This window comes from Ambystoma mexicanum, chromosome 13 (genome assembly GCF_040938575.1).
Source record: "Ambystoma mexicanum isolate Mex_15411 chromosome 13, UKY_AmexF1_1, whole genome shotgun sequence".
NCBI lineage: Eukaryota > Metazoa > Chordata > Amphibia > Caudata > Ambystomatidae > Ambystoma > Ambystoma mexicanum.
The window spans coordinates 510179978-510252066 of NC_090938.1; the positions used below are offsets into that span (position 1 = coordinate 510179978).

At 46.5% G+C, this 72089-nt stretch overlaps 1 protein-coding gene across 2 annotated transcripts; it reads left to right on the plus strand.

The window, feature by feature from the left end:
• The first annotated feature begins 21015 nt into the window (after positions 1-21015).
• RPL27 (ribosomal protein L27) lies at positions 21016-56451 on the plus strand. 2 transcript variants are annotated; one of them, XM_069634188.1, is made up of 5 exons: positions 21016-21097; positions 23528-23610; positions 24631-24800; positions 39729-39839; positions 56352-56451. In XM_069634188.1, the coding sequence occupies exons 2-5, from the start codon at positions 23530-23532 to the stop codon at positions 56398-56400; spliced, it is 411 nt and encodes a 136-aa protein (XP_069490289.1). In that variant the 5' UTR covers positions 21016-21097; positions 23528-23529; the 3' UTR covers positions 56401-56451. The 2 variants fall into 2 exon arrangements, with proteins under 2 accessions (XP_069490289.1, XP_069490290.1); XM_069634189.1 differs by having other exon boundaries at positions 21083-21268.
• The last annotated feature ends 15638 nt before the right edge of the window (positions 56452-72089 follow it).

Here is a 72089-nt window from a genome sequence, read left to right on the forward strand (position 1 = left end):
AAGGAGCACCAAGGGGAAGAGGGGGATTTCGAGGAGCAAGAGCAGGAGGTTTTGGGGGGGATAGGGCTCCGGAGAGGAGGATTGGGTACATCACAGTGCTGGTATTGCTGGAGGTGGGGCATTTCGTAAGGGAATGTAGGAACAGGCCCGGTATGGGATTGAATTATGGACCATCACCTCCAGGGCAGGGATTCCAAAGGCCTCAAGGAATGGGACACCAGCAATTTGGGCAAGGGGGTCAAAATCAGTTCTCTTATGGGGCTGACAGGCAAGGGAAACATGGGCAACACCCACAGCAGGGTGAGGGAACTGTCAGAATTCCTTTTCACAGACTTGACCCCGTAGTGTAGAAGAAGAATTCTTCCCACCAATGCATTACTTTGAATGTAATAAATACACAATACAAAGTAATCAATTAATTGAAAGAGTGGATATCTCACTGAGACCATGTGGCTGTAGAGAGAAAAAACACAATTAGTACCAGTGAGACTGACAATTGTAAACCACAATTCCAATCTAATCCCAATTAACACCAACCTGATTTAACAGAATAGGATTGGCCCACATGGCTGATTTAACAGAATAGGATTGATGAACTACCAGGATCAGGTTATGAAGAGAGCCCAGAGAATTTCTGCAAAAGAATATTTCACTATGAGAAATTATTCACTATGTGCCTAAGTCACTGTGGAATTAAGCTCGGAGACAGGTGGATGCTGAAACAATATCTTTAATCACTGGTTGAAGGATAGCGTTATGTTTAGGGAATTATTCTCAAGTCCTCCCGGTTAACTTCACCGGTGTCTTGGCCTTCCAACAATATAACGACGTTAGTCCTGGTCTGGTCTTATCTTGAGGTGTCCGGATAGGCCCACCACTCTGGTTCTCCCCTCTCTCCTTTCTCTGTGTCCTGTGGAATGAGAGCAACCCATTAGTTTGGTTTGGCGCCCTTTTATCATAACAGGAGGTTTCAAACCCCCTCCAATCACTGGGAGCCTGGGCTACACCCCTTCTCATTGGTTCCTGGGACGTTGTCCCGCCTCCCTTAAAGGTTGCCGCCCTGGGCTGTCGCCCTTCCCGTTTCCCTTGAGGTGGTGAGGGTTCACGTTGGTCATGCAGCCGTGGCCGCGTGGTGTAAGGACGCATCCGGACGATGGGCGTCCTTCTCCAGCCACATGAAGTCCTGGCTCCATCAGAAGGAGCACGGAGGCGCGATCCGGTCGCTGCTCTCCTGCGTCCCGGCACCACCGCGAGCACGGCTCCCCGTTCCCCGGACCGGAGTGGAACCCAGGTGAGTGTTCGGCGGGCCCGCCGCGGCTGTCCGCAGAGGCTTCTCTCACGGCTTCGCCGCGGATGTCTATAGCGGCTCTTTCCGCAGCGTCGCCGCGGCCGCCAGCAACGCGGCTGTCCGCGGCGGTTTCCTCCTTCTTTGATACACCGGGAAGGGCGGGCATGCCGTCAGGGTGTCCAGCGTCTCCGGGTTCGTGCGGGTTGAGGGCACGCTGCGGCACCACCCGAGGAATGACTCCACACATCCCCACCCCGATCCCAGGCCGTTCGGGCCAGGGTGAGCATCTAGACAGATAGTCCGCCACCAGCTGGAACCTGGCAGGTTTGTGCAACGTGATGAAGTCGAAAGGCTGAAGGGAGAGAAACCAGCGGAGAACCCTCTGGTTAGTGTCCTTATGCTGAGCCAGCCACTGGAGGGGGGCATGGTCGGTATACAGGGTGAACCGGCGACCCAGCAGATAATACCGGAGTGAGTCAACGGCCCACTTGATGGCCAAGCACTCCTTCTCAATGGTTGAGTAAGCCGTCTCGTGGGGCAACAGCTTCCGACTGATGAAGCACACCGGTTGTAGATCCCCTCTGGTCTCCTGCGACAGTACAGCTCCTAGTCCCTGGTTGGAGGCGTCTGTCTGTAAATAGAAATGTTTCTGGAAGTCCGGACAGCAGAGAACCGGGTCTGACGTGATCCGTCGCTTCAGGTCCGCTATGGCGTTCAAGGCACTTGGGTTGTTGGTCAGATTGGGATTCCCCTTGAGTCGTAACGCGTCTGTCAAAGGTGCGGCCACCGAGAAGTCAGGGATGAACCTCCTGTAATACCCGATCAACCCCAGGAATGCTCGTATTTGTTTCCTGTTGGTGGGAGTCGGTATATCGCGTATAGCCTGGGTTTTGGACGACTGAGGTTTAAGCACTCCCCCACCCACTATGTGGCCGAGATATTTGGTTTCGTGGGTTCCCATCGTAGTCTTCTTGGGGTTGATATGTAACCCTGCCCTCTGTAAATCAGCTACTACTAGTTCCAGATGGTCCAGATGCGACCCCCAGGATTGGCTGTACACGACAATGTCGTCCAGGTAAGCAGCAGCGTATCCAGCATGCGGTCTTAGTATGATGTCCATCAGCCTCTGGAACGTGGCGGGGGCCCCATGGAGTCCAAAGGGTAGAACCTTATATTGGTATAAGCCTTGTGGGGTGGAAAAGGCAGTTTTCTCCCTATCCTTGGTGCGTAGGGGTATCTGCCAATAGTCCTTGGTTAAATCCAGAGTACTTAAGTATTGGGCTGCTCCAAGGCCCTCCAGTAGTTCGTCCATCCGAGGCATTGGATAGGCTTCGTATCGGGACACCGCATTTAACTGTCTGTAGTCCATACAGAAACGGACCGAACCGTCTGGTTTAGGAACGAGCACTATGGGGGACGACCAAACGCTGACAGATGGCTCGATGATATCCATCCGTAACATTTCATCTACCTCGGATTTAATGATGTTACGCCTGGCTTCGGGTATCCGGTACGGTCTAAGCCTCACGGGTGGTCCGGGGTCCGTTTTGATTACATGTTCAAGCACGTTGGTTCGTCCAGGTAAGGAGGAAAAGGCGTCAGCATAAGGGGACAGCCTGTTCCTAATGCCCGTTTTCATTCCGGGGGAAAGGGTGTCACCCCAGTTGACTGCATCCAGGGTATGGGGAACGGTGTTCAGGATTTCTTCCGATTCGGGTTCCTCGATGCTCACAAAGGCGCCCAGAAGAGGCTCGTTCCATTTCTTTAGAAGGTTGATGTGATAGACCTTTTCTGGGGTAGTTCGATCGGGTTGTTGTACCCGGTAGGTCACTGGGCTTAGCACATCAATGATCTTGTAGGGCCCTCTCCATCTGGCTAAGAGCTTGTTGGTGCTGGTAGGTAGGAGTACCAATACCTGGTCCCCTGGGCTGAAGGTTCTCATCCGGCTCCCCTTGTTATAATTTCTTTCTTGTGTTGTTTGGGCATGACCAAGGTTGTTCTGAGCCAGTGTACGTAAGGCGGTTAGGTGTTCCTTTAATTCCTCTGTATACTCGGTTAAGGACACCTCTTCCGTGGATTCCCACTCCTCCTTAACCAGGTCCAATATCGTCCGAGGTTGTCTCCCAAACAAGAGCTCGAAGGGAGAAAAACCGGTGGAAGACTGTGGGGTGTCTCTTAACACCATTAACACCAGGGGGATCGCCCGATCCCAGCTTTTCCCGGTTGGTCCCGTCACCCTTCTTAGCATTTTATTTATCGTCTGGTTATATCGTTCTACCAGCCCATCAGTTTGGGGATGGTATACTGAGGTTCTCAATTGTTTGATCTGTAGCTGTCCACATATTTGTTTTAGGAGGGTTGACATGAAATTAGTGCCCTGGTCGGTGATTATCTCGGAGGGTATCCCCACTCGGGCAAAGAACGGGATTAGTTGGTCGCATAATACCCGAGCTGATGTTCCCTTTAGGGGAAAGGCCTCTGGGTAGCGGGTGGCGTAGTCGACCACGACCAATAAGTATTTATAACCGCGGCTGGCTGGTTCCAGGGGTCCCACTATGTCCATGCCGATCCTCTGGAATGGGATCGAAATGAGGGGCATTTTCTGTAGTGGTGCCTTGGCGGGTAGTACCCCGCTGGTAAGCTGGCAGGTGGAACAATTCTTGCAATGTCGGGCTACCTCGCCATAAATGCCAGGCCAGAAAAACCTCTTTAGAAGATTTTGTTGGGTCTTAAGGGAGGCCATGTGACCGCCACAGGGATGATTGTGGGCCAGTTGTAGTACTATAAGACGGTGACTCTTCGGTAACACTAATTGTTCTTTTACGGCGCCATCGTCACCCTTATACCTCCGGTATAGGAGACCATTGCGTAGAAGGAACCCTGGGCCACTGGCTAGGTTGGGTTCCCCTTCCCGGGCTGCCCTTTCCCTGGCCACACGTAGGGTTGGATCGGTTAGGGTCTCTCCCCTTATGGTGTCCTCGTTATCTTCAAGCTTCCAATCGATGGGTCGGGTCATATAACTGGCCTGACACCATGCCATCCGGGTCCGCCTTTTCCGCCCTGGTAGGGGTTCCCGGGAAACAGGGTCCGTTCCCGCAACATTGGATTCGGGCGGGTACTTCTCTCCCCTTAGGTCCCTTAAGGTCTGGTTGAAGTGGGGAAGGTCAGTCCCAATTACCACTGGGGTGGGAAGACTAGGTAGGACGGCAACCCTCAAGGGAGTGGAGGTTTCTTTTAAGTCAATTACTACATCCTTCATTGGGTAACACTTGGTGTCCCCGTGAATGCATCGGATAGGTACCGTTACATTAGACAAGCAGGGAGTGTTACTCACGGTTGGTGATATGGCCGTCTGCCTGCTGCCGCTGTCCAAGAGTGCACGTGATGGTCGGCCGTCGACACGAATGTCCACCACATAGGGTCCCAGAACGCCCTCCTCGTCTATCGGGTTCAGGTAACCGATGTCCATGGGTTCAACCGGTCTTCTCCTGGGACAAAACCGGGCTATGTGGCCCCACTCGTTGCACTCATAACACTGCGGTTGCTTGTAACCAGGTGTCGGCATCGGGGCCTTCTCTTCGCTTCCTGGTCTCTTGTCCTCTGAGGGTTTCCACCTGAAGGGTAGGACTCGGCTACCCCTGATCACATGGGGGTCGGAAACCGGAATGGCAATGCGGGCTGATACTCCTGTGGGTGGTAGCCGGAAGTTCCCTGCCTTCTGATACGCCAACGCTATGTCCACTGCTTCGGTTAGGGTGGGCCGATGGTGCTGCCTGACCCATTTCTGCATTTGCCCGGGCAGGGCTTCTATGAACTGTTCCAGTATGATTTTATCGAGCAGGGGTTGGTTAGCGGGGTTTGGAGCCAGCAACCATTTCTCGGCTAGGTCTTTTATCCTATAACACAGCTGGCGTGGGCTTTCCCCAGCCCTGAGTCTGGCTTCCCTTAGCTGGATCCGGTATGCTTCATCGTCCAGTCCTAAACGGTCTAGCACTGCGGCCTTGATCTCTCCGTACGGCGTATTGCCGTTGGGGTTTACCGCCTGGTAGGCGCCCTGCATCACCCCAGATAGAAGGGGGGCGACATACTGACCCCACCGGTCTGGAGGCCATTGCGCGTTCCTGGCTATGCGTTCGAAACTGGTAAAGAAAAAGGCAGGGTCCTCCCCGTCCCTATACTTCTGCAGGAGGGCCGAGGGCACCAGTGGTTGGTTTCTCGTATTGGCTACTGCATCTGTGAGACGGGTTATGGTCTCATGCTGTTTGTCCTGCGCAGTGGTCTGTATAGTACCCTGCAGCTGGATGGCCTGTTGAAAGGCTTGCCGATCCGCAGCTGCTTGTTGTGACTGTAGCTGCACCATCTGTTGCAATTGCTGTTGACCCTCGGTCAGGGTCTTTATCAATGCCTCCATAGCGCTGTCAGTATCCCACCTTCGTCGCCAGTGTGGAATTAAGCTCGGAGACAGGTGGATGCTGAAACAATATCTTTAATCACTGGTTGAAGGATAGCGTTATGTTTAGGGAATTATTCTCAAGTCCTCCCGGTTAACTTCACCGGTGTCTTGGCCTTCCAACAATATAACGACGTTAGTCCTGGTCTGGTCTTATCTTGAGGTGTCCGGATAGGCCCACCACTCTGGTTCTCCCCTCTCTCCTTTCTCTGTGTCCTGTGGAATGAGAGCAACCCATTAGTTTGGTTTGGCGCCCTTTTATCATAACAGGAGGTTTCAAACCCCCTCCAATCACTGGGAGCCTGGGCTACACCCCTTCTCATTGGTTGCTGGGACGTTGTCCCGCCTCCCTTAAAGGTTGCCGCCCTGGGCTGTCGCCCTTCCCGTTTCCCTTGAGGTGGTGAGGGTTCACGTTGGTCATGCAGCCGTGGCCGCGTGGTGTAAGGACGCATCCGGACGATGGGCGTCCTTCTCCAGCCACATGAAGTCCTGGCTCCATCAGAAGGAGCACGGAGGCGGCGATCCGGTCGCTGCTCTCCTGCGTCCCGGCACCACCGCGAGCACGGCTCCCCGTTCCCCGGACCGGAGTGGAACCCAGGTGAGTGTTCGGCGGGCCCGCCGCGGCTGTCCGCAGAGGCTTCTCTCACGGCTTCGCCGCGGATGTCTATAGCGGCTCTTTCCGCAGCGTCGCCGCGGCCGCCAGCAACGCGGCTGTCCGCGGCGGTTTCCTCCTTCTTTGATACACCGGGAAGGGCGGGCATGCCGTCAGGGTGTCCAGCGTCTCCGGGTTCGTGCGGGTTGAGGGCACGCTGCGGCACCACCCGAGGAATGACTCCACAGTCACTAAGAACAATTGATCGAAGGTGCTTATAACACAAGAAATGGGCTTACCCGGGAATATCCATGAGCAAATCACTGGAAGTAAATAAACGATCCGCCTTCAGAAGTCTGTGATAACAAAAGGTCTACCTCACGGCGTGGAAACAGTTCTTCCTTTTCGTATTCCCACGGCGCAGCGGAGGCTGTCCCACGGCGCAGCAGAGGCTGTCCCACGGCGCAGCAGAAGCTGTCCCACGGCTGTACCACGGCGCAATGGACACTCGTAAGTCACAAACTCAATCCAATAACTACAAATGCCAGGACAAAGTGCTTAAAAGTTACCAAAAAGATGCGTATCGAAATCTAAATCCAAGAGAAAATCCTTTAGACGGTCTGAGTCAAAACACCATGCGGGCACAAAACAGTAGCAGTCAAGGGTAAGAAAAAGACATAATCCAGGTACCAGAGCCAGAGATCTACAGCAATGAAAAATGAGTCGCCAAACAGTAAAGGGAAATCCAATGCCAAAATGAAGTCCAAAATCCGAGTCAAAACGTGAGAAAACAGGAATATGCAAGACAGCAAAACAAACGCCAAAAGTGCTCAAACAGAAGCACTGAGCAACTGAGGAGGAGTGGCTAAATACCCAAGATCACCTGATCAACGTCGTGATCTTACACGAACGTTACCCCTCCTTAGCAACGAGTCACCTAGCTTCCATGGCAACCTCCAGTCGCCGCCATAAATAGCGTTTCTGGTGAATAAATGCCGTCCTCCCAGCACTTTCATTTGCTCACTTTGTCTTGCTGCCGGAGGCACTCGTAAACCCGCTCGCAACTTCCCATGCCTGACAGTACCCTCCCCTAAAGATAGGTCACGTCTCCTTGAGGCCCAAAATTCGGAAATCAAGCGAGGGGCATGAATGTGCTGTACTGGTTCCCAGGTCCTTTCTTCTGACCCATAACAGGTCCTTTCTTCTGGCCCATAATCCTTCCAATCCACATAATACATCCTAATGCCTCTAGAAACCTTGGTATTTAGAATCTTATGAACCTCATACTCTTCTTCCCCTTGCACTGTGACGGGAGGGGGACGCAAAGGGAGAGTGGTTTCAGGATGAAAAGGTTTAATGAGAGACACATGAAAAACGGGATGTACCCTCCACTTGGCTGGAAGAGACAGACGAACCACCACGGGATTGATCACAGCCGTGATCTCATACTGCCCCACATAACGTGGAAGAAGAGCCTCCTACCAGGAATATGCAGATTCTTAGTAGACAGCCAAACCTTACTGCCCACTCCATATTGAGGAGCCGGAGAACGGTGGACATCAGCAAAACGCTTAGAATTATCCTGCGCAATAACAAGATGCTTTTTCACTTGATCATGAATTGTACACAGGCTCTGGATGCAAGAAGAAGCCGCCAGATGGCATGTGGGCAAAACAGGGGCAATGGGGAAAGACCAAGGATGACGACCGAACATGGCAAAAAATGGGGAACAGCGCGTAGAGGAATGTAAAGAATTATTATATGCGAATTCTGCCATAGGGAGTAACGTAAGCCAGGAGTCTTGATATTGATGAATAAGGCACCTTAGATATTGTTCCATGGTGGAATTGAGGCATTCAGTTTGTCCATCCGTTTGAGGATGATAAGAAATGGAATACCTCTCATCAATTCCAAAAGAGGCAGTAAGTGACTTCCAGAAATGTGACTTAAACTTTGAACCCCTATAAGAGACGATAACACAAGGAACACCAAAAAGACGAAAAACGTTTTTTAGAAACAAATCCGTCAGTCTCGGGGCAGATGGCAGCCCTTGACAAGGCACAAACAACGCCAATTTGGTGAAGTAATCGATGATTACCCAAACAGTGTCAAATCCTGAAACCAGAGGTAAATCAACCACAAAATCCATCGAAATCATGTACCAAGGATAATCAGGAACAGGCATGGACTGCAGTAGTCCAACCGGTTTAGTACTAGAAACTTTGTATTGAGCACAGACATAACAATGGGAGATATAGTCAGCAATGTCCTTTATCATAGAAGGCCACCAATACCAACGCTGCAAGAGATCAAGGGTTTTCCTATTACCAGGATGTGCAGCTAACTTCGAATCATGGCACCATTGAATAGCCTTGTTCCGAGTACAACTATCCGAAAGAAACAGTAAACCTTTGATATGAGGCAAACCCCGAATGATTTCAAGATTGAGTTTTGCCGGTTCTGCAGGATTGTCTCTTACCCAATCCTGTAGATCGCTTCTCAGTGTGGGTTGAAGGGTACAACCACATATTACTTGGTGTGGTAACAAAAGAGGACCGTCCGATCTGGGAGGAAATGAGTCTTCGTGGATACGTGAAAGAGCATCTACCTTTGTGTGTAGAGCACCAGGGCGATAAGTAATCATGAAATCGAACATCGAAAAGAACTCATGCCATCTGGCATGCCGGGCTGTAGAACACTTAACTGACTGTAAGGCTACCAGATTCTTGTGATCAGTGTATACTTGAACAGGAAAAACCAAACCCAATAAATGATGTCGCCAAGTCATGAACGAATCACGGACTGCTAACAACTCCCTCTCTGTAATAGTGTAGTTTCTTTCATACGAGGTAAGTTTTCTTGAATGAAAAGCCACCCCCCTTCATTTCCGGACATTCCTGAGACAAAATAGCGCCCAAGGCTATGTCCGATGCATCCGCCTCTACCACAAACGGTAACTTCTGATTTGGATGTTGAAGGACAGGTGCGCTGGTAAAAGCAGACTTAAGACTCTGGAAGGCTTTGTTACAGTCACTGTTCCAAAGGAAAGGTGTCTTATTGCTTGTCAGTGCGGTCAATGGGGCGACCAAGGATGAGAAATCTTTAATGAACCTTCTATAAAAATTTGCGAACCCCAAGAATGACTGTAAAGCTTTCAGGGATGTGGGGATCGGCCAGTCCAAAACTACTTTAACCTTAGACTGACTCATTTGTACTCCATTACAAGTAATCTCATACCCTAGAAATTCTACTTCCGATGCATGAAAAATACACTTGTCTAATTTTGCATATAAGTGGTTGTTACAAAGCCTCTGTAAAACACTAGTAACATGTTTCACATGTAGATCGTAGGATGCAGAATATATTAAGATGTCATCCAAATACATCACAAGAAACTGGTCCACCATATCATGGAAAACCTCATTAATAAAGTACTGGAACGTGGCGGGCGCATTACAGAGCCCAAATGGCATGACTCTGTATTTGAATAACCCATATTTGGTTTTGAAAGCTGTTTTCCACTCGTCTCCACTACGGATTCTTACCAAATTATAAGCCCCATGAAGATCTAACTTGGTAAATATGACGGAGGACCCCAGTTGGTCCAAGAGTACGGAAATCAGTGGTATGGGATACTGATTCCGCACAGTGATGGAATTGAGGGCACGATAATCAATACATGGATGGAGATCCCCTTCTTTTTTGGGCTCAAAAAATAAAGGGGAGGCTGCTGGTGAACGAGATGGAGATATGAAACCTGATTTTAAGGACTGATCAATGTATTCCTTTAGAATGACATCCTCTTTGTGGGTTAAAGAGTAAATTCTCCCTGAAGGAATTTTGGCTCCAGGGACCAAATCAATGGGACAATCATATGGTCTGTGAGGCGGTAGCACAGTACCCCACCTTCATCAAACACATCTCTGAAGCCGGAATACTCACTAGGTAATTCAGCAGCCATGACCGCCCCAATCGTAGCTGCAGTCTCCAATAAAGGATGACAAGGACTGCAAGTTGGAGCCTTCCCTTCCCAACACCTGGACTCACAGTACTCAGATAATAATTCGATACTGCCCGCGTGCCAGTCAATTGAAGGATTGTGTAACCTGAGCCATGGAATACTTAACATAAGCCTGAACTGGGGCGCAGAAATCAAATCAAAAAATATCTTTTCTGAATGACCCTGTATTGTTTCCATCACCAAATGCTCTGTCTGTTGTACCACCATACCAGATATCAAAGTGGAACCATCAACAGCATTCACAACAACATGGTTTTCCTTTTCAACAATAGATACATCTAATTCCTTGGCATACTGAGTATCTATGTAATTTCCGGTCGCACCAGAATCCAGGATAGCAATGGCATGGACGACCTGGTCTTGAGACAACCTAAATTTCACCTGTAAGGGAATAGGTTGGATGAGGGTGGAGTCCGTATAAACATTGGTACTCGACAATCGGACTCCTCTTATTGCCGAGCTTTCAAGTTTCCCTGTTTTTTATTTGGCTTCTTGGTACATGCTTTTAACAGATGTTCTGAAGAGCCACAATAAAAACACAAATTGTTCTTCTTTCGATGTTCTATTTCGTCTTGAGTAAGAGGACCCTGTGTAGCAGCTCCAATTTACATTGATTCTGGAGCACCCGCAACGGGTGTGGGATTGACATGGATCCCAGGTGGAATACCACGTTTTTCCCCTTTTCTAGCAGCCTTACGGGCATCGATCTGAAGAACTAGTTCCAATAATTCTGGAAACGTAACCGGAACTACCGGTACCAGAGCAAGAGTATCTTTTAATGAGTCAGATAACCCTTTATAGAATAAGGACGCCTTCTTATCATCAGGCCATCCTGTTTCTGCAGCCAATTGATTAAATTTGGCTAGATATGCCAAAAGAGTCAAATCCCCTTGTTGTAGATTTAACAATTCCAGTTCCATGACTTGAGACTTGTATCGGGTATCAAATACCTTTCCCATCGCTTCAATTAATGCATCACAGTCAACCAATAATGGACTACCCTCTTCCAAGAGAGGGTTAGCCCAAGCTGCGGTAGTTCCCCCAAGATGCAACAATAAAATGCCGCTTTGGTAGCGGAATCAGGAAAAGAACCAGGTCCGCATAAATAATGCAAACGACATTGATTCAAAAATGTCCTGAACTGCTTGGGGTCCCCATGGAACCTTTCTGGAGGAGCCAACGGAAACTGTGAAGTAATGTATACCGGGCCAGCCTCTGCCTGGACAGGTACAACGACAGGGGCGTTAGGCATCACCGGCGCCACTGGTGGTAATAGCTGAATGGCAGTTTGTAATTCGAGGATTTGTTGTTGAGTAGTAGCGTGAGCATTGGCCATGTCAGTTCTTAAATCGGCCACGAATTGAAGTAAATTTGCTAGGGTCTCGTTGGGGTCCATGTTAAAAGGCTTCTGATTCTGTCAGAATTCCTCTTCACAGACTTGACCCCGTAGTGTAAAAGAAGAATTCTTCCCACCAATGTATTCCTTTTAATGTAATAAATACACAATACAAAGGAATCAATTAATTGAAAGAGTGGATATCCCACCAAGACCACGTGGCTGTAGAGAGAACAAACACAATTAGTACCAGTGAGACTGACAATTGTAAGCCACAATTCTAATCTAATCCCAATTAACACCAACCTGATTTAACAGAATAGGATTGGCCCACGTGGCTGATTTAACAAAATAGGATTGATGAACTACCAGGATCAGGTTATGAAGAGAGCCCAGAGAATTTCTGCAAAAGAATATTTCACTATGAGCAATTATTCACTATGTACCTAAGTCACTAAGAACGATTGATCGAAGGTGCTTATAACACAAGAAATGGGCTTACCCGGGAATATCCACGAGTGAATCACTGGAAGTAAACAAACGATCCGCCTTCAGAAGATTGTGATAACAAAAGGTCTACCTCACGGCGCGGGAACAGTTCTTCCTTTTCGTATTCCCGCATTGCAGAGGAGGCTGTCCCACGGCGCAATGGACACTCGTAAATCACGAACTCAATCCAATAACTACAAATGCCAGGACAAAGTGCTTGAAAGTTACCAAAAAGACACGTATCGAAATCGAAATCCAAGAGAAAATCCTTTAGACGGTCCGAGTCAAAACACCATGCGGGCAAAAAACAGTAGCAGTCAAGGGTAAGAAAAAGACGTCATCCAGGTACCAGAGCCAGAGATCTACAGCAATGAAAAATGAGTCGCCAAACAGTAAAGGGAAATCCAATGCCAAAACGAAGTCCAAAATCCGAGTCAAAACACGAGAAAACAGGAATATGCATGACAGCAAAACAAATGGCAAAAGTGCTCAATCAGAAGCTCTGAGCAACTGTGGAGTGACTAAATACCCAAGATCACCTGATCAACGTCGTGATCTTACACAAACGTTACCCCTCCTTAGCAATGAGTCACCTAGCTTCCATGGCAACCTCCAGTCGCCGCCACGAATAGCGTTTCTGGTGAATAAATGCCGTCCTCCCAGCACTTTCATTTGTTTACTTTGTCTTGCTGCCGGAGGCACCCGTAAACCCGCTTGCAACTTCCCATGCCTGACAGGAACACAGTTTAACAGGATGGCAGGGGAATGGGCGCCCCGTTCCAAGGAGTTACGTTGGTGGGGGGTGGCCCTTTCGCATTCCCCGGGACAAATACATATTCTGATTAGGACAGCCCAAAGAGAGCACTCCCGTGTCCAATTCTATTGCCAAATGCACACCCTGAAGAGGAGCCCTTAGTGGAAGCAGAAATAGGAAACAGGCCATTTATATTTATGGTAGATTCAGGTGCAACTAAATCATGCATTATAGAGAGAGACTTTCCATTATCAGGTAAAACTCTTGATACACAGGGATTCTCAGGGGCTATTTCTATGGTTCCATACACTGAGAAGCTGGATATAAAAGTGGGAGGAAAGGTAGTACGAGCCCCCTTGTTATATTCAGAGAATTCCCCTGTTAACTTGTTGGGTAGGGATCTGCTCAGTAAACTAAATACTATATCATTCACAGATCAAGGGGTAGTGTGTTTCACTCTGGGGATGTGTGCAGCTCAAGCAATGGTAATAATCAATGCAATGGCAAGGAAGTCAGTAGTCCGTGGAGTTCCTGTGGTCCCGGACATATAGGTCTATGACATCAAGGTACTAGCAAAAGCAGTACCTCAAATTGTGACAAAATGTTGGCGAGTACTCACAGATTTTATTTTCCGACCCATGGTGCCACCCGAGGTGGTGGTGAGGACAATATTGTCATTAGATTTGCAAGGAATATTAGTGTCAGACTAATATTAGTGTGCAGCATTTAGCATTGCGGAAAACAACCGTGTAGTGTTTCTGCCTAAATCTGCTTTCCCATTTGGGGCTCTAGGGCTCCCCGGGAGCCCTAGAGCCCCAAATGGGAAAGCAGATTTAGGCAGAAACACTGCGGCATGTAAATACAACCGTGTTGTGTTTCTGCCTGCCTTTGCTTTCACTTTGGGTCTCTGGTGCTCTCCTGGGGGAGCACCGGAGACCCAAAGTGATAGCCTCTGACCCGGAGGAGCCTGAGAAACTTAGAAAGAAAAACCGCAGCGTTTTCAAACACAATAACGTTTTATTTATGTTTGCGGTCGCTTCAAAAGCTACCGCAAACATAAATACAACGTTTTTTAAAGCTGCGGTTTTATTTCTAAGTTTTTTCCGGGCTCCTCCAGCCAATAGACGCAGCTAGTGTTTATTTTTATTTAAAAAATAGCACTTACCGAGATGCAGCTGCAGCTTTTCTGCCTGTAGTCTCCGGTCCCCGTCCTCCGCGAACAGCACCAATGAAGGAAAAGCCACCCAGTGGTAGCTTTTGTTTACTACAGCTGGCTGGCTTTTCCTTCATTAGTGCCGCAAAAGCCAAAGCGAGCACAGCGGCGGGCATCCATTTCACAAAATGGATGCCCCCATGTGCTATCTTTGAGCTTGAATTGCTCAAAATTTTACATAGGGACTTTGAAAAAAAAAATGCCAATCGTTTTTTTTTTAATATTGCCTATCTATTTTTGAAATAAAAAATTTTGGACGAACCATTCCATTTAACTGTCTTGCAATCACCCCACAGCACCCTGGTACGAGTACCTTTCCTCACCTACTCACTTGGGCTGCTCTGATCCTTTGGCCATCCTCTAGCTGGTCTTCGTTCCTCTCTCTCCTCCTGGGTAGGCGTGGGAGTCATAGCAAGCAGCGCTCGCTTGTGGAGAACCTTCAGGCTGCGTCTCTCAGTATTCCAGAGTTCTCTGTGTTCCCCAGCTCCAGCTGGGAACACCTAATATCGGCCAGTGCTGGGGTTTAGATCCTCTTGCGGCTCTCTCAGGTCCTAGCACCTTCTTCCTCCCTTGGGCACACACAGCGTCCTCGTTGCCGGTCTGGTTCACGTCTGCTCCTCGCCACATGCCAGCCAGCTTCTTTCCAGGTGGGTTCTCCCTGCAGTGCGGTGTGCGTCTGCTTTTAAGAACATGTGGCTTCTCAATAGGCTGTAGGTACTGGTAGTTTGCCTGACCCTCACTCTGACGATTAGAAGGACTTGCCTGATCCTACACATGCATCTTCCTCGGCTCACTATTAAAGTGGTGAAACTGACTAGACGTGTGTATTGCTCCTAGTCGCCTCTTCCTCGTCCCAGTTTTAAAGGGGTACATTTTACAGTGATAGTGTGTTTGTGCAAGAGGTACAGATGGACTAAACCCCATAACGGAATGGGAAGGGGAATATTCATTTTCATACGGAAAAGGGGGAAACCATGTCTCACCTGCAGATACCCTCTCCCCAGAGACCCCCCACCCAGGTGATCCTCCCTCGCATATCCACCCCCAGGGTCAGGATCCAAAAGCGATGGCCTTTCCCTGGCCACCTGAGAGGAGGATCTAAGGGGAGTAAATGAGAGGATTTACTCAGGTTCCTCACACACCGCTGTTCAAGTTGTTGCTCAAGCTCACCCCAAAGCAGCTAAACAGTTGGGATCCCTGTATAAAGTCAAAGAAGGAAGAAAAGATAACAAAACCCTAACCAATGTTAGCCTTTCTGAAAAATTAACAAAACAAGATCAACAACACCCATGAGAGCTGGGTAAAGGGCAGAACCCAAAAGAATTGTTTTAGAAAGGAAATTCCCCCTCTTAAAGAGGAGAGTGGAAAGACCCTTTGTACCCGTTTGCTTCTCCTGCAGGGAAAAAAGAAAACATAGCAAGGGTTTGCCCCAAAAACAAGGTTGAAGAACCCATGGAGATAGGCTGGGTTTCATCTGATCCCTGGCAGGAGGAGGAAACAGACCTAGAGGAAGAGGTTGCAGCACGGGAACTTATTTCTGTACCTCCCATCCTTTAAAACCATACGAGCAGATCTCTGTTAATGGTCTGAAAGCCCTAGCACTAATTGACTGTGGTGTTAATAAAATCAGCAATCCACTGATGGAAGAAGAAACGTGGTGGTGCAGGCTCATAGGAGGCGACAGAACCAGTTGGCAAATAGCCACAGCAAAAATACGGGAACACATTGTGACCAATCTACTAAAAGATAAGTAGTGACTTGACGTACAAGCCGTTGCATAACCACAACAGTCAACAAGCCCAATCGACACAAACTCAAGTCAGCTAACTTTTGGGACAAGTTTCGAGACATACGAAGAGACATTTACACTTATATTGTAAAAATCTTATTCTTTTGATTAAACAATAATAAAAATAAAATTTTAAAAAATTAAATAAAATCAGCAATTGTCCCTGGACTTCCAGAGGAGCTAATTATAGGTACTGATTTCCCTCTAATGTCTTCTAAAAACCCAACCCCTAGACAGTTGCCCTCTTATTCATGGGGACCTTCCCCTAATACCTCAGAACAACCTGAATGGGACTGGGAAATAGCTGGTAAGATACAACAACTGAAAATGCTTACATCTATTTTTCCTGATACACTGAAGGAAGTCAGAACCACACTGTTTCTGTACACCACAGCACAAGCACAATTATTGCAGCTAGCATATTGTCTCAGCACTCCTTGTGTAGGTACCACTTCTCCATTGTGTCAGTACACCTGGTGCAGGTAGCACTACTGTGCACTTGCTTTTGTACATTCTCTCTAGGTACATATACACCAAATTCTTTTCGGCAGGTGCCTGTCCTTCTAGTCTTATTTGTTTCTGGATTATAATGTGAAATACAGGTATACAATTCCCATAGGCTGGTGCCTCCCTCTGGAACAGCCTCCCTGCCTCCCTTATACTTGAGGAGAACCATCTTTGGTTCCAGAAGCTCCTCAAAACCTCTCTCTTTGCTTCTGCTTTTTCTCCTCCCCATCTCTGCTGACCTCCTAGTGTAACTGGAAACTGCACTGGCTACCTGGACACCTTCTGATCTCTGGATCAGGTCCTCCCTCGCCAGAGTTTCACACCTGTACAGCCCACCTGGCAACCCCCGGACTTGGGGACTGTCTCTGTATCCCTACAGTCCCCTCCCAGCCCTTGACACCTGATGTTTGCACTTACCCATGCACTTGCCACATGCTGGTCGCTACTTACTTATTGTTATCATCTTGCCATGTACTGCACTTTCCCTGCCCCCTTCCCATGCACTTGCGCAATCTGAATGACACCTGGCCTAGTAGGATCGTTGTCCGTCCTCCCTTTGTTCCCCTCCCTTGCCTCGTCGCGCCTTGAAACACTTGTGTATAGGCGCGTTATAAATGCCAAATCATTTCATATGATAATACAAAAATAGACTGCGCAAGCACCTCCAGAAATGGAAAGAGACATGTTGGCATGAATGTATGTAATAATACTGCTGCTATGATTCTACATAGGCTATGCAGATAGTATTGCTCCTGGAACAGGGTGTCTGTACACCTGGAGGAGAAGCCCTCGCTATTTTGCTATAATAGTACTGTGCTCTCTGTGGTGCACTGACACAGTGACATAGTTGTTCACCAAATGGAAGGAGAAGGCATGAAGACTTAATTAAGTGCATGTCATTAGGCAGCGATATTGGGGCTCGATTCTGAGGTACATAAAACAACAGGAAAGTGTTCTTCCATGAAGGATGAACACTTTCCTCAAAAGCACCATATTCTGTCAAATTGAAAATGTGACGACCTGGCAACAAAGCATTGACTTTTGCATGTGCATGATTTACATCTTGACAACAGCCCTAGCAAAAATTGGGAATGTAGTGCAGGCATTGCCTGGATATTCTCCTTCCAAAAGACCTGGTTTAGCATGAGGAGTTAAAATAGGCACCTGTGATGTTAAACCATACCTCTCTCCAGCCCTGAAATATCTCCACTGGCTCCCGCTGGATGCTTGAATCAAGTTGAAGACCCTTTGCATTGTCCACAAGGCTTTCTGGAGCCGTGGCCCGCACTACATCCAACACTCTCTTCCAAAATACCTCACTTCGAGACCTTTGCTCAGCTCCCGCCAAATCTCTAAGGGTTCGACGCTTCTCCAGGCAGAGAGTGGGGGGTAGATGTCTCTCCTCTGCAGGTACCTCCCTCTGGAATGGCCTCCCTGCCCCTCTCAAACTTTAGCCGGACCACCTGAAGTTCTGGAAGCAACTCAAAACTTTCCTCTTCTCATCTGCTTTCTCTTTCCCTCCCCTGCTGACCTACCTGTCTGCTGTATGACTGGTTGCTTGGCTACCCTCAGAGTCTCACTGGCTACCAGGCTCTTTCTTGATCAGTCACCCTTGCAATGACTCCGGGCTGGCCACGCACTTAGGAGCTGTAACTATAACCCTACAGTCCCTCGTTCTCCTTGCACCATCCAGAGACATGCTACACTGGCTGCACTTACTCAGAGCCTTGCTGCCCTGTTTTCCCCTCCCCTCTCCCTTGCACTTCCCCCCTCCCTTTCCCCTTGCACTTCTCATTCTCGCACTTGCACGATCTGAATGACACAAGGCCTAGTAAAATCGTTTTTCTTGTCCTCCCTCTGTCTTCCCTCCCTTGTCTTGTTGTGTCTAGAAACACTTTTAATATGTGCGTGTTATAAATGACTATCATATCATATCATACACTTCAATCGGACCATCATCCGCAAAAAAACTAAATCGGGTGTTTTCACCTGCCGTGGCAACACTAAAGGTTGAGAGCTATGGTTAAACTCTACTGCACACTTTTGCTCTTTATAAAAATAGCATTTCCTAGACTGGAGCACAGACCTGACTAGTCTGTGGGCTTATTCCTGAGACTCCGGTTTTCCAGGCTCTTCTCCGGCTCTCTGGGGAAGAGCATGGAGTCCCCAGGTTTCTGGCTGTCCCAGTAACTAGCCCACACCGCCATCTAATTGGCTTGAAATAATCTGCTCTCACCTCCCCGTTCTGGCCGGCTATGATAACAGCCTCATCTGCCCATGGAGCTGTCACTGGACTCTTGTTCTGTCTCTAGCTCTGGAGTGCTACAAACTCGGCACATAACACCTCCTACATGGAAAGATGCCTTTCGTGTATTGCATACTCACATCATCACATTGCAGATACACACAGATGCCATGATGTACTTCAGATTGCCCACACCATCGCATCAGAGATGCCACAATGTATTGCACAAACAGCACGCCATCTCAAAGCTGACATGAATGGCTGCTATGATGCATTGCAGACTCCCCACACCGCAGACGGTTTATAGTGACATTTTCGAACGTCACATTTTCGAAATTCCATTTTTTCGATACAAAAATGCTGACATCTAATTTTTTCTGAATTGTTATTTTTTATTTTATTTTTTAAATGGGGGGCTTCCCCCCAACCACCTGTTTTTTTTATTGACACTTTTTTTTTTACTAACGAGACAAAAATAAAACATATAAAATAAAAACATTCGGAAAAAAATGTTCTGCAATTTTCGAAAATTGAACTGGATTCCACCGCAGACATGTATTGATTTCATGGCGTATTGCAAATTTAGGACACCATCACACTGAAGACATGCACGGATACCGTGGTGTATTGCAGACTCACCACAGCAGCATACCACAGACATGTATAGCGGCCATGGTGCGCTGCAGACTGCCAACATAGTGTAAGATCTATTTTTTTTTTTTAAGTGTGCAGGTCTGGTGGGCAAAAGTGGGAGTGATAGTGGATGTAGACTTCGGTGCATACATGCCAACCCTCCTGATTTAGGCAGGAGAGTCACGATTTTTCGGTGAAAATGTTGCATTTTTCATGGACTCCGGCCTAAAATAACTGTAGCCCCAATACATTCCTATGTGGGAATGTTCGTCTCCCGATTTCCCTGTTGAAATCTCCCTCCCAGGTGCGTCTCAATGTTGGCATGTATGCATAGCTCTCAACTCACATGCCTTTGGCGGGTGTCACCTGCCTTGTAAACAGCGGACTCACCCGCCAAGCCTCCTGCACGCCCATTCATTTCAATGGGATCTCACCCGTCAAACACAAAATCGGGTGTTTTCACCCGCCTTTGCGACACAAATGGTTGAGAGCTAAGTGTATGAGCTATGCATAGCTCTCAACTCTCACGCTTTTGGCGGGTGTCACCCGCCTTGTAAATAGCTGACTCACCCGCCAAGCCTCCAGCACGCCCATTCATTTCAATGGGCGTCTCACCCGCCAAAACTAAAATCGGGCGTTTTCACCCGCCTTCGCGACCCAAATGGTTGAGAGCTATGGCTATGTGTATGTTAGTGGATGCAGGCGGGTGTCACCTGCCTTGTAAACAGCGGACTCACCCGCCAAGCTTCCTGCACGCCCATTCATTTCAATGGGCTCTCACCCGTCAAACACAAAATCGGGTGTTTTCACCCGCCTTTGCGACACAAATGGTTGAGAGCTAAGTGTATGAGCTATGTGTATGTTAGTGGATGCAGGCATGGCATTGTGTGAAGCAAATCTCTGGGTTTTCATATCTCCCAACCTTTTGTGTCACCAAGGCGGCTGAGAACACCCGATTTTCATTTTGATGGGTGAGAGCCCATCCAAATGAATGTGCGTATGAGGGACTTGGCTGGTAATTCAGCTGCTTGCAAGGCGGGTGACACCCGCCAAAAGCGGGTGAGTTGAGAGCTATATGGGTTCCTTTTTCAAATGTAGGCAGGTAAGCCTTCAGCACCACTTTTCTAGTTTACTGAAACGTTCTCAAATTAAAAAAGTGGCTGTCGTTTAACAATTGTTTGCAGTGCTTCTGTTACACGTTTCTATCAAAAGGAGAGATTTTGGCATATTTTACTGCTTGGAAAGCACGACATCTCTCCTCCAATTCTTCCATCCACCCCAGAATGGTGGTGGAAACTGCAGTGGAGAATCTGATGCCTTCACTACTTTGATAGCGTACGCCTCCGATTCAGGCCCAGTCTTAAAGCTAACGCAAAATAATAGCAGTTGGTGCGCGGTATATACCAAAAGTATTATCTTAAATGTAGAAATAAACTTCGCCTTTTCGAAACAGTTTTAAAAAAAAGGCATTCACATTGTAACTCTCAAAGTGATAACTCACAACACCAGGAATATTTTTGGGAAGCAATTAACTTGTTTCATTTACATTTTCGCCGAACAAATGTTACATTTAAAATCGTGCACTGCGTCAAACTGGTATCATTTTCCATTCCAATATGGCCACGAAGTTTACGTGCGTGAAAGCTCTGCCGACCTTACTCTTTTTATGTCGAGCCTTCTTACCGGAAGAAGCAGTGACGTTGCAAAAACGATGGTGTCAAAGGTGAACCCTCCTGCTTCTACTTCCTTTCTTTTCAGGGCGGCCATCGACTTAGACCGAGTGAGTTTAATGTCATCCTTTGGAATCCACTGTCATCCTGCTACGTGTTGTTCAGGCGTGTCTGGAAGAGAGCTCGTTTGGCGCGTTGTAATACGCGCTTTGTTACGTGCTCTTTATTTCGGTGCGCCAGATGTTGGTGGGCACAGTCACCGAGACGCGGTTCTTAGTGCTGTAAGACACAGGGACACCTTCCGTGCTCTGCAGCGTTGTTCGTATAACCAACCGCAGGAAGCAGACCAGTGCGAGTTTAGGCTGGTGGCAAATGCTTGCTTTGTAACAGCTCCCTGTTGAGACGGTGTCTGCGTTTTATTTTATAGTCCTTTCAGAATCCTATCTAAATTGTGTGGAAATCATTTTCCAGTGTTATCAATGTATGTTATATAGTCGGTGTTTACATGCTAAATGCGTGGCTTTGTGAATCATAATGTATCTGGCTTTTAATTACCTAATGTTTTCACCACTGCTAAATGTGTGCCAATACATTTATTTCTCGTTATGACGCTGGGAAAAGACGTTGCTGTCATTTTCTAGGGCAAACATGAAGCAGTGTTTGTTACTTTGCAGCGTGACATTAAAATGCTGATTTTGCAAGTACTGCCACCTCATTGGCAGTGGGGCATTTTTCTTTGTATTTTTATCGACAAAGTGACAGATCTCCATTATTTTAAATTTGTTATATCCCATGTCACGCTTGCAGAGAAGATGGACAGATTAGTTTTGCTCAATTGCAAAAGTTGAGGCAATACCATTGTGCTTCTATAACCAGCAGCAAACTAGCGCTAAATGCTTTGGCTCAATTCTTAGGAGCAGTTTAAATAAATGGTAATTAATTGGCAATTGATGAGATGGCCCCGTTTGGGAAGCTGGATTTCGTGCAAGGTTATCTTAAAAATAACCCATTAACTTTCAAGTGATTGCTTTGGGTGTCATTCTGAAAGTGGTAAGACATTTCCTGGATCGTTTTTACTAGTACAGTCTTGCGTTTTGATGTACTTGGTAGGACAAAACTGGGGGCAGAGCACATAGACCACGACATTGCCTCCACAGCCTATGTTCAGAAAACGCCTATGCATCGAATTTTCATGCAGGTGGCACCTGACTGTTTTTGGGGTTGAAGAAGCATCTAAATCGGAGACAACTCGAGCTGGGTCCAAAATACTTTCAGCTAGCCCTCCACAAATACCTCCCCTCTCGAGCTCTTCGCTCCCCTACCTTCAACTGCCTCAGGGTTAGTCGTTTTTCAAAGAAACAAGCTGGGGGTAGATCAGTCTTCAGCTGGGGCCTCCCTGCCACTCTAAATCTTGAGGAGAACAATCTCTGGTTCTGGAAGCACCTCAAGACCTTCCTCTTTGCTTCTGCCTTCGCTCCCCTTTCCCCTGTGTATCTGTTCTCTTGGCACCGTGCACCTGGCCACCCTCTGTCCTCCGGGCCCAGGTTCCTGCTCACCCTGCCACCCTCCTGCACTGCCTCCGGGCCACCCCTTCCACTGGGGTCTGTATCTGTACTCGTACAGTTCCCCCCCCCCCACCTTTTTTTCTTCCTACACTTATCGGACCTACCCTGTCTGCTGCCTTCAATTCAATACCCGTTTCTTGGTCACACCCATGACCAAATAACAATACAAATGGCATTGTGATGCCCATAGATATCTGTGTTGATGGTCCCGAATCAATCCTGGCAACTATCGCCACATTTTGAAGGCCCTCCTTTTATCAGTGCTAATTGGAGGGTGTGCAAATTGTTTTTATTTTGTGGCTTTCATTGCAGTCTTGCATATGTCGCACCTAAATAAATTTAGCTATGGTACGTTCTGTTTTGAAAGGGTTGCTAAGAATACTGAAGAGCCTAGTCTGAGCAGTTTGACATATTTCTTACTAACCTCAATAGTAATAAATGCTGTTCAGCTTCGTACCATATGCCAATTGAAGACTGATTTTCCATACAAACGTTATAGAAAGTTAAGATTCTATTAAAGACAGAGGCAAAGGATTATGCTTTACTCTTCCTTCTCGTTCCACCTTCATAGTGTCCATGTTCTTATTCTGTTAAGCACTGTTTTATCAGTGTTTACCACCACATATTACTTTTGTGGTTAATATGACGCTGTGGTTGAATTGTGGCCGGTTTATCAAAGCAAATGATAATCCATGAAGGTTGGGTCCATCCTTGTGCTGAATAAGGTCACGTAATTGATTGCAACGGGAGAGCCATCAGGCCTTTCTTTGATATGTTTGCTGCAGATGGTAGTTGGTTTAGCCCTAATGGTCTCTTATGGAACTTTTTTTTGGTTAAAGACAAACTATCATTGCTTGATGACTACCTTCACTATACATAAACTGGCATAGGCAACACTCGACTGATATGTTTATAATTTTAATCTCAGTATTGTTGATGATAGGAACTAACTCTTTACTCTTATTTTGTCCCCAGAAATGGGTAAGTTTATGAAACCCGGAAAGGTCGTCCTGGTCTTGGCTGGTCGGTACTCTGGACGTAAAGCTGTCATAGTGAAGGTAATGATCTAGATCTGCACTTTAATTCCTTCTACGAAGACACTTGCACATTTTATTCCCTCTAATCAATAGCACGATTTCCTATTTTCCTTTTACTGGACGTTTGCACCCTTGAAGGGCTTGTAATCTTGAAACAGCCTGAGAGCTTGGTGCCCCTCTCAGCCCATGCCTCCCTCCCACCAGCGCTCATGATCCTAAGATGCAGGTGCAAAAGGCTTCTTTCAAATAAAGTGACCTTGGGTGTTGCATCACAGCCTCACTCAGCTGAAGCCTGTTCAGTGCAGATTACATCACTGCAATCGACATTGGATATTATTTAAGTCTGCTGCACCACTGTTTAAGGATTACTCGGGTTAATGGGTCAGGACAGGCGAACAGTTGTAGTGGTGCCATGTGGCTGTATTAACGGGCCCTCCTTGCGCTCTGGCACTTATGCCCTGGTTGGCTTGCCATAGCAGATATTGGTCTTATGGACTGAAGATAGTGTCAGAACACACTCCCACACCGGGGAGCAAATAGATTCAATTCTCATGCTACATGAAGCATTTGTTTTTTTTGCAGCGACGCCCCCCCCCCCCCCAACCCTCAACTGCTTTTTTCTAATACACATGCAACAATGCCAGCATTGGCAGATGGGTGCTATAGAAGGTCACTTAACCTTTTTGGATGGCTGGTAGGCTTTTTGTAATTAAGTCTTACCCGTGTGCATCCCTCCCAACTATTTAGCTCATTTGTGTTTACATCTGCATTGTTTGCACTCTTGCATTGTGATCAGGTTTATCTGAATTGTGTATTAGCAGTGGAAAGAGTGGTGAATCTGAAATCGTATTATAGCAGCCTTGCAGACATTTTTTCTAGCGCATGCGTAATCGGCTCCTTAATCGGTGAATAAAAGGCAGTTTAAATTTCTCTTGATAGATAAATTTTCCTCCAGAAAGGTACTAGATGACACATTAATGTATGCCTTGTTGGACCCAGGGAATTCTGTTAATGTTTGATAGTCAATCTTTCTGTTTGCAGAACATTGATGATGGCACATCAGACAGAGCTTACAGTCATGCCCTTGTGGCTGGCATTGACCGTTACCCACGTAAGGTAACCGCTACAATGGGTAAGAAAAAGATTGCAAAGCGATCGAAGATTAAGGCTTTTGTGAAGGTTTGCAACTACAACCACCTGATGCCAACCAGGTAAGGCCACTGATATCTTACTATTATACCCTCTCTTCCCCCCCCCCCCCCCCCCCCCCTTGAAGTGGCTTGCTGTTACCATGTTGACCGATTGGCAGTGTTTGCTTTATATAAACTGCTGTTTAACACCCCTGACATCTGTCAACGCCTTTAACACTTTGACCTTGATGTCCTCACCTTCACTGAGACGTGGTTCAAAGCAAGGGCTACAATATCCTCTCCATGCTGAGGCCGAACAAGTCTGGTGGGGGACTGTCCCTCATCTTTACACAATGGGTCCCTGCTTCCATCATACCCCCTCAATCCTACTCGTCGGTTGAACACCTTGTCTGCAAGCTTTGCGTCTCTAACTTCTTGCTCACTCTCGCCACTATCTACAGGCCCCCTGGGCTGGTCTCCCTTGTCCTCTTGAGTGGACCGATCTTGCGTCCTCTCTCCTGACTTGCACCTCTAAGATTCTCCTTGGAGACTTGAATATTCATCGTGACTCTCCTGATGCTGCCACCTTACTCTACTGCAACCTCTGGGACTCTTTCCCTCATCATTCTTCCCTCTGGTTGACCGACTCAGCCGGGCACACCCCGGATGCGCTCATCTCAGCAGACATCCCTTTTTCTAACCCTCTCGCTACCTCTCTCCTAGTCTTACAATACTCTCCTCTCATCTGGAGCTCTTGGTCTCTCTGGCTAAGCCTCTTACTGCAGTGAGTCTCCTTCTGTCATTTCGACCAATGAAGCAAGTGTCAGTAGCTGCTTTTGCTGCCTCTTTCGTTACCCCTCCACCTGCTATGGATTCTACCACCAGTCCTTACTATCCTTCTCCATCTCCAACACCTTTGACACCCTTGCCCCTGCCATGAGGATCCACATGAAGCCTCCTTCCAAGTACAATAGTTGGTATGATTCTGACCTTTCCTCGCTGAAAAGCAAGTGCAAATTTATGGATCGGAAGTGGTTAGCTTCTAGCATTTTCGGACAAACTGGCCTGTCGCCTGCTCCAAAGACAATAGATTCTCCATCCGCTCCAAGAAGTGTGCCCACATCTCTTGGGCCACCCGCAACACGGCTGGACTTTTCAAAATCTGTGAAGCATTTGCCAATCCTGCTGCAGAAAATCTCCTCCAGTGCTTCCCTTCTCCAGAACTATCAAGGGCAGCATTTCCTCCCTCAGCTCCTTCCCACTACCCCTCAAGCACTTTCTTGTGAACCCCCTTCTAAAAAAGCAGTCTGTGGACCTTTCCTGCCCGGCTAATTATCACCCTCTCTCTACTAGCCCTTTCTTGGGCAAACTCTTGGAGAAGTTGGTCATCTTCCAACTAATCCATCATACTGAGTCAGTTGGCTGTCTCCACGACAACCAGTCTGGCTTTAGAGCATCCAGAGGCAGACACTGCTCTCCTTAACACCTGTGAAGAATTGCTCTCTAACCTTGACTCAAACTCTTCCATTCTCCTCCTCTATCTTTGCTCTGCCTTTGACACTGTTAATCATGCCATCATAAATCGGCTGTGCGATTCCCTTCACGGACCGGGCACTGGACTGGTTGACCTCTTCTGATCAACCCTCCCTGGTTCAACTGGGCCCCTTTCTCTCTTCCTCCTCATTCTCTACCTGTGGCGTCCCTCAAGGCTCTATCTTCTCCCCCTGGCTCTTCAACATCTACATTGCCCCTTTTGGCCATTTGATCTCCACCTTCTCTCCTTTCCAGTATTATGCTGAAGACTTGCAGCTCTCCTTTAAGCTCTCCTCCTCTTCTCCCCTTTTCTCGTTTCTGAGTGTCTGACTGCTATCCTATTCAGGCATGGTGTGCTGCTAATCTCTGCCTTAATGCCAGTAAGACAAAGTCTCCTCATTGGGACTCGAGCCCCCTCCTTGCCTCCTACTCTATGGCTGCCCTCCCTGGGCCCCCTCGCCCCACTCTGAGGCAAAAAACCTGGTAGTCATCTTCGACTTCTCTTACCTTATATCGCTGACTTTGCCAAGAAGGCCCACTATCTGCTCCACTTCCTCGGGCATTTTCCCTTTCCTCACCTTAGCCCAGAAGCTCAATGTCTCCAGAGCTAGGTTCTCTCCAGGCTGGACTATTGTAACAGCCTCTTATCGATCTGCCTCTCCCTCCCTCCACCCTCTTCAACTTATCCAGAATAGGACTGCGAGACTTATCCTTTCCTTCAAGCCCAGGGACTGCATCTCTCCGGCCCTAAAATCTCCCCACTCGCACCCGGTGGCTGCAAGGGTCAAATTCAAGACACTCTACACCCACAAAGCTTTCTGTGGCATGGGCCCTTGCTGCATCCAACCTTCTCCCCCTAAATACCTCTTCTAGAGTCTTTTGGTCCTCTAACTCCAACTCTCTGTATATCAGACGTTTCTCCAAGCAGAGAGGTGCCTCCCTCTAGAATGGCCTCCCAGTCCCTCTCAAACTTGAGCCGGATCTTGTTCCAGGATCTCCTCAACCTTTTTCTCCTTCCTTTCCCCCTCCCTTGCTAATGCCCCCTGCCCTTGCGACTTGTTCCCTGGTCCCATATGAGACTCACTGGGGCCAGGCCCTCCTCCGACCAGTATTGCCCAAAAGCCCTTAGCCAGTATTGCCCATGGGCACCCTTCCATGACCAGCCTTCTTAGTCTTTCGCACCAGTTGACCCCACCCACTTTTCCCCTGGCACTTCTCCTCTTGGCTCCCTACAGCACCTGTCCAGCCCCTGGGGCCCCCTGCACTTGCCCCTCCCCCCTCATGCATCCTTCCTCCCTGACCTGCCCCCTCCCCCTGCACTTCCACGATCCTGAATGTCACATGGCCTAGTCACTGCCCCCCCCCCCACCACAAAAATCTTGTGTGCATGTTGTCAATTTAGTTTATATACGCTTTATATTGGTAAACCAGGGCAGACTCTTCTTGTTGACCTGGCCTTTAATTACCTTTTTGTTAATGTTGCTTGTTTTATTAAGTTGTTACCAGGCTAGTTTAGATTATGGTTGCTAGTAAAACCACTATAATAATGCATCTGTGGACACTTGGATTTGTGTGCATGGATAAATCTGAGCCAAAGTGAAACTGCATTAACTTTAAATTTCCATCTCCCAATTAAAACAAGCCTTGGCAATGCCAGCATTTGTGGCTTTTTTGCAGGTGTGGGAAAGGCACTGCCTTTGATGGTAGGGGCTCAAATAGTGCGACCACCTAGACATGTGATAGCCGTGCCTGGCAAATGTTTAAAACTTGTACACAAGCCATAACTGTTGGCTTTGCCAATGCTTGTTTTTAACAGCACTTAATTGAAGGACACGTATACTGCATTGAGTGGCTGAAGGCAGACCTGGCTTAGACCTTATTACACACTGGTTATATTGACTGCTTTGAAGAAACACTGGTAGGCACTTGAGCAGGTGCTGGCTAAGGCTTAATGTTTGCCTCTTGGCGAGAAATGGTGTGCTGTGTGCATCGCATTGAACTGGCGAGTGACTGGCTAGTATCTTGTAACTTGAATTTTGCCCTGATGCTACATATTCATGTTGGCTTGTATTTGCATCATCTTGCCACTTTGTACAAGGGCTCATTAGCAGCTGGAAGGCACTCCACGTCCAAATTATTAGGTAATAAACTTTATTGACACTCTGCCACAACAGCAATGTAGACCTGCACATAAGGTGCACCCTATTAACGGGACACAAACTGCTGGCTGCACAGTTTGAGAAGGATACCAGGCTGGATAATGCATAATAATTTTAAAGAGCCCATCCTCAGCCCAAGAGCACCATTACCATCCCCATAATGCCTCTAGCTGGCCTCAAGCTTTTCCTAGCAGCCCAGTCCAGAGCCTTTTATGCTCTGAATTTCAACCTCCCAGCTTTGAACACCAAGATCGCCCAGTTATCATTCCATTCCACCAGTTTGTCTTGGGCACCAGGTCGTTCTAGCACCCTTTTGGAGTTGCTCCAGGGTCCGAGACCAGTCCTCATAGCCCTTGCAACTACCAGCCCTACAAAGTTTCAGACTTTACCCACCAATTCATGTTCTGAGGGAGGATCTTTTGATTTCCATTTTTGCGCCGCAATCAAGAGAAGTTTACTTTTCGCATTGAAGGGGAGCCCCTCTAGTTGTCCTCTATTACCTCTATTGAGGTAATTATTTATATCTGAGGCCTCTATTACTGCTTTCCTTCAGACTTAAAGCCTCTCCCAGGGCTTCCCATATTAAATCTTGAATTAAGGCACACTCTCACCATGTGATTCCAGGTCCCTACCATACCACATTGTCTCCAGCACAAGTTGGAGGTTGAGGGGTAGAATGTATGCAATTTATCTGGGGTCAGTTGCCATTGAAGCATGAATTTAATCCATAGTTCCTGGATCTGAAAGGATCTCAGGATTTTAGGGAATTCTGACCCCCAGTTGCTTCCGTTCTGGCTCCTCAATCTCTTGACCCGTACCAACTTGCCAATGTGTCCTATATCTCTGTTCCACCGGTGCCTCCCCGTTTGATAAACTTGTATAATGCCGCCACCAGTTGTTTGTCCATTTGAAAACCTCTACCTCTTTTCTTCACTCCAAAATCTGCCTGGCATTGGGTGAATTATTTAATGTCCAGGCCATCAAACATATCTCTGATCTTTTGGCAACCTGCTTCCCACCATACCCTGAAGCCCCAATCACCACAGCCATGGGTAAAACTTGGATTATCAAAGATTGGCGTCAATGGGGACAGGAATGTAGCGAGCTGAGCCCGCCCTTGTGCCTCGTCCCCCACCGTCGGTATCATGCAAAGGTACATTCTTTGGTTCCCCCCTCGGTTTCCAGAGTAACTCCTCCAGGTTAATCCCGTTACAGCCTCGTTCATAGTCCTCCATTGTTGACCCCGGTCATCTCTCCAATCCCTCACTATTCTAATGTGTTGTCATAAAGTATGCTTTAAGATCAGGTTCCCCCAGTCCGCCCCTGTTTCTAGGCATCACAACCCTCCTAGCTATCCTTGGCTATTTGTTGTTCCATGTAAACCTCCACGTATATTTTAGTCCGACCTAAAGAAAGAATTTGGGATTTTGACAAAGGGTCAAGAAATAATGCAAACCTCTTTACGACGTTCATCCATCCTACCCAGCCAAGTTATCGTTAGTGGGCCCCAATCAACCAATTTGTTCTAGAGTATTTCAAGCCAGGGTAGATGGCTTGCTCCATAGAGCTCCTTCAAAGTTCTGGTTAATTTTATACCCAAGTAAGATATGGATTTCTGCACCCATTTGTATTGGAATGTAGCCTTGAGCCGCTCCTCCTATTCCTCTTGGGATTCTGGGATCGGATTTGTCTTTTGGGGGTTTATTTTCTGACTGGCCACTACCCGAACTGTGAGATCTCTCTCCCTTGCCCTAAGTGAGCCCCCCCTCGGTTTGTTAGTCAAAAGTATATCGTCTGCAAAAGCCGTTAACTTGTAGATCCTCCCTCCAAATGGTATCCCTGCTCCAAGTACATAGCGTAGAGGAGCAGGGAGAGGGGGCAGCCCTGCTTGGTACCCCGCAGAACCCCCAATGGGGTTGGATAGTTAGCTGTTGATGCTAATCGCAGCGAGGGGTTTTGATAGTTGGCTTTGACCCTTTTTATAAATGTATCACCAAAATCCCATGTACTTCAGTGTTGTAAAAAGGAAACCCCACTCCACCCTTTTCTGCATCTAAGGCTACTAGGACCGCTGCCATTTTTTATTGGCCTTCTCTAGAAGATGAGCTATGTCACTCATCTGCCGAGTCCTTATGAACCCTGGCAATTATGTTTGGTAGGATGTGGTCTAGCCGATTCGCTAGAACCCTTCGTGTCTATCTTTGTGTCCACATTGATGACGGATATCGGCCTATAGGAACCACAAGGGTTGGATCTTTACGTACATTTTGGATTAGAACCACTTTAGCCTCTTGTGGTTAGTCCCCCCCTCCATGTCATTAAGGAGAGCACACACATGGAATCAGAATTTCCCTAAAGCACCTATACATTTCTGAGCTGACCCGTCTCGGCTGGGGAATTTATTAGTGGGGGGGTGTCATAATTGCCCTTCCGACGACTTCTAATGTTTCTTCTTGTGCCTCTTTCTCTTGAACAGGAATTTGGGGCAGACCCTGTGCTGCTGTGTAGGCTTGTTGAGTTTGTTCATTGGGGTGGTTCCGTATAGAATTTAGAAAATTCCCGGATGAGCCTTTGTTTCCAAACTTGCCCTCCGCCCCCAACCTTTTTATGTTTTTAATTGTTTTAGCCTTCTCATCCTTTCTCAGCATCCTGGCCAGGAGCCTTATCGGACTTGTTGGCTTTGAAATATTTCTATTTTAGGAACATCAATGATTTCTCTGCTGCCTTCGGTTGTATATGTTCCAGTTGACCTCTTATGGCCCTTCTCTTTTAGAGAGTTTCCCCACTAGCTCCCGTACCCATCTTGGACATTACCCCTTTAGTTTTTTCCTCTAGGTCTTCTTCCACCAGTCTTATTTCCGTCTCTGCTAGCTTTTATTGCTATGCCCCCCCCTAATTGTGGCCTTAAAAGCATCCCATCTTGTTTGTTCTGTTGTGTCCACTATACTACTATACTATTGTCCTCAAAGGCTTTGATCCCGTCCCCAGCTCATTCCTCAGAACCTCATCCCTAAACAGGAATCCTGGGTACCTCCATTTCCACAGCCCTGGGTGACCTGGCTTCCTCATTAATTTCAGTGACAATGGTGCATGATCGGAGAGGGTTATAGCCACCACCTCTATTGCCCTCACCCTTCTCAGAAGCTTCAGGGATGCCCAAACAGAATTTATACGCAATGAGGATCTGTGGGCAGGGCTAGTTCCACCTTCTCTATTAATTATTTCAGTGGTTTGCCTTCACCTGGTTTTCGTGGCTCTATCCTCTTCTGGATCCCAGGCCAAATTGAAGTCTCACGTTGGACTTATAAGACCCATGACGAATTTTTCTAGTGTGGTTAGGGTTCGTTGAATTGAAGGGATTCTGTCCTGTGTTGGGAGCATACCAAGTCGCTATCCTATATCCCTACTCCCCACCCTTTTAAGCTTAATGCGAAGTATCTCCCCTGGGCTTCTGTCTACCCCGGTCACCGGAGTCTAGGTTAGACCGTATTAATATCAGCCCTCCTGCTCTTATTTCCTGTGGACGGATATATTTGGGGGGGGGGAGCCTTGTAGCCTCATTCGGTCCCTGTTCGGAGTGTATAGTATGTCGGGCACCTCCCTCCTTAAGAACCTTTGCAATTTGTTCCCTTCAATGGGGAGTTTAGCCCCATGATGACCCGGTTTTTGAGGCTGTCCGTTTCCCAGAAAGTTTTAAGCTTTCATGTGCCCTGGTACCCTGTTATAGGTCCCGCTCCCCTCCTTATCTGCCTCTAGCCCCCCCACCCCCAAATCTCATCTTTGTCAATTGAGCCCCTTACAACCCTCGGCCTGAGCAACTGTGGGTTCTCCCCAACCTATTCTAGATTCCAGCATCTTGTCTTCATCGTGATGTTCGCCCTCCCCAGGGTTATTTCTTGCTTTGCCTTTTCTAACTCGCTGATCATGTCACCATGTTCTGTCCCCTTCTGGAGCTGGTCAGCTCGCTCTCCCATTCCAGATGGAGGGTCTTCAATTGGGGTGAATACCCCCTTCCTGTTTTGCTTCGGCTTTCCCACTGTTGACCATTCCCAGCTCTTGAGCTCTGCCCCTTTGTTTGAGAGGGCCTTGTTTCTTGGTGGGTCTTCTCGATCCTTGGGCCTTCCTTATAGGAAGTCATCCGGAAAGACATCTCTGGGGCAAGCCCCTGGTTCCGCTCTGAGTGCCAACTCAATGAATCCTGTCAATTTTCACTTGTAACTTTTCCTCGGACTGTGTCTTCAAAGATACCTCTCACCACCCCTTTGAGATCTTTGTCTGAAACAGTCTCGGGCTTGTTTTTGATCGTATATTAGATCTTGATCTATTCTCCAAGTCTTCGTCTTGAGCTCTAGATTGTAGGTTGCATTAGCCAGTTGTTCCACCCCAGGTCTGTTTTTCATGCATCCTTCATCACCTGTATTGCCTTCTCATTTGTATTCGACCTTTGTGATTTTTGGACCCATGGAGTGGAAGACCTGGCATGTGGCACACAGGGTTATGATTTTGATTGCTCATTTTTACAAATGAGCTGGTTGTGGGGCTGTCAGTCTTGGGCTTCTTAGCTGATTCCTTTTTTTTTTTTCTTCTCTTAGTAGACTCTTAGTAGACAGTTTAGCAGGTCTTCTGGCAGGCCTAAGAAAATGCCTTGGTTATAAAACAGGTCAGAAATTGTTTCAATATGGGAATGTAAAGTGTGGGTGACTGGATGGATTGATCAATCGTATTTGGGGGAAAAAGGATGCAAAATGTGCACTAGCAACGCCGATGACACACAACTAATCCTAAAACTCATGATTTAAAAAACCAACTGCCAACCCGACCTCGCTTCCTGCCTCCTCGACATAGATCACTGGATGACCACAAACCACCTCTTGCTAAACCCCTCCAAAACTGAAATTGTGGTATGTGGCAACACCGAACTTCTTCCCGCTACCCTGGCCATCTGCCATGGGCAATTCCCCGACACCCTCAAATTCAGTAAAAAAACCTTGGATGCACCCTAGATTCAGACCTAACCCTCTCGCTCCAAGTCCTGCCACTACCACCATAAAACCCTTAGACACATTTTTCCATACCTCTCCTTTCCCAACAGACTCTCCACGGTTCAATTATGTCAAGACTGGACTATGCTAACCCCCCCCCCCCCCTACCTCGGAGTCCACGCGTACCAACTGACTAAACTACAAAGAGCACAAAACGCTCCAGCCAAACTGCTACTAGCACTTGGTCAGAGAGATCACATCTCCCCTGCCCTTAAAACTGGCTTCCGGTTGCCTGAAGGATGACCTTCAAAGCCCTATGCATCTCTCACTCAGCAATCCATAAAACCGCACCAAATATCTTCACGACAAACTAAAACCCTAACTAAAACCCTACCATCCCCCATGCACTCTGATCCAGCTCTGCCGGCCTCCTAGTCATACCAAAAACCAACTCAGTCAGGTTAGGTGAATCATCATTCTTAGCCCTGGCTCCCACTCTGTGGAAAACACTTCCACCCCACATCCAACTCACCGAGGACCTTATGTCTTTCTGCAAATTACTGAAAACATGTCTCTACCCCTAAAATCGATCAATTCTAACAGCAATCAATGTCCTTAGCCCAAAGCTACTTTATCATAAACAATCCAGCAGCATGATCCAAGCGAGAAATCAAACTAATAATCGCTTTTGTAAATTAAAATGGATAAACTAACTAGAACTAGTGAAGTAGATGAAAGTAGTGAAGTGGATGAAATTAAGGAAATGGATGACATAATGAAATGGACATGAGGAACGAAGTGGACGAGAGGATGGAAAGGAGGAATACATGATACAGATGGGAGTGCACCAAATGGAGTGCATGGAACGGATAGATGGCATGAAATGACAGTGCATGGAATGAAAAGAACAAATGGAATAGATGGATAGTGCGTGCGACGGATGGGGTGCGTGGGAGCGAATGGAATGAATCGAACGAACTGAACAGATGGAGTGCATGAAAATGAGGGAGTACATGCGATGGATGGAATGGTTGGAGTGCATGGAATGCATGGAGCATGAAGGCTCTTGATCTCAAGCACCTACTGAAAACAACCTTATCACATCACCACGCTTACTCTTCTATTCACCACCACTCAACTAGAACACAGCAATACTATGACACATTCGGTATAGCTGTTCTCATACCAACACCTGCCACTTACTCACCATCATCCTAACTAAACACAGGTGGTTGCACACCTGCCAGCCTAGGCGTTCTCCTCAGTCTCAAGCAGCCAGAATCAGTGTGCTATCACCCTGCCAGAACAAACACGTACTCCTGATCTCCCAGCCACCACACCTACCGCTAAGAAGCAGCTATCGTACGAGTGCCACCCATGCTGCACACATCCGGTGTACACACGCACCTTGACTCTCTCTGACTTGAAATACGGTTCCAAAGGGCGTTCAACCTACCAGCGCCTTGAGATCACACCAATGGTACATAAGACTCTATATAAATGCAAAGTAACAGAACATGGCTGGTGATGATTCCTGGCGTGTCAGAAATGGAGTACTGCGTATGTGTGGTGTTGAGGTGGCATGTGACTGGCTATTAGCTTGCAACTTGAAATGTGTCCCATGGTTGAAAGAAGCTGTTTCACACAAGTGAGATGCCTGAGTTTTCCGATTCTGCTTTTAGTTTTGTTTCAGAGCCGCAGATAACCATATAAGTTGGGTTGTGTTTAGTAAACGTAGCTATTCCTGTGTCAACTGCAGTGGTTTGGTTATTTGAGAGCAACACATTTGTAGATCGAGGGTGGGGGGCTTGTACAGTACCCTGAGGTTGTGCCACAGGTTAGATTTATTAGATTTTTTACAAGTTCATTTTGGGGTTGGTTTGTAGGTACCTTGATCTTCAGCATAACACATTCCGCCCCCATCCCATGTCCAAATTCCTTTCAGGGGAGAATGGTGTTTTTTCCCCTTTTCTTTCTCTAGTAGACTGTTGTATGCCTCACCAGTCAAGGTGGATACGTTTAACAAGTGTGAGAGTATACGTTTCTTTTTTCTCATATGAATGGTTTCATGGGATCGTGTTGGTACAGTAAATGCTTTGTATGTACTTTCTACGTTCTATTGATACGTTTTGAGTAACTCTTGTTTCTCTGAGCAGCTACAATCTTCTGGTGATACTGCTGGATTGCTTGCTAGTATGGACTCTCTCAGTACTACATTTTGTGTAGAATGGTGTAATTCTCAGTCTGTTATTGTGTTCCTAATCATGATTAAATGGAAGTCTCTCCCCACCCCCTTTTTGCTGGCACGTTGTATGGAATTTATGCTGTGCGTAGTAGGCTTTTTGGGGGGTTGGGGAGGGGGGTTATTCAGTGCTCCTGTTAAGATTTTGACGTGTCCCTATTTTTGGTTTTGACACGTTTTGGTGGTGGAAGCCACTAAATAGCGCCAAAACAATTCCTACAAAAGGAGTGCCAAGAAGCAGTCTTTGTGGTTGGCATGACAACTGGAAATGCTGTGCCATACGATCACCAGCGCAGTGTTTGTTCCTGTTGTAATGCGCGTATGTAATCTAATAGTGGCTTCTTTAAAGTTGAGTAAAGGGATTTTCAGTGGGTAAAATGTAAGTCCAATTCGAGTATTTTAGAAGTGAGAAAACTGTTTTTGCAGTAGTATTTCTTTGCACCTAGTTATTCAAGCACATTAAAAGAAACATGTTAACTTCTTCCGATAAGGCAGTATTAATATTAGTGTCTTCCTGCAGTACTACATGCACTACTGGTCCAAACTTATCCATTGAGCTGTGTGGGTACAAGCAGGGGGGGCTCCTGGTCCTCCTACATGTCGGTTTCAAATTCTTGGGAGTATTTTTTACTCCCTATTTATAGTTTTGCCTACTTTTGGGGAGTAAAAGGTGGCCAATGCACCCCTTATCTGCAGGGCTGGGGTTATTGTTTGTCGAGTATATCCAACTGGTGGGTATATGCACCTTTCTGTTCCCACGTAATTTTTGCTATAGTCTTTTGTTTTCTTTAGTTAACTGAAGTTGGCAGCATGACTTTTTTGAGGAAAGCATGGCGCAATGGAAAGCTTCTTTGGGTCAGATCTTTTCATGTGAATGATTTCACGGTGATCTGTAGGTTCAGCCAAGTGTCGATTTTAGCATGCAGTACAGTGTTATGAGACCCCTTCAGTTGTGGGTGGTATAATTGTAATTCTTTATGGAGCGCTTATACACAGGTGAAGTGCTTCAAGGTGAGAAGGGAACGGGCAATACATAGACATTCTTGGGCCTTGACATTTCCGAATGATCTTGTAAAAATTGCTAGAAAACTTGGTGCGATGGAGATCCCTACATGCTGATGGGCAGTATGTATGAAAGTATGATTTCAACCCAGTTCATCCACATGGCATTGCTATCCAAACTTTTGTTACAAGAAGGAAACATTGAAGCAGAAAATGGTCAATTTCGTGGCATGTATAATTGATTTACATCCTGAAAAGAGTAGTTCTTTATAATGTTTTATGGTGGATTTAGATTGCAAAAACGACTTTATACATGTTGCTTTTCTCCACTGGTGCTGTCGGCTGTTTGTAATGGTAGTCGTCATTTAGTTTTGTCAGAAATTGGCATTGATTTGTTCCGACTAATCGCCAGATGGGTCTATTTTTCAACTTTTGAGCAGCATTTAAGAAGATGGGGAATCTTTTTTTAAAATTGCACATTTCGAGCAGACAAACATGCAAAAGATCTGCCTTAGTTGACCAATCCGTTCTGAGACTAAATGCACTTGTGCAGTACTGCGGTTTTAGCAAGGGTTTTGAGTATATCCACGTTCTTGATCGTGGTTCTCGGCGCTGTTTAGTGCATTGAGGTGTCAGGTAGGGGGGTGTGTGGGCGTGCGCTATCCTTTGGTTTGGTTGCGGCCAAGTCCTTAGGGGAGTGGAGATAGTTGGTAGCTAGGATGTTGCCGACTGGTTTCTCACATGCGCTGGATTAGTCTTGGAGGTTTAGAAGAATCCTTTTAGGATTGAGATTACCATCTTGGTATATAATCATCCCTGCATAGCATCTGTTGTGTCCAGTTGTGTTCCACATTGGGTGTTCCAGGGATGTTTCATGACTTGGTCTATTTTATTTGGCTCGTATCTGTGCATCTCTGGGATGGCATATTTCGTTTTTTACACTTGTATGCCTTTTTGTTCCATATCTAGGTGTCCCAGTGAACGGGCATTGCACTGTACTCCCCAGGTATTCCCTAAAATTAAGCGCAATGCTTACTTCCATACAAAATGCTCTTAAATAGGAGCCACAGGGAAAGGGCATTGCCTTGTTCTAGGTATTACTAAGACCACACATTTAATTGAAGGTTGTTTACACTACAGCTTCATATTTGGGTATTTCTTTGAAAGTGAATTGCATTGTACTTACCTAGTCATCCCTAAAATGACTTATTTCATATACTTGGTGCTTTATATCTGGATGCCCCGGTGAAGGTTCATCACCACATTTCTATGCTCATGTAAGCTCCCCTTGGTATACCCAACTAAAGCTTTAGAAACTTTAAATACTTAATCCCCAAAGAGCATACCACATTGTAAAGTTGCACTTAACTAATCTACTTCATTACAAAGCACATTGCAATGTGTTTATTTTGCCCTGCTACATATCCGGGTGGGCTGTGGGGTTTCATGTCTGGGTGACTCATTACACTGTACTAGATGGCACATTGCGTTGCTACAATTAGTTTTAACTGTGTGGCCCTTTCAGAGCACATTACCACATTCCCAGTCTTGTCCACACCTATTTGTCTTGCATTGACACTGTGTGGGAATGCAGATTTTTTTCTAGGTTCTACTGTGTTCACATAGGCAGTGCTAAAAAGCACATTACATTTCTGTATATAGTGTCCTCTTGTGTTTCACCTGAAGTATCCTTAAATGCCCAGATTTAAACTACCCTACCATTTCACATTCCACACTTAGACTTCCTTATAGTAAAAGCACACTGTGGTGTATTGTAGTTCGATGCACCCGGTCATCATCGGGTAAGATACTCCATGATATTAAAATATTACCTGCATCCATTTCCCAGACCTCTGCATGTAACCAACCACACAATTGTCTGAAGGAGGGGTAGCCAACTGGCGCAATACAGTGCTAAAACAGCCCAACCGTCCACCTACTGGCTTGCATATACAACGCTGGTCAACTATGATCCACATGCCCCTGAGGCGAAAAGTTCAACCAGGTCCGAAACCAGCTTTGTTTCACAATACTCTTGTCTACAGATAACACCATGTGCCCTTCACAGAGCGCAACCTGAGACTCCTCAGGAAAACTATCCTGGTGTGGAGGCGACCAACTTAGGATACCAAATTCTGCATGCTTTGGCAGGTACAATAATTCTAGAGGCGTAGCAGTCCATTAATGTATCGATCAAACCATTTAAGTGCAGCAATACTCTTGTTGGAAGGGGCTCAGTGGAAGGTTGTGGTAGTATGATTGGAAGACTGGGTAAAGGGAATTACCATGGACGCAAGTACGCTGGTTGTGGAGGGTGGTCAATTGGGAGTACAGATCAAGTTGATGGAGATGGTCTAGGGTATCAAAGGGGGACTCTGTGAATGGCCTTGCATGCCACAAACCGTTAAAAGGTTGTTTGTTATAAATAAGGGGCATCAAGTGCGGCTTCTTCTGAGGGGTGATAATTGGTTTTGGTTGTGACGTGGTGGTGGTGGTTGTTAAAGTGGTTGTCAGTAAGGAAGTCTATTTGACGACATGGGAATTCTACAGCTCAAGATACTGTTTCGCTAGAGGTTCTGATGTAGCAGGGAATACGTTTTGGTGAGATGACCAGAGTGCCTTTTGTGATTGTGTAGTCTGGGGAAGGAACCGCATGGGGATAAAGATAAGTGGGGCCTCATTGAACAAGGTGAGGGAGGATGTGTGAGGTTGCAAGGATGAGGTGAAGCCTGGTGCACAACTGCCGTAGTGCCATTGGTGTTGCTAAGTGGCAACTGTCTAGAAAACGTGAGGTTGTGCAGGGTATGAACTAACCAGTGCCTGTAGGGCAGGCTTGATAAGTGGGGGGTCAAGAATAACTTCCTTTGAGTGACATGAATATTGGAGATGGTAGGTGATCAAAATATTCAGGTCTGCAGATTTACATGAATCTTAAAAACCAGAAAGGGGTGGGCAAATTATGATTTGGAATGGGAGTTTTAAATTGGTCCCTTGTTGGCATGGAACAGTTTAAAATACTGTGACGATTGAATTCCTCCAATTTGTTATTTTGCTTTGTGTGATTTTGATTGTTTCTAATTAATATTTTCAGGTACTCTGTCGATATTCCCCTTGACAAAACTGTAGTCAACAAGGATGTTTTCAGGGACCCAGCTCTAAAACGCAAAGCCAGACGTGAAGCCAAAGTGAAATTTGAGGAACGGTAAGTGTTTGCTGCTATTTTCATTACAACTTTTTTTTAATGTATCTAAGATATTCAGAAGATCCACGAGTGACCTTGTTTACATAGGGCATTTGTGTTCTCCAACATGGGGTCTGGCATGGATTCACATGCATGAATTCCATTGTCAAGCTGGGAATCCTCGGTAAAAAAGTTTCACTTTCACTAAAAAACGGTCTTTCTCCTATATCACTGAGCTCTGGGTGAATCTGCCCTGTCCCTAAGCTTCTCCTCTGGCAGCCATCTTCAGACTTTCGCTGCATGTTCAAGTGTTGGGAGTCCTCGTGTTTTGCTCTGAGCTTTTCTACGTTTTTCGTGCTTTTTCGTAAGTGCCTATTTTTGTCAAATGGAGCCTGTGTGGTCTTAGAGCTGGGGCTCTCGCAGTACCCCTGGGGTAACCTGTAATGTTTGTATCTCTTTCCTCCCAGTGTAAACGCTGTTAGATACCTGCACTCCTTTGCCAATGGGATGGAGAAGAAGGCATTCTTCAAATCCACTACATTCTTGGGGATGCTGCACAGTATAGATGCTGGATTAGGGACCAAAGGGAACTCTTTTTGGATAAGTGGGCCCCACCTTTTGCCTTTTTGATTGGGTAAATGCAAGTGTTACATGGCGAATTTGAAGGTACTATTATTCCTTGGGCCAGTAATGCACTTGTTGTCTTTTATACCTTCTTCTGCTTCTCGGGACAGGGGGTACTGTTTTACCCTTGGCAAAATAGCTCCAGGTTTGAGTTTGTTCTGACTGGTGTCACACCATGCAATAATCCCACGTCATAGGGGGCCTGTGGTCCACAAATTACTAAGCACTAATTTCATATCATAATCAAAGAAGGGAGGCGGTGCCCCCACCGCTACCATCAGCTGTACTGGCACCTGCTTCTCTTGTATCATGTCACAGGGTATTGCTATCTCCATTATCTCACCGTCACTTTCTGAATCTGACAAGATCTTCATCTGACGGGTCTCGCAATGCAATGTCGGCATTGATGCACAACAATGCGCCACTCACAGCCGTGTATATCCATTGCAATTACGGGTATTCTTTTAGCTGAGATTTGAACTGCATGCAAATCTAATGCCAACACTGTCCCTGGCACAATCTCTGGACGTGCTATTGGTCGGAAGATGAACTGTGCCGGTACCCGGCATTCTAGCTTTTTCAGCTCGGGGGACTACCTGTGCCAATGTTTTCAGTCCTTGAATAAACACATCGGGATCTACCGGTATGCTGCGCACTTCTGGTGCTGTTGCTCGCGCATGAACCGCCAGCATTACGTGCATGGGACAGATCCCTGGGGTTGTACAAACTATCCCTCTCTGTGAAGGAGATAGTAATATTAAGCTGACTGAGAAGGTCCCTTCCAAGCACGTTAATTGGGGACTGTTTGTAATACAGTAGGGGTGCCCTCACTGTTTTACCCCCCACGGTGACATCCAAATCTTCTGTGTAGGGAACTTCGACAACCGCCCCAGAGAACCCCTGCGTCTCCAATTTACGATTAGATAGCGGAAACCGGCCTTAACGTAAACATGATTTTTCAGCTCCCGAGTCCACCATAAATATGAACTGTTTATTCCCTATCTGCCCCCCCAATCATTGGTTCCTCTGCTGCATTGTAGGTCGTAGATAGAACAGGACACGCAAGTGTTCACTGTGGGCTGTCCTATGCTGGATGTCTCATGTTCTCCCCCCCCCCCCCCCCCCCCCCCCGCATACCTTGTGTGTATTGCATATGATCGCGGCTTTGTGGATGCTGTTGTACATTGTGAGGAGGTTCTCTTCCTGCTCTACATACCCCTGCTCTGGCTGCCCTTGTGCCCCTCCCATGGGTAATCCATAGGGGCTCCCCGGGTGAGGATGACCACATGGTTGATCGTCTTGATACACATTATTTGGTCTGCTTCTGCATTCTTGTGAGATGTCCCCACCTCCCACAATCCAACAGTTCCCTTGTGTCCCGTTCTCCCCCCCCCCCCCAGGACCTTGTCCTCCATACCCACAATTTCCCCCCTGTATCCTTGACTACCCCCCCCTGCGGCCCCTGTACCCACCTCGTCCTCCGCGGGGGACGAGGTGCCACTTGCCACTGCGGACCTCGGTATTGCATCTGTCCATTCCACTGTTGCTGCACGTTGCCTGCCCAATTTGCTGCCATCCTCCCTTGTATCGCTACCGGCCCCTCCTCCTCTTCCCCCTCCCTCTCTTGGGAGAGTGCTGCTACAGCTGCAGCGACCTTCACCAGCTTCGTTTGTACTAACTTGGCCTCATCAGCCAACCTTTTTTGGGCAATTTCCTTTTCTTTTATTCTTTTGCAGTGGTGCACTATTATGCTTTGTATTTCTGGCCACCCTTTTGCTTTGATCCCTGCAATTTTGTCGAGTGCTTTCTGTACCTCTTTTGGGAGCCCTCTCTTTTATAAAGTAAAATGGGTATGTTGACTGATACCAGGGCGTGCCTGTTTTGGCTCTCCACATCTCCTGCACTCGAAAAATGAAATCCATAGCATCCTCCCCATCATTCATTGTGCACTGCATTATTTACTGTAAATCTGGCGTGTCTGGAAAGGTTTCCCTTAGTGCCTCCCTTGCGCGCACTGTGTTAAAGGATGCTCCATCATGGCGATCACAATCCAACATTGCTCCCGGGAAGCCAGCTTTTGCCCACACTATCTGCCTGATCCCCCTACTACCGATACTAGCAGACTTTTGACAGCTCCTACGGCCAATGGCACTCCTGCAGTATGATTTTAAAATGCATATATCCACTTTCTTGCCCCTCCCCCCGATAGCGGGGGCAATGATATTAACAAATTGGCTTTATCCATCTGGGCCCAGGGTATCAATGGGAGTTGTAATCTGCTCTGTCGTTCTGCCAGTACTCCCCTTCAACTCTTTCCTAACGTTGCCATTCTTCCCATTCTATTCCTTAGCCTTCCTGTCCATTCCTCTTCCATTGTCTGTCCCAGAGGTGTTTCCTCTACCTGATCTTCCTCCCTTTGCCACACCCAACCTCCCATTTTACTTTTCTTCATCCTCAATATCGCACCACAGTTCTTCCATTCCCCCGGTAGCCATTCCCTCTTGTTAACCTGTATGTTCAATCTCCTGTGGCCCCAGTTCTATTATTCGAGTTGGCTCGTCCTGAATCCGGAACAGTATTTCCCCTTTCTTCCATCCTTATTCAGATTACCTGTCAAGTGCCTGTGCTCTAGGTGTGTTCAGTTGTAGCAACACTTGTTCTGCTCTGCTCACATATATTTCTTATTCTAGATAACCCCCTCCTGCCATAGAGAGCCTAGAATCTAGGTCCTCTGTTAACTTCTCTATCTATTGCGGGGGTGCTTACCTGCCCACGCTGTCTGGGACACTCAAATGGTGACGGTGCAGTTGGTCGTGGGGTGGCTGCGGGGGCTGCAGTGGGCACATATGTGGGGTCACTATAACCTTCTGCCAGCACTGGTTTGTTTAGGAGGGGGTACAATCGTGTTGCCTCTATTGATCCTTCTTTCCCTGTGTCGTCCTTTCCAATTTCATGCGCGATTTAGGGGAGTGTCAACGGTGGAGGGCAGGTTAGGTACTGACTTTCCTTTTGAGTGGGGGCACTTCCTCGAATAAGCTCCATAAGTCTTAATATTTCTCTTCCATTATGAAACTGTTTTCCTTTATTTCATGAATATACATGTGGCTACCATATCTAGGACACTTATCAAACGAGCCCCCTTCTGGCCATACTTGGGGTAGTCCTTCTCACTTACCCACTGATCGTGATATTTCTTTATGCGTTCTGCATAACCAGGTAGATTTTTACAAATGTGGGCCAGGGGGGTCTCCGCCCCCATATTATACTGTTTACTTTTCTGTACTATTTTGTGTCTAACACTGTGGCTTATAGGTGTGTGTGTGTGTGTGTGTGTGTGTGTGTGTGACTCTTATCTTAAACAATTCTTGGACATATACAAATAGTACTTGCTCACAATATTAATACCTTCAAATTTTACCGGGTTGCACTTACAATGACCATACCACACAGTTACGCAATTTCATCAATTCAACATCTTTTTATAACTAACTGAAACATTGTTCACTTAGCATATGCAGCATGGGACAGACGTTTAACATACAACACAACATTTACCCCTCCCATTTTTCTTTACCCTGTACTTCTCTCCCTGATAAGGTCCCCTTACCCTAGATCACTTGCCCCAAATCTTAAAAAAATTATCGTTTGTTCACCACCAAGGTACCCCTACTGAAGTAGAAAAAAGAAAATGGCAGTTTCTAACGTATACACCGTGTCTCCCAATTCTCAGACACCTTTATTTTATTCTCCACTGTTCACTTATTCCCAGTACTAGTTGAGATAGCACTATGCGGCACCGCCTTCTACCCCCTTGCAGAGCTAGGTTCCCGTCTTTATCTTATTTCACCTTTTTTTGTCTAATGGCCATATGCAGAGAAAGTATTGTAAATACAAGTAGCATTAATAGTTGAAAGTACCCCTTAAATGACCTTGTGCAATCTGGCTCCCTTCTCCGTTTATAATCACTCACAATTAATACTCGCGTGCCCGTCTTGATTTGAGATTCCCCGGACTTGGTCCGTCCAAGCGGCGCTGCCTCACACTCGATGGCCAGCCCCCCTGCTCTGGCGACCGGTACTAAAAGGGGTTTTTTGGAACTGGACCCCGTACCCTTTGTCCTATTCCGTGCGCACGTCTAAGCATATCAGTTGCCGTAGGCGGGCAGCTCTCTTGAGCTGGCGCACAGTGCGTCTCCACTGCCGCCCAGAATTTCTCGTGCCAGGGGACGATGAAAAAAATAAATGTAATCACGTCGGGGTCACCACTGAAAGCAAGCGTCCCCAAAAGGCATTACCCTCCCCATAATGAGAGCCAGTAAAGGACATACCCCGGGAGGGAATGAGACAAAGGTTTTTTTTTTATCTAGTCAAATAGGGCATGCAAAGGACTCTGCAAGCTCCGAGAGCGCTCTGTCTGACAGTAGCAAAGAGTCTTATTTATTACAAAACGACGTCACAAGTCCTACACACTATAGGAGGCACATGGTCTTGGGGATTGGGTGGCGTCGACTAACTATAGGCGCAGCAGTGATGAGTAGCTCCAGGATTGGTGGACATGAGCGTGGTGCCAACGTTGGGTGGATGGGTCTGCTGGGCTCGTCGGGGTGGGGCGGCCAGGCCAGGCACGGTCAGCATTGATGGATGGTTGCCCTAGCATACTGCCCTTGTGGCCACACACGCACACTCATCCGTTTAGACGATTCCAGTTGTCCTGTAAATCCTGAAATATGTGACACTAATAGGATACTGGAGAAACACATGCAAAGTGCAACGTGAAGCTTTACCAATACTGTTACTTCTGACCTGTTGATCGGGTGTCATAATCTTGTTAGATGTAGTGAAGAATTACTTTATATGTTAGTACAGGGTTGAATGTCTATTCTCAAAGGCCCTTAACCTGGGGTGAGCCGGAGTACTACTGGATCAGTGAAGGTGCACCTTTGGCCCCTTGAGGCGGTGGGCTTTAGGACCAGGTTGTAAATACTTCATTTGGCCGACCATGGCGGCCTCTGATATGGGGGGAGGTGAATACTTGAAGCGGGTCCAACGGAATGAGGGGAGGGGAGGTGAGGCTGTGCTGCCCGCGCACCAGCTAGTCCTGGCGGACCTTGGCGGGAGGAGGGGGAGATGGCTGTGTGTGTGAGCGCAATTCTCTGTGCCTGGGCTGCACATTATGCAGAACGAGACGGTTAATAAAGTTAGTAATATTACAGTAATTACACATTTCTAATGTCTATACATTCATGTACTATTTCATATACGACTAGGAAAGTTTGGCAGTGTTTCATACATCACTGAACATCGGATGACTACATTTTAGCAATCGCACATGATAGCAGTTGGATAACACATGAGGTAGCATTCGGTTTGGTGGTGCACTCAGGAGCATAGAAGCAATACGTTCAGAGGTGATGGTACATTCACATTCTTGTTTGTGCATTTAAACGTGTCCCACTGTACGACACACACATTCTTGGTAATGCTTTTTCCACCTTCCTTTGTATTTAGCAGCATTGGTTCGTTCGCACTAGGTGGGCTGTATCGGGCCCTTTCATTGAGTCTTCTAGGCACATGGTATCTTAAATGGGCTGAGGTTGTTATTACTACCAATACTTATGAACTGTTATCCCTTTCCCAACACTGGTGTTTGTAATTAACATAGAAACCCTCTGAATAATTAGGCTTTGGTGTGTGATTAACACTTCATTTGGGGAGCATCGACAGGGGTTCATACAAAGGGGTATTGACACCATATATCTTAAATGTTAGGGTTTGGATGCTGGGTCGAGGCCTGTTCAAATGAGATGGCGTTTATTTTCCAGGCTTGAACCGCTAGGTCAGGTCACTTCGGGGACAGTGATGTACTGCGGAAGGTAAATGATGGTGTTTGTTCTGATACTTGTTCGTGTCTGGTTGCTCGTGACAGCGGATCTACCATGGAATGGGGGCGCCGGGTGAGGGCGTGGCTCCCTGTGCGCATTGAGTGGGGCCAAGCTGCAGCATTTGCAGGCCGGCTGTCTCGTTTGGGTTCAGGTCGCCATTATCTAAAATGGGAGTCCTGACGCTCCCAAAATGGTGTCCCTGGTCTGTTACAGTACAACTCAATTGGCCTTGTGTCGATCAGCAGCCATCCTGTTACCTGGGCACCGGTAACAGGGGAGGCCCTGACGAGCCACAAACCTCACTTAAATGAGGCATGTTGGGGAGGGGGGGGTCTCAAGGACCTATCCTCCCATACAGCGTCAACGCCCCTCCGGGGCAAGAATAGTCTACTTTTATCGAAGATTCCAGAAGGCCATCGGGCCTACGCTGCACTCTGGACCATGGCGGAGGAAAAGGAGGACGGAGGTTCCCTCTTCAAGCTCTGCTCCAGCTGCGGATTGAGGCACGTGTTTGTGAAGGACAACACTCCCAGTGCCTGTCGCCCCACGCCGTCCCTGGTCCCCCCACCCCCCCCCGTGATGTCCGTTTGCCCCCACGCCCTCCCCGGTCCCCCCATGATGTCCGTTTGCAACCCCCACGCCCTCCCTGGTCTGATCTCTTCTTTCATGCCTTCCCCTTCCCTTCTTCCACCCACCCCCCTTTTACATAACCACTGTGGGTGTTGTCGTCTTTCGCTATGGTTTCACCATCACCAACCTGTTGCCTTCGCTTGGATTTGCTTTGTGGACACTGACTTTTGTTGCTTCACCTTCTCAACTCTCATGCTGCACCTCCTCTGGATCTCGTACTCTGGGTGACCCTGAACCATGCTGTGTCCATCGTCATCTTGAATCCTTGCTCACGTTTTCTTTTCCCTGCAACATTATGGATTTTACTGACCCCTGCAACTGTATTCGCTCTCCCCTCTGCTTCTCCGCTCTTTTTCAATGTTCAATTCCCAGCTCCTTCCTCCTCTCCCTCCCTTACTTTTTCTATGCACTTTATCAGAATTGTCCCAGACCTAGTATGATGGTATCTGTTCTTCCCACCCCCCTTCAGCACTATTTCAAATGTCGTCCGGCCTAGTATGATATTCGCTTGTTTTGCTTTTCTCCTTCTCTACAAATCCCCCCCCCCCCCCCCCCAACCTATTAAATTCCGGCGCTACCTCAATTGTCAGGCATAGTAATGTAGCCGCTTGTCTCTCATTCTCCTTCCCATCCTCCTCCTTATTGTCAATAGTTCTTACTCTATCACTAATGTCGCCTGACCTGTTTGGAAGCAGCTTGTTTGTCCCCCCCCCCCTTCCCTTTCCTGCATTTGTTTTCTCCCTCTCCAGCACTATCTGAATTGTTGTTGGGCCTAGTATGATAGTTGCTTGTTTCGTTCTTCTCCCTTTACTCCAACCCCCCCCATGAGTACCCCCCGCCCCCACAGGTACTGCCTCAATTGTCGTCAGGCATAGTAATGCAGCCGCTTGTTTGTCTCATTCTCCTTCCCACCCCCTTCCTTCCCTATTGTCAAAAGCTCTTGCACTAACTGAAATTTCACCAGGCTGATTCCGATAGTCGCATTCTGAATGTATCAAGGACTTGTAAGAATGTCACTGTATTCTCCCTTGTTCCCTTCCTGCCTTGAAGCGCTTTGAAACACAGTGTAAAGGCGCTATATAAATCCAATTCCATCTGGACTACAGGGAAGCGGATTGTGAAATCTCCCTTGGTTTCTCCAAGCGCACCATCAAGGATCGTTGCAGTAGGTTGATGGCGTGGCTCAACGCCAAGGCCTCTACCCCGTTCAGGTTGGTTTGAGGGCACCCCAGCTGTGGGGGCCCCAAGACGTGGCCAAGCACCGCAGGTCTGTTTCGTCGGGGTCGCCGTACAAGCGTGTCCCGTGGCGAGCAGGGCACGCTCATGTTTACCGTTGCCTCCATCTCCTCCTCGAAGAGGAAATTGGGCTAACCCAGGGAAGCTGTGGGAGAAGCCATAGAAGACCAAGGCGCAGGGTAAGGTGTCCGACCTGCCCCTGAAGGTCCAGGCAAAGTCGTCGACTATCGAGCTGGTGGCGGCTGCCCTCTCGAAGGCAAAAGGGGGCTGAGCCAGTCCAGGGGACCCCCGAGGCAAGAGGCTGAAACCAACTCCCTCAGGACGCAAAAAGGTGGCTGGGGGAGTGGAGGCTGATACTGCACTCCAGGGCACAGATATTTCTCCGAAGCGGACCCGATGTCCGTTCACATGGTCCTGAGGCCGTGGGCAACGATTACGGCAGAAACACTGAGTACGACAATGGTGGAACTGCCGAAGGGGACGACAGTGGTAATGCAGACTACGTGTGCTCTTGGCCCAGCAAGGCTTAGCGCCCACCCCCAAACACCTCCCAGGGACGTATAGCTGGACATCCTTTCAACTCTCCACACGCTTGTCAGAGATCCAGAAGAGGGTGCCAACGGCACCCCCGGCACTGGGCCTCCCACCGGCAAAAGGGGGAACTGCACCCTACGCTGCCTCATCCACCGCAAGATTGAACCAGCCAGGATGTCGGGAGGCCGGCTGCGGGCTTAGTCGGCGAGTGGGAAAGGATCGCCACCGACTGATGGGTGATGGACGCACTCGCCCATGGACACTCTAGAATTCCAGCAGTGTTCGAGGATACCACCGGTGGCCCGGCAGGAGCAGCACATACCTCAGCTCCTGCAAGAAGTACGGGCCCTGATGAGCAAAGGGGCGGTAGGGTTGCTTCAAAAGCGAGACTGGGGCTCGGGAGTCTACTCCAAATACTTCTTGGTGAAGCAGAAAACCGGGGCTTGGAGGCCCATTCTCGACCTGCGGCGTATCAACAAGTACATCAAGTCCCAAAAATTCAGGATGGTCACGCTGCAGCATGCTCTGCCAACTGGAGGAAGGAGACATCCTGACGTTACTGAATCTGGAGGACGCATACTTGCACGCTTTCATTCATGAAAAGCATTGGAAATTCCTGCGCACTATGGTGCACAAGGAAAGCACTACCAATTCAAGGCCCTTCCCTTCGGGCTGAAGTCGGCACCCAGGGTGTTCACGAAGTGCCTGGCACCAGTGGTGGCCCATCTGCATCTGCAAAGTATAAGTGTACCGTACCTAGACTGACTCATCCGTGCCGTGTCAAGGGAAGTTGCCATTAAACACACGTAGAGGGCCATCTGCTGACTGATCGGGGGTTCTCTGTGAACTATCCAGTCATGCTTGATGCCATCGCAGAACGTGCTGTTGCTGGCAACCGCCTCAGAGAAAAGGATAGCGGTCATGCTGGGCAAGGTGCAACGGCTGTTGGCACTGAAGACTGCCACGGTACGGACCATCAAGTCGCTGCTTGGCATGTTGTCGTGCATTTACCTGATCTGACTCTGCAGGTTGCGGATGCGACCCCCTTCAGGAATTCCTGGACGCTTAGTGGGTCCAGGTGTCCGGAAGCTTCACAGACAAGGTTGTTCTCAGTGCGGAGTTGCGTTGAACAATAAGGTGGTGGGGTATGCGCTCCAACATTCCCGGGGGCATGTAAGCGGTCACCACCGGCGCTTCCTTGGAGGGCTGGGGAGCCCACACCGGACATATCCACACCAGGGGCATGTGGCTACCGGAGAGGGATCTCCACATCAATGTCCTGGAGCTGCGGGCATTATTCTGGGCCCTCAAGTCGTTCCTTCTGACCCTCGGGGGCAAGGTGGTGAGGGTCTTCACGGACAATAACGCAATATTCTAATCAGGAAGCGGAGGGGAACCAGATCCCCAGTGCTCTGCAGAGGCGCAGGTTTTGTGGCACTGGGCCATCGCCCAGAAGATGATCCTCCTTATTCACCTGCCGGGAGTCAAAAACCCCATCGCAGACTCACTCAGCAGGGAGCTGCACTCTTGCCTCGGTGGGAACTTCGACAGGGTCAAATGGACAGCCTGTTCCTCAAGTGGGGCAGAACCCAGATCGATCTGTTGGGGACAAATGCCAAATGTCAGATTCACCAACATTTTCCACCAACCGAGGATCATTTGGGGGGTGGGGGGTGGAGGGGAGTGTGAACACATTTTCCTTCCTGCGGAAGGGCCTGTTCGTGTACACGTTGCCTCTCCTGCTGCGAATCTCAAAGGGTGCTGATGCAGGCTGTTCCTCGTCACCCTGGCGTGGACAAGGCTGATTTGGTACCCGGATCTTCGTAGCATGTCCGCGTCACCCAGGCGGTTTCGGGAGGTGCTATCCTACACCATGACCCAGGAGCGCTGATCCTGAGGGCTTGTTTCTTTCAGCGCCGGCAGACTGAATGGAGGTCCTTGCCAGAGCTTCGTCGACTCTGAAGTGCTACGGGCACAAGTGAAAACTTTTCGTGACATGGTGCTGGACGCAGAAGATCAATCCTCCGGGGGTCATGGCCCTGCAGATTCTTCCGTACTCGTTGTCCTTGGCCAAGGCTGGCGCACGCCTCCAAGGTGCTTCTGGTGGCTATCTCCCCGCTACACCAGGTCTCTGGTACAGGCTTCTCTTTGGTCCCAATGTCTAGTCGAACAGTTCCTCAGAGGACTGTTTCGATGGTTCCTACCGGTAAATTCCCCTGCCTTGGTGTGGGAACTCAACGTGGTGCTGACAAGGTTCATGGGGTCTCCCTTCAAGCCTATGCATCAGGCCCCTCTCGTTCCTTTCGTGGAAAACCGCTTTTCTCGTGGCCATTACCTCTGCCAGCGGTGTAGGTGAGATCCAGGCCCTTTCCTGCAATCGGCCTTGTCTGACTTTTCAGGACACTAGGGTGGTGCTGTGGACGCACCCCTCCTTCATGCCAAAGGTCCCGTCGGAATTCCACCTCAACGAGCCTTTGGTGTTGCGTGATTTTTTTCCAAAACCTTAGTCGCCGGCTGAAAGGACTTTCGCTGGATGTGGCACGCACAAAGTTTCCGGGATACTTCACTATTCGTGAACTTAAGTCATGTGAACAATGGGAAGGTCTTGTCTAAGCCTTCCATCTCCCGGTGGTTCTGCGGCTGCATCACCCACTCACCGGTTTGCAAACCGACTGCTGTCCGAGAGCCGTTCTACTAGAGCGATCGCTGCTATGATGGCGTTCCCGTCTGGTGTGCACCTGCTGGTCGTCTGCAGGGTGGTTGCGTGGAAGTCCACGCACACCATCACCAGGTTCTACTGGGACAGATTCCAGTGAGGCGTCCCGGTGTCGTCCAAGCAGTGCTGCGCAACCTGTTTGCTTGAAGGTGAGCCTGTTCCGGATGTAAGAGTATTTACTTCTGTTGAGCTTTGTCACCTACAGGGGTTGTGTATGTTGTACTGCTATGTATTCTTCATGAGCATGTGAATCAATGCCAAACCCCACGCTGGAGAAAGAACAATTTATTCTCCAGCATGCGTCTGGCATGGATTCAAATACGAACCCTCCTGCTGTCCCTTCTGTGGCTCTTCTTGGTCGTACTGCCACTTAACGTGCTACCAAATCTGTAGATGGCTGCCAGGGGGGCTTAAGGAGAGGGCAGTCATTGGCTGGGGGCAATATGACCCAGAGCTCAGTGATTGGTTTATAGGAGAAAGACAGTGTGAAAGTTGAAACTGTTTTTTTCTTTCACTGAGGATTCCCGGCGTGACGGGGGGGGAAAATTCATGAGCATGTGAATCCATGCCAGACCCATGATGGAGAACAATAGTTACAGGTAAGTAGCTTGTTCCTAGCTAACTTATAAATGATTTAATTCCATTATTGGTGTAATCCGTTATTCATTGTAATTAGTGTTGTCACCAGTGATGTGATTTGTTACCTGTGTTCATACAACATGTAATTGGTGATTTGGTCATTGTGAGCATAGGCTGGTCATGGGTTTAGCTTCATATAGTTAAGAAGGCTTCTAGATCACTAGCCATGGCCGGTGGCACGGCCACTCGATTTTAAAACACTTGCAACCTATTGATCAGACATTCATCACAAACTGATTTTGTCCTGTTTGGCAGTGGTATTGTGTATAAAATATTGCAGGCTTTGAGAACTCAATGTTTTTAGGCAATGTGCAGTGGGATTAAATCATTTGCCATGGACCACACACTTTGGTTAAGCAGCATGCTCCAAGCCCCTTTTATGGCATGTCTTTTGGTGACTTGTGATGCATCAAATGACACTAGCCACATTTAAGCGGCACGGAAACGGGGGGTTGGGGGGCGAGAGGGGGGGAGTGAATGACCGGCTTCAAGAATAAACCATTCCCAGGTACTTGCACCCATAGCGAAAAGCCAAAAGATGGCGCCCATGAATATACGCACAGTAAGTGAACATATATCTTAAAGTGAAATATACAAATGCATTTCATTTGACCATCTCCAGTGCGCAATACAAAATAGCATTGGACTTTAGTGAAAATCAGAAAAATAACATGAAGTCTAAATGTTCCAATAAATATGCTGGCAGCGTATAAAAGGTGCTCACCTTTTAAACCCAGAAATCTGTTGTGAACTATTCCCTGGTAAACCAAATCCCAATACGAAAAAGGGCTTGTGGGTAAGCGTCTGCACTGGGAACTTGACAACCAGAGTAAAATCCTTGTAGTCAAATACTTGCGCAAGCTTGCCAAGCTCAAAAAACCCTGTGTTGCGTCTGGAAGAAATAAGCTGTCCATCCACATGTGTCCTTTACTTGTGCCCTGAAATGCAGCCCCAATCGGGATAGAATAACCACCAGGGTCCAGGATTACAAACTCTTGCCTCACCCTCATGTCTGGCTTTCAACAATACTCTGCTTTATAGAAAACTTAGTGTCACTCAAATATATAGATCCTTATTGAACTATGTTAGGCAAAATGTCTTGTAAGAATGTCGTATTTTCCCTTGTTCTCTCGCTTGCCTTGAAGCGCTTTGAAATGTATCTATAGGCGCTATACAAATAAACAATCCAAGGGTCCAATTGTCATTATCCCCCTCCCCCACCTCTTGACTGGCAGACTATAATTGTCTTTCACGGACTGACAGTAGCAGTTAAAACAAAAGAAAAAAAAATGCTGATGCTCTGAGATTTAAAACTAAGAAAACACATGGCTTTTGGGACTTGACTGTCTCCCATCCGTGCAGTAACTGGGACTGGACTGTCTCCCATCCGTGCAGTAACTGGGATTGACCCTGCTTAGTTTCAAAGTGAGGAAAGATCCAAGCCCCCTTAGGCCATGCTTTTTCTAAGTGGTCTTGTAAATTGAGCTCAATTAGGCAACAGGGCCTTGGGGACCTAACCCCTTGCTAGCTTTGAAGCTAAGCAGTGTTCGTCCCAATTACTTGCAGGGATGGGAAACTCACTGTTGCTGTAAAAATCATCCATGCAGTAACCAGGACTGACCCTGCTTGGCTTCAATGCAAGGAAAGGGCTGGCACGTTTCTGTAAATTTGGCTCATTTAACAGGCAACATGGCCTGAGGCTGGCCCCTTCCTCACTTTGAAGCTAAGCAGGGTTTGTCCTGGTTACCACATGGTGGGAGACCTGGATTGCAATCACGGCCATGAGCAGTGATTTTTCAACCCTGACGTCACTATAGCTGTAAACCTCTTTAAAACAAAAAAACGTAACTGCGGGTACTGAACTACATACCCATGTCTATCCGTAGTCCTTTATAGTCTCGCATATAGCTGTGAATATTTGAAAATGGCCGAAATAAACATTCCTCCCGCCTACGTATTACCCCCCCCCACCCTCCAAACACTGTTTCTTTGACCTAGTTTGCACTGAGATGTCAGCTATAGCCGAGGCTACTGAAAGCTTTTTGTTGCAAACTCAGTCTCTAGACCCCTTCAACTCTGAAATTGACTGCTTTTTCATTTGCACCATGGGAGATCTAACCATTTTTGAGAAGGGGGGCACCCCCTTTTCCGTCAAATATTTAAGAACTACGGAATAACCCCAAACCATGCATGGATCGAGAGTCAAAGCTTTGTGCCCAAGTTGTTCTGGACCAAATCAGTTCAGCGGTTTGGTCTGAGCGCTTTGGCAAAAATGTACCCTGTTTCTCTATAGGAAAATGAATGTGAATGAAGTAGGCCTCACTCTTGGAGAAGTCTTTTTAACCTATCTTTATGAAACTTGGCAGTGTGGAAGAGCCCCGCAAGTCCCTAATCATTATCGAAATTTTGGTCAAATCTGTTACTCAGTATGCTTTTATATGGGGCTTGGCAAGATCCCTGATATCACATTGATAATTAAAACCGTGACCACCTTTTTTGAAAGCTCGCTGGGTTCAAAAGGGAGAATAAGGTGACAGAATGCATTCTTGACATAGGGCAAGAGGATTCCTTCAAAAAATGGTAAATCCCATATAAACTGGTTAACCTTCAATGTTGGTATTTTCTTCAACTTGAAAGCTACTTACTTCATTAACCGTAAGCTGATCAATGGAGATGCAAGCAATTTTTGTTTTAATATTCGCACTTTTACAGTCCCTTGCCCAAAGGCCGAAATTGTACACAGTAACTGGCAAACCTGTAGCTATTTTGGTTGACCATTTGAGATTGTCCTGTACGAATACTCAAGTGACCAAATGGGCCAAAAAGAAAAGTTGGTACTTTGTAAAAGTTGAAACCCTGAGGTCATGAACCATAGATGTTTTCAACTTATGACTCTTGCAGGTATTTGTGTGCATTTTTCTGTGAATTGTAGGTCCTCTGCAAAAGTAACTTGGTGCGCCGGCCGTTTCCGTTCTGTGTAGTGTCCGAGGAAACTGCAAGCACCCACCTCCAACAGCAGTGTCTAAAGGTGTGGCGCATTAATTGCCCAGGCTGGATCTATTTATAGCAGTATGTTGACTGGTGGTGGGAGTTGGGGTGACGAATCAGAGAATGGAATGTTTTGCCGGACCAGATTTAGTTTTTTAAACAGTTTTTGCCGAAAATAGGTTGGCGGGTTTGAGCTTATAATTATTGGACATGGGGCTGCAGGGGCCCCCACATATATTTGCATCAAAATGAACAGTTACAAAAAAAAATCTGAATCTACTGCAATGGGGGAAAATCACAAATTCCAGTGTCCTTGGTGCACTTGGTTTGATCCCATTGACACAATCCATTGTTGGCTGGTGCATACATGCAAAATTTACGCAATAGATCCTGTTTTCAGATTAGCTGAATGTTACTGTCGCATTGAGCACCTCATGTGGTCCATACTGCATAGTTTTTTTTTTTTTTAAATGGCTGTAGTGGAGGGAAGATGTGGGCTCTAAATATCGGCATTGAAGTTCACCTATTGGCCAGATACCCACGTTGTGAAAAGTTTAGCTTTTGGGCTGAAACCCCTTTTTTAATGGACCCTTCCCATCTGTAGTGATTTGTATCATGGTCCACTTCAGTTTGGATGTTTTTAACTTTGGCAAATAACTATATCAGTCGCCCAAGCAGCATTGGTTGTGCCCAGCCATTGATGACATGACATGACATCCCCACAAGCACTGTTTAGGAACATGGAACTCTTACAACTACAGTCTTCAGACTCCCTTCCCACCTTGTACTGCATACTTGTATCTCTATTCATGATGCTGCCCCCAGTGCCTTCTAGCAACCCTGCAGTTACTACTAAGGAGCCACAGAGAGCTCTCTACACAGCTCTGACCCCCCCACCCCCCAAATTGTTCAATGCAGTGGCTCTGTGTAACACCTGTAATGCATCTTGTGCCGTCCCAACCACCCATAGAAAATCTGATGCCGCGATTGACTGCCATAAATCCCTTAAATACATATGGCACACAATAAAGGTACTTGGACACCCCAAGCTTAGCACGCCTCCTTTCTCTCTAATTCTCCTGCCTCGTCTCTTGCTGAACCATGCGCCAAAAGGCCACAATACTGGCCTAAACTGGGATATGTATGACTGCATTACTTGACATTTCATCTCTACTTACTGTTGTACACACATTTTTCCATTAACCTTTTGGCTAATAAGGAAAACAGTCATGTTAAATGATAAACAATGTTTCTATAATGTACTTTTTTTTTCTCCTCTTCATAGATACAAGACTGGCAAGAATAAGTGGTTTTTCCAGAAGCTGAGGTTCTAAATTGGTAGCAGTGGAACATCGGTGCATCAATAAAAGTTTATGTAAAATCCACTTTGTCCGATTCCTCTGTGCCAATATGAAATTGCTACGGTCAGCCTATTGCTATGCAGTTACCAGTGTGACATGCATTTACAAAAGCAAATGCTTGCACAAAACACCTTGCCTAGACTGATTTGTAATTATAAAGACTAAATTGGGGGTGATTTGTAAAGCACGAAAATCCTGCCGGGTCACACAGACCTTTTTCTCTGCATCGTTAATGGTTATGATCCCGGTGTGTAGTGTAATGCTACTCAAATTTAGAATGGGACAATCCATCCATTCTCGCTGCAATTTTTTTGTTGGTACATTAGGATTCTTCACCATGTTGAAACTGGGCACCTACTGATGCAAGACAATTGTTCCTTCAGCCTTGCTCTTTGCTGCGGTTATACTTGGGGATGCATGTAATAAAGTGCAATGACATTTCTGGGGCGTGTGAAGCTATTTAGTCACATGCTCTGCAATGTCTGCCGTCTAGTGGTTGCCTCAGCGTATAACATCTTTTTTGCGAAACTGGGCGATGTCGTGGGCGGGATTTCCTGGAACTCTCCCTGGATTTCCCCCCCCCCCCTCCATCAGTTGGCAGCAAGTAGGAACAAAGCAACATTTTCGCTGCCGAAAAATACGTCTGAACGATAAAGACTGACGGTGAGAGAAAGCAGTAGTTACAGCATCTAGACGTATTTTCGATATGTACAATTAGGACATTATTTAGGCATCGCATATTAACCTCTTAATGACATTAAGGCAGTGCCGAATCCTTTATTCCCTTATGGAGAACACGCCTGTTTTGTCGACGACCTCTGCCAAGCGTGCCACCAGTTAAAAGTCCGAAACACGCAGCATTTAGATGGAAACGTGCAACATGCGAAATGCAGGTGGGGTCAGAACAGGGCGAGACAGCAGCAGATTGTTGGGTTTCTCACTCGGGGGTTCAACCACCCCCGCCTCAACAGCGGCATACCAGGCCACAGGCCTGGATTGTTGATGAGTTGGGGTGAGCGAGAGGTTGCAAAACAAATTAACACGCCACTGGTCGAGAAAAGAGCACCGAAAGGTACTCTGCCGAAAACGAGCGACATTACCCACACGTCGAGTACTACTACACTCAACGCCAAAAGGCGTGAACGCATGGCCAGGGACAGCTCAAACATTGGCATCCACAACACAAGAGCCTGGCACCATTTTTGGTATCAATGAAAAACAGTTTGTGGGTATCTGACTTGGATGACGAGGAAGGGGATCTGCATGTAGGTGACATTTTGGACGCTAGTCTAAAGCTGCACTGGTGCCAGGGAACAGCACTCTGGGTAGAGTAGTCCATTAAGACATTTGGGGAGATATTGCCAATAGTTTCCTTTATGGTGAGCCATGACACTCTGGCCTCGCTACTCCTGCAAGGAGACAGAATTTAGGAGCATCATGCCCACCAGAGGAGCCCTATTCACCTTACGAGTCGCAGGACCTCTAAGAGGACTCCTTAGTCGCACCTAGACCCTGAAGAGTACATGGATCACCTGTGTAGTCCTTCCCTACAGGCACTTCCTTAATTCTGATTAGCTCCCCAGGGGAGCTCTAAAATATGGTATGTCACAAGAACCTACTAAAAAAGTAGATTTCATAGAGTTTATTTATTACAGAAGAAGAAACTGCATACCATTATTGGATGCCATAAAGAAAACCAGCTGAACCCTAGGGTGGCGAATGCAAATAAAAACCCTCACTTGCTGATCCCCCCCCCCCCCCTCTCCATACGTAAGGGGCCAATCATTAGTAACTACATCACGGAACAGCACAACACTGCCAATGGCAAGCAGGCGTATATATGCTCTGGAGCGGGGCAAAGTTATCCCCATATGTGGCATTCAGAGCTAGAATTGCTAACGCTTTTGCACTAATGGCCACATGAAACAGATCCCAATGGGATGAAATGGAGAGCCTTGCCAAATACAGGGAACTTTGAAGGGGGTAAACATTCCATAAATGCCATTATTAAAAACTGCTTAAACGCAGCAGAAAACAGCTGGCTGGCAGCAGGAGCAGCTGTCTTTAAGAGGCATGCGTGGCTGAAGAATACAGGTTTGAAGCCAGAAACCCAGGCTACCAGACAAGCGTATAGAAGAGGCCCACCTTTTTGGCCCTCTGGGTAAGAGAAGCCCTGAACTGGGTAAAAAAGACCATGACACACTTCGGATTTCGGGAACATAATTTCTAACGTGAGATTTCCCATCAAACAGGCTGCCCTTTTGGAGAAGTCCTTGCACACACCCACACGTTCAAATAGTTTCACAGGGTTGGAGTCAGCCCACCTACAACACACATTATGCGGAAAGTGAAGTCAAGGGGTAGAGGACAGCCCACTAGAGCAGTGTTCAAACTTGTTATGCCAAGCCCCCACTGCAAAAATAAAATTGTCTGGGACCGGCCCCTCTTGTTGGTGTTATTTTTTTTTTAAAAAATCATATAGATTGCTGCAGAATGCGTGGTGCCATAATATTGGAGGGATATTTTGTTTGGAAGACATTCCAAAACAGTAGGACAACCACTTGCAATCCAAACAGAGAAACTGTGCAAGGAAACAGACAATTTGCCAGTAGGGCATTTTCTCAAAATACACTGCTATTCGTATATGCATCGGAGGGCAATTTGATTTTACAGAGCAAATGGTACTATTCGGGATGATGGGCCTGTGTCTCTGCAGAAATTGAATCAGTTTGAGACCACCTGAGGTGTTCCTGCACTTCCAGCCTTGTGCAGTACTTTGTTTTCAGTACAGCCAGTGCTGAAGACCCTATTTCGCACAGGAAGACCCAAAGGGTAAGACTGTGTAGCCGACCATGCCAATGAACGATAATACGGGTTTATCTCTCACTGCAATTTTCCTAAATTGAGATTGCAGGGTACTGTCAGTCTGAAGTTCAATCTGCTCCTGTGTATTAACTGAAAGATCACCACCTCTACCAGAAAAGGCTTCATCACCCAGTCGTCGATACCAGCATTTTCTTTGGGATAGTATTTATCAAAGCTGGACCTTAACGTTAGGTGCTTGTGATTGATGCTAGGACATGCAGCAAGTTATACTGGTCCCACAATTGCTTCTGCAAGCCAAATGAATTGCTACCCCAGCTCCAATTCCTTTCCAGATGTCTAGCTTCCTCTTGAAGGCAAATACTTTTGTATTCCTTGTAAAAAATGGACTCCTTTTTAAAGACCTATTGAGGGTATTTAGTTTAAGGGCACACGCCAGTGGGGATCACACATCGTTTTCTTAGCGAGTGTCCACATCCAAAACGATTTTCTGCACTTAAATTCTGAGTTAACACCTGTTGCAGCACTCTTCCCCTGAACAGCTATCTGACTTCTGTGTGAAAGAGCAAACCATGTTCTGCCCACAGAATGGTAAGACTAACTTTATGGCTGTGCTTTGATTGCATGAACCATTTTTACAGCTGAACGAAGTGCATCGGCAAGTTCATTGTCCATATTCCGAGCAGTACTGTGAAATGACTTGTGGCGTTCAACTCCAATCTTTCTCCACGCATTGGAGGTGCACCATCCCTGCAGATCCCTACGTATGCTTCCCATCTCAAACTGCGGCTTCTAAAATCATTTCAAAAGTCAGTTCTGATGCTGTTGCCCTGGTGTTAATGACCTTACAAAATACTTCTAAATTGTTGTTGCCCCACACGACCTTACATAGGCTGTTAAATGAACCTCTCTGGGTAGATCTGGTGCCTCAACCGTCTTAACACAAGGAGACTTTTCAGCTCTGATTTAATTGTGCAGTGATATTGTCTGCTTTCTCAAGACACGTGGTGGCTGATGGTGGTGTCTGTCGGGAATCTTATAGCTTGTATGCTACACTTTCGGCACCCATTCTGTTAGAATGACTTTCTCAGTGCTCTTAAAAGGTTTTGATTTTTGGCAAGGATAGCGCTCTTAAAAGGTTTTTATTTTTGGCTAGGATGTGGGTACTGTCATAGGATGTTCTTAGTGCACTGGCTGGAGTAGAAGCAATATTTTTTAGTATACCTCTCTGCTGACTGATAACTTGCAACTTTCCAGCAAAGAACACTCTGCTCTTGCCAATGAGAGAGCCCCATGTTTTGTTTCCAAGTGGCGTCAATTTGGTTGGTTTCAGGCTCTCATGGGCTAAAGTTGCTGCACACGCACCACACACTGGTATTGTTTCACCTCCGACCACAATGGAAGTAAATCCAAAGTCAAAAGGTGGGATTATACTTACTTGGCGTCTCTTTTTCTGTGCCAATGTCTGCCTTTCTTTTGACACTGCCATTTTTGGGCAAAAAAGAAGCACTCTATTTCAAAATGGGTTCCTATGGAAAATTGAAAACCCCATGTACTGAATGAAGTTCAGTAGGATTTGAAAAAGAGTTCCAAAATAATGTAAACCTGTTTTTGAGAAATGTAGCAGTGACAAATCACACATGTACCAGAAGCCTGTTAAGCAGACATTGGGGACTGGAAAAAAGATGGCCCTCTTAATAGGGCACCACAAGTGCTATAGTGTTCTACATGTCTTGTGGATCTCAGTTTGCAGATCTGGGTAGTTTCCAGAATCCGAGGCTAGGCTAGAGACACTGCTTGGGCTGGTCCTCTAAAAGAGAATTACCTTTTGCCTCCAGTACGCCTGCTGGCCCGACCAAAGCTGCTTTACCCATCGCTTCCCAAAAAAACAAACCAGGCAACTTTTTGGGAAAACTGATTTTCATTGCCACAACTGCTCCATTTTACAGTGCTCAAAAAAACTGCAGCTGAAATTCTGCAGGATGCACAGCTATGGCTACCCAGAAGTGCACATGCGTGCTGGTCACTTAAACATTCCGCATAATGATCTAGCACAGGATTCCCCATGCTTTGAACCGGTAGGGACTGCCTTTTCGTGTGTCGACAGGTGACCTTGGAAAATAACAATGACAAATCTTATCACAGAAGAAAAACTCGCAGCTATGGCCCTTGTGAACCCTCAGTGATCCAACTTACTCATGAATGCCACCAAAAGTGGATAGGTTTTGGGGCTGGGCGCAAAGGCCCTGATTTTGTAAAAGTAGGAATGCTGGTATGCCTGGGAGAAGTCGGCGAGTATAGTTAGCATGTGAAATATGCAGTGATGTGATTTAGAGAAGGTTTTTCGTCTCTACCGTCCATTCCAGGAGTCGGCCCATGGCACGCAGCAGTTGTAACGTGAGCGCAAGATACAACCTTGACTTGTCCATTTGCATGTTATACATTGGCCCTTAAATGTCCCTTAGGCATGTCCTTTATTCTCCTGTAAACACATTCCCAAAACTACTCCTTTAATCACAAATAGCTGTTTGGCACCACTTGCCAGAGTCAAGTGCCGCTCCTGGTAGCTGTCGGGGTCAAGCAAAGCTTAGTTGTGACCTTTTCAGTATACCTTTTAAAATTGACCCACCTTCACCCACAGTAAAATACAATAACACTTTAATATATATATATATATATATATATATATATATATATATATATATATATATATATATATATATATATATATATATATATATATATATATATATATTTTTTTTTTTAAAGGCACCCTTCCTGTGGGCAAGTCCTACAGATGTCAGGATTTTTGATGGTGCCACTGCTGCTGGAGACTTTGCTTTCGTAGTTGGGATGACCCAGCCAATTTTTTCCTGCCATTTAAAAAGTACATTAAAAAATACAGACCTATCAAATTGCCCATACCAATAATGCTTACATACACTACTGCCAGGTGGTACTCCTTTCACTAGCCTATATTTGTGCACTACTCTCTCCAAGTTGGTGTTAAGCCTCCCCAATAGCTACTGGGAGCAACCATTCGCTTAGTGCTCTCATTCTGGGGAGCAGAAGCATGTTCCGCTCACAAGTAGCTGTCATTTCTTTCTTGCATGGAGGAGCAGGTTATGCTCCCCAGTAGCTAAGTGCCCTCCTGGCAACGACGAGTATGTTGCTGGTTCTCCCTTCAATAGATGCCACTCAATGCAACATGATGTCAAGAAAACGCATACTGCCGTAGTGTCCGCGTCTTCATTTGGAAAGAGCAGTTGTACATATTCGTTTGCTCATTAATAATTATGTTTGTTTCCCTGCTTCAGAACTTTAGGTAATATGGTCCTGTGCATGTTGTCAGCAAACCATGCTTGATCTAACGCCTATTAGGAAAGCGGGACAAAACCAATGTTGCCGTTGTACCATGCTTGCATTACTGTGGGAAATGTTTATGCAAAATAAATAGGGGCAAAACATTCCTTTATTCACTACAATGCAAGAATTCCTCCCCTTGACACTCCCTCTTCAAGATCTAAAATAAACAAATGGTTCGCTCCCACTCACCCTTAGCCTCCCAAGATGGGTCCATGGAGAGGAGGGGGCACAGGGAGACCAGCGAAGTGGTACCCTGGTCCCCGCACCACCTTGAGGTGGGACCCGGGGCACAACATTGCTGGTGCCCCCACCATTGCTGTGGTGTCCACAGCCTCCAAGGTGGTTTGTGGGAGAGAAGGGGAGCCTAAAATTCAAAAAACAAAAAAAGGGTGGGATCCCGCTTTCCTCTTCCCCCTTGCTGGCTCCAAACGACGGGGAAGGGCAAGCTTGTCAGTCCGGGTCATTAGTGGGGCAGTAGGAAGAAATAACAGCCTGTGTGTGCGATCCAAATGGTGGAAAGTGTGCATCCAGGCTGTTCTTTATGGATCTGTGTGAAGACTGAAGAAAACAGCCCAAGTCCCAAAAGCCTGAATTTCTGTTTTGTTCCTATTTGTGTGTGTGTGTGTGTATATATATATATATACACACACACGGGAGACCCGCCACAGCCCCCCTCTATACATTTGTATTCACTTTACCCCCCTCCCGCCAACATATATAGACAGACAAATGGGGCCAGGCTTTTTGCCCTCAGTCTTTTTGGGCATTTCCGTTCTTTATTTCCTGGTTCTGCGTTGCACTGAGCATCAGCAATTGGGGTGGGGCTGGGGGTACCGTAACACTGCTCCATCGCACATGCTCAGTGTGACCAAAAATTCCTTGCATGACCCCTGTGGCATGTATCTGTGCCCCCCCCCCCACACTTTGTATACTGTTGCAGTAGACTGTTCTCTACCCCTAAACAATGACTCGCATTTGGGGCCCCTCCCATCTATCCCCATTAGGGGATGCATAACATTCACCCACGCATGGGGTGTCAGAATGACAAGATCATTGTTTTTTTTTTTTACATTTAAAGACTGTGTCCTTGGGGTGCACTATTGTGCTTCTGAAGCCGCACCCCAGCAGTCTACCACCACAGGAAAGGAAAATGACAGCGTAACACAACTTCTACAGAACGAGGTCGAGGCACTACTACAAAGAGACACCATCTAACCAGTACGACTGCACCAAGTAAAGGGGTATTTTCCCCCTAGTCCCCCAAAAAAGGCAAAAAACAGACCAGTACTAGATTTAAGCCCGGCAAAATGTGTAAAACGACAATAGTTCAGGATGGCCACCTTTTTGGGAGGTCATTCTTTAGTAATAGAAATGAATATTCATGACCACGCTAAACATGAAAGATCTACTTTTATATGTCCATGTTCCCCAGTCACAGAAAATTAAGATTCAAGTTAAGGGGAACCAGTTCAAGGTACTACCTTTTTTGGAATAGCATTGGCACCGTGTGTTCAGGACAGTTCTCGCAGTAGTGGCAGCACACTTGCACAGGGAGAACAAACCAGTCTATCCCTATCTAGACAATTGGCTCATAACTGGCAGGATTCTGCAGTCCTGCTTAGAAAACACAGAAGGCCGTAAACCTATTAAACCCTCTCGGTTTCACTATTGGCAAAATCTAGTGTAGTTTCCTTGTGGCCATAATAGACTACGAGTGAGCCCCACTTTACCCATCAGAAGAAAGTGCAGGTGATGCTAGCAGAAATGCAATGTAGGAGAAAAGAGTATGGAGAATAATAAACGTATGCATATACATTATTGCTTCCCATCCAAACCCACTTGCGGCTAAATGTGTAGAATGAAACACTGGCTCTAAAGCCATTTGTTAGCCTGTAACATACTAAACTAAACGCAGGTTCTGGAACCTGTTCAAACGGGACCCAATAACGGAAATAGACAAATTGCAAGGCAAAACCCAGCTTTATCATCAAAATAAAGTGGGGACAGCATAGCATTTCTGGCACATTCAATGGTTACATAAAACACAATGGTTTATATATTCAATATTTGTCATAGCTAAAGTCCTATCCTAGTTTTGGTTACCAAAATCTACCGGGACTGTGGATTGATTACATATACATTCTATAGGGGTTACATTTCTAATTGGGTAGCACTTGTCTGATGGCTCCTCCCGAGACCACCTCTAAATCCCTAAAAGCAAAAAAGGCCATCTCTACAACGAGCTATTGGTTGGCATAATAGTAATGGGTGGCCTAACATCAGTGGGTGGCTTTCTGCTCATCAGCCTTGGATGATTGACAAGTCAAGAAATGAATCTGACTGAGTTAGGGGCAGAGCGTGTCCATGGCTGCTTTCCTTTCAATTAGAGATCACATCCCTCTATTATAAGATCTTTGTATATGGCCTTGTGTGGCGTCTCATGTCTGGGTGTACGTATAGGGCGTAAGGAAGGTGTCCTATCTGTATTTGTTGCTAATTCATAGACTGTGTTCTTCACTTATGGGGCTTGTGTGAAGGGTTTGTGTTTGGAATTATTTCACCCTGCCTTTATTAGGATTTTTAACTAATATTAATGTGAGTGGTATGGTTTCATTTACCACTGGGAACACCCTTGAGTTATTCTTCGTGTATTTTGGCTTAAAGTTGTCTGGCACCCGGCAAACAAAGAATGCTTGTATTCTTAATATGAGAATATATGGCTTGCTTCTTGGGAATTATCTTGTGTTCTCCCTCTGCTGTTTCTGTCCTCCCTTATTCATGGTAAATGTGACTTGGGTTGATAGCTGCTGTCTGAGCTCTGCAGGGATATGTTTGCCAGCTACAGTCTGAGCTCTGCATGGATCTTTATTTCTGTGGTTTCAGTGTTTTCTGTTCTCTCAAAGCCTTGATGCTTTTATCTATCTGGAAGTGTGTTGCAGCTTCCATTTTGGGAAAGATGGCTGCTTGTTGCTCTCATGTTTCTATGTGAGCTATATTTGTGTAATTTGTGTTGCATTCAGTTTATACAAAGTTTATTATTTTTGTGCAATGCTATGTTAATAGTCTTCATGTATAACTATTGTGCATGTTCTTCATGTTGAGTGCACATTCGCTCTGTGTCTAATGCATGCACACATATTGTTGCAATGTTTACCCTTGCCATCTTTAATAGAGATTCTCCATATCTTGCTGTACCTGCCTGGGATATGGGTGGTACGGTTGCTTTGGTGAATGTTTCTCACCTGTGCAGGATTGGGCCGGTGCTATGGATTACTTGTTTGTCTCCCAACAGTGTTCTAAGATGGAAGGTGATTCGGATGATCTAGTGGTTGTAACAAAGGAAGTACCAAACTTTTCAATGGTGGATAAATAAAAACCTGTTAAAAGGAAGACCGTTCAGCCAACCGTTAATCCGGTTAACACAAACCAGAGATGTCTCACCGATTTTGGGGGGGAGGGGCACGGCACATGGACAAGTCCTAATGGCTGAAGGAGCATGGTTGCAAAAAGGAAGAGTCCCACATAAACATGATGGAACTGTTGTCCATATGAATGTAACCCGAACACCACAGCTATGTCGTGCATAAACAAGCAAAAGAGGGTTGGGGGGGGGGGGCACACTCCATATCTCTGCCAAAGCTAGCACTGGAGATATAAAAATTGGTGCTTCAACACCCAATCTGAACATGTTCCGGGAGGGACTGTTTGCCTAGCAGACAACCTAAGCAAAGTTTTACAACAAAATCACGAGTGGGAAACGGACGCACTTGGACAAATCTTCAAACAATGGGAGCCGAGCCCCCCCCCCCCCCCCCCCCTCCGTGGACTTGTATGAAATGGAACACTAAATGCCCTGCCTCTGCATTCCGGTACCCAGACAAAGGGTCACTAGGGAATGCATTATGTATGAACTGGTCAGGGGCATTTGCATATGCTTTTCCACCCCACTGCCACGCAAGGTTGTACACAAACCGATCGCCATGATTAGAATTGCACCAATGTGGGCATGACAAACATGGTACCCATACACCAACCTATAAAGTTGCAGAACAAACACAACTTGCTAACATAGTGTCAAGGACACTTAACATACCCTTGCCTGCAGACTCTGAATGTTGCAGCTTGTCTCCTGAAATGACTCTCAAGCAGATGCATGGAGAGTCTAAAAGAGGCAAGAAAATTCAACTCAAGACATTGCTACTCCAATACATGTGTTTTGTCATTTGGTGTAAAACCAACCCTATCAATTGTACAACATTGTATATAGTAATACATCTATGGGTGAGTGTACAACTCCCTCAAGGTACGCATCACAGCACATTCAACTCCACAACCTATCCCAGTGGGAGGTACCAGTAGTTACATTCATAGAAGGTGTTAAACGCATACTCCCATTGGTGGCTCACCTGTTGTCAGGATGAGATCTAAGTACAGTACTTCAGACTCAGGACCACCCTTTAAACTCTTGCACAATGCCTCACTAAGATTGAACTAGTAGCAATTGAATGTATTCGAAGAGTGAGCTACAAACACTGTCAGTTACATAACCTTTTGTAAACGTACACAAAGTAGTTATAAGCACTCATCCACGATTCTCACCAAAATATATATCCAAATTCCACTTAAGCCAATTCATTGAACTGCCTTGCTTTTTTCCCCAAAGTAGAGGAGAAAATGCATTACACATCCTTGATATGCCCGGGGCAGTAATGTTCTATCTGGACTAGACAAAGCAAATGAGGAAGCCAAGCCAGTTTTCTTTTGCAACTAGCCAAGAGGGGGGGATCTAGTTTCTAAAAAAATCATCTTCAGATGGATTGTAAAATGAATCCAGCTTTGCTACACGCTGGCTCATAAAATACTCCCATTTACACCAAGAGCTCACTCCAAATGTGGCACAGGCGCATCCTTGGCCTTCATTGTGAATGTAGTGTCACAGGAAATGTGTACAGTGGCCACAAGAAGCTCAACTCAAGTTTTACATAGCACTATCTTTAGACACAAGCTAATTCACAAGTGGGTCAAGCAATTTAAAATATTCCCTGCTGTTCCTACTTCTCACCCTCCGCTGGCACTGCTTGCTAATCTATGCATAGTATGCAAATCTTATCTCCAAAAGACCAATATGTTGAGTGAAATATAGCCCCTGGATGCCAGAAATAGAGGCTAGATACATTTGTAAATGCTCACCAAAATATAAGGCCAGCACAGAAATGTCAAAAATAAGGCCTACTGAACCTAAATCACCAAGGAAAGAAAGTGGGCCTAAAATTGCGCAATGCATTTCAGCAAGGAAAAGAAATACATGTGGCTGACAATCCATGGAGAGCGGCACTTACACATAAAGAAACAGCAGTGTGTACAGTACCTTCAATGGAATACCAGATTGTGTTCCAAGCAGCTAAGTGAAATGGAGCTCATTGCATGTAGAATGGATAAAAGAATGTCACTTTTGTTTTTCCCTCATTCAAATTGACAGTATGCTAAGTGAAGTGCTCAATGAACTTTCAAAGTGGGAACCTGCTTTCCTCATAACAGCTTTATACATATGGACAATCTAGAAGTGATACTCATATATTTGAAACTGTGTGCCTTTATAAGATGCTGTATAAAATTGCAATTATGTGTGAGTTTAAAAGGCCATTTGCTGCAGGGTATCTCCCAACTTGAAACTAAGCTCCAGGACTTTCCCCCTGCTGCCCCGAAGCAGGCCTGGTTGCTATAATCAATCCGGGCCATTATTTAAGAATATAAGAAATACACTTTTTAGATCAAAAACACGGTAGAAAACTGAAGAAGCCATGTCTGATCTTGCAGCAGTAGTGACCTGGATGCCACAAGTCCCATTAAAAAGTCAATTTGTGTTGCTGACATGACTTGGAGTAAGTGAACATAACACTGAGCCAGGCTCTGCCTAGTCACATGTCGAAGGAGAAATGGGGCTGGAGTGAAAGAGGCATGTGGAATTGCAGTTTAAGTGAATGGAAAAATACAATCGCATAAATAGGATGGTGTATGTGCCACAATGGCCATGCCAGACTTTTATTAAAGGTGACAGTCGCACCCATTTAACCATGCTAAAATGGTTTTGGTGTGATGAACATAACTAAAGTTATTAATGAAAATGTGATTTGGGCCTTTCCTTGATTATGAGAGTTGAAAGTTGGTATGAGCATGCAGGTAATAAGTAACAAAGTATAAAATGGCATCTTTTTCACTGATCTGGCTCATGAGTAAATGAAGAAAAACTCTCTGCATGGGCAGGGCATGCTGACTTCAGACTAGCCTTCTCGGATTTACCTTAAAATATAGTTCTTAAAAATATATTTATACATGTAAAGATTTGAAAATGTAGGGTACTTGCCATGTTGATTGATTTGTGTCTTAAGGCATGCTGAGCCCTTCTGTCAAAGTGGGATGATAAAGCTTTCTCCTCCCAAATCACTCCCCCATCCTCTTGTCCTATTAGCAAACAGGTGGGAGGTGGGTAGTGGAAAATCAACCAATCCCTTTTGCGAGAATCATGATAAGTTTGTGATGTCATTTGGCCTATAAATATATCAGTTTGCATTAGAACTGGGCTTCTTCCACTAATTCCGAGAGTCAACCTACTGCTGAAATCTGGTGAGAAGCATCCCAGCAGAGAGGCCTAATTCTTGCATTGGACACAGGAACCAGCAGACATAGAAGCTGATTGAGACCCCTTGGAGGATTCAGAGGAGATTCTTGACTGACCCCCTTTGCTGTCCCAGGGGTTCCCTGATGTCTATTTCAATGCCTCTCCTGTAAGTAAGACAACTCCAAAGCCATAGATTGTGTAGGCCCTATATTTTTCCAGCATGGTTTATTTCCCCATAGAAAAATTGTTTGTGTAGATCCCTAGCATATTTAATCAAAGTGAAATCAAGTATTTCCCCTATAATCACGGTATGGGTATTGTTGGCATTCAAAACCAACAATCTTTTCCCAGTGTGTTTTGAGCCTGTATAGACCTAAAGAATTAATCCCTAAACCCTGCTTCCACATGAGCATGCAGAAATTCCCCATTGACCCCCCCCCCCCACCCCCTTTTTAAATCCGAAGTGTGAAGCCTGGTAGTGCCTTTGCATGTACTGGGTGCAAACCAAAATTGTCCCCTCGTTCCCACTGTGCTCTGACCAAACCCACAAAGCCCTAACTGTTTTTTTTGGGTGTAGCAAAATTAATTTTCCCATTGCTTTTCTGTCTCCCATATTGTTTCTGTGAGCAAAATCCCAAAACCGATTTTCCCATTGGGTTCCCACTCCCTGCCACTAGCCTTCCATTCAGAGGAGTCCAGTCTAAGTTGCTGGGAGAAAAGTATCAAATCTGCCCTCACTGTGTCTTGAATTGTTCTTTTCTGTATTGGTGGTTGATTTGAAAAATAAGTAATTGTCACTCCATATCTGTGTCCTCTCTGTATTGGTGCCTTTACTGAAGTCATTTTTGTTCGTGTTGCCACAACATTGGTGGCTGATGTTAATCTGTCATATTTGGTTTAAACAAATTAATAAATATATTTATTCTGAATACACACCCGCTTGGTTCCTAGTCCATTGTGGCACCGGGTACTTGTTGGGGGTTGGGTGCGAGACGGGTTGGAGGCCTTACCAAATTGAAACTTAATAAAAGTTCTTTATTGTGTGCCACGTTCATTGTGGGGAAAGGAACTCAGAGTGGTGTGTGACCGTGTAATAAACTGTGACAAAACTGGGGACTCGTGCCGTGATGAGTGGAGTTTCCACTCGTGACAGTGCAGTAGCAGCAGACTATTAATTTAGGTGTAATTGCATTTCAGTGGATGGAAAGTTGTGTTGCATTGTGAAGGCGCTATTCGGACCTGTACCCTTGGTTTCAGGGTGGTGTGTAGAGAAATCGGTGTTCATTTGAGTGTCATGGAGTACAAACCAAGCAAGAACAGGGTTGCGATGTTGCCCTTGCATAAAGAGCTTATTAGGTACAGAACACATTTCAGAATTACCACTGTAGAAATCAATATGGCCAGGACGCACCCTCTGTCCAAATTGTTTATTAAAGGTGAATGGGTAGAACAGGAGAATGAAATATGGCAAGCGAAAATGATGCAGGAGGATACCTCTGTAAATGCTGATACGTGGCAGGATAATGGGCTATTGCTTCAGGCCGTGACAGACTTTTATATGAGGCAGACCACGGGAGATGAGCAAATTAAAATGGCTCAGCTCCCAGCATATATGTACTTCCATATGATGATCCTGGAAGAAAGATACCAGATTAGTGCCCCCACCCCATGTGCAAAACGAATCTGAGCTTTTGGATCAAGCACAGAGAATTGAAACAATTAAAGGGAAAATGTGCAACAGAGCCAAAATTCAAAACATTATTCCCAACTAAAAGATGAGTTGGTGACACAGCAGCGAGTTAATTTAGAGCATGAGGCCCAATTTTCTGCACTGAAAGAGGCATATAAAGAAGGTGTTTAACATCTGAGAGTGAGTCAACAAAAAATAAGTGAGCAAGTTGTGCACAATGGAGCCTCTTTAGAGGAAATTTGTCAATTTCAAACGCAGATTAAACAAGTGAAAGGTTGAGAATAGCCAGTTGTTCCTTAGGGATGTCAATTCCCAGGTGGAATTTTATCAGATGAGACAAAATCTGAACACACTGAAACAGAGAGAATACATCAGGGAAGAGAATGGCAAATTATGTCGCGAGAAAAGTGCCCTGTGTCAGGAAGTGTGCCATTTAAGCACGGACATGGAGAAAAGTGAGTTATGCTCTCAGGGACTGACTGACATGAGAATAGAAAATGAAAGATTAAGGGAACATGTGAGGCAAGCAGAGGTTGATATGGCGCAGGCAACACAGGCCAAAAGTGCACAAAGGGAGGAGATTAGTCTTCTCCAAAAGAAGAGGTCGGACTATACCCAGACAATACAAGTCTCACAGAAGGAAAATGAGTCGCTTTGTGAGGAGAACCAGGGACCCAATGACCAAAGTAGTGGCACAAAACAAAGTACTAGAAGCTACTCAAGACTTGATATCGCAGCTGGAAACTCGGTCCTCTATATATCAAGAGATGGGGGGCTGAGAAAAACAAATCTGAGAGATTGGAAAAGGAGGTGGCCAAATCAAGCAGGCTTTGAGGTACCCCAACCAGTTAGAGTATGGAAAGGCACCCTCCAATCAGAGTGATTTCCTTACCAGGGACCTAAGCCAACTCCCCACATTATAAGCACAGGGTGCTGCTAACTTCATGCCTGCCAGTGTGCAAGAACAGGGAAACATGAGGCAGCTGGGCTCAACCAGGCCTAGTCCGACTGAGCAGGAACACCAGTCCTTAGTTGATATTGACGGATATTCATCTTTATTCAAATTTAAAGATACCCTAGCATGTACCTCTGACCAGGAGGGCTCCTATTATGAAAATATCAAGGAGTTAGACTGGCAGAAACAAAAGGTACGAAGGGACCACC

Coding starts and splice junctions, on each gene's coding strand:
- RPL27 (XM_069634188.1), top strand. CDS start 23,530: ATGGGTAAGTTTATGAAACCCGGAAAGGTCGTCCTGGTCTTGGCTGGT. Junction 23,611..24,630: donor GTAAAGCTGTCATAGTGAAG/GTAATGATCTAG, acceptor TTCTGTTTGCAG/AACATTGATGATGGCACATC. Junction 24,801..39,728: donor AACCACCTGATGCCAACCAG/GTAAGGCCACTG, acceptor TAATATTTTCAG/GTACTCTGTCGATATTCCCC.